The sequence below is a fragment of the Rosa rugosa genome, chromosome 3 (genome assembly GCF_958449725.1).
Source record: "Rosa rugosa chromosome 3, drRosRugo1.1, whole genome shotgun sequence".
Taxonomy (NCBI): domain Eukaryota; kingdom Viridiplantae; phylum Streptophyta; class Magnoliopsida; order Rosales; family Rosaceae; genus Rosa; species Rosa rugosa.
In genome coordinates this window covers 22,400,829-22,472,415 of record NC_084822.1, presented here as the reverse complement: position 1 = coordinate 22,472,415, position 71,587 = coordinate 22,400,829, and the positions used below count along the sequence as shown (strand labels likewise).

Sequence of the window (71,587 nt, the reverse complement as noted above, 5' to 3'; positions counted from 1 at the left end):
TGTTATTTAATTTTGGTAATTAATAATGGACCAGTCGTACGAATAATTATTATTGTGCTTTATTCGTAGATTGTTTGTGAAATGGAATGGTTTTCGTACGTATAAATATTTGAATTTCACAGTTTAGGAGGTCGTGTGAAGTTTGACTTTTTATATATTGGGATTCTTGGAAAACTTCCTTCACAAAAGTTGTAGAGCGCGTCGATACGAGTTCGTGGACATGCGGAACGTGGGAATCGGAGTTCGTATGAGGAAGTTATGGCTATCGGAAGAAGTTTCCGTTTTAGTATAAATATGGAAAATCAGAATTTTATTTCATTTTCCTCATTTCCTTTTCCGGAAGCCCTCTCCTCTCTCTCTCTTCTCTCTCGGTCGGCCTCTTCAGAAACGAAAATATCCTGCTGACCCGACCCGAACCCGGTGTTCCGACCCGGCCGGAACTCCATTCTCCGGCGATCTCTACCGGCGAAACCTGCACAGAACGACTCGCCTTCTTGCTCCGGTCGTCTCTGTGGTGACCTCGAGCGACGATTTTCGGTGGAGGAAGCGCAGCAAGGCGGTGCAGTTCGTGGTTTTTCAACCCGACCGGAAAACGCAGCTCCGACGTCGGCGGCGCTTCAACCTTGGCCTGGGGAGTTCGCAGCAGCCTCCTTGTGCGGTCTTTGGTGGTTGTTTGGAAGGATACACGTGAAAACTCGATCAACTCAGTTGGGTTTACTGTTCACGGCTTGTGAGGTAGTTTTCGATCCCTTATGGTTGTTTTCTGACTTCGAGCTAGTTATGTGTTGGCACAAGCATGCTTAGATGAAGCTTTTTGATGTTGGGAGTTTTGTGAAATATTGAGTTTTGGTCGGCGGCGGTGCGCCTCCGTCTGTGGCGGCGTTCCGGCGGTGTTTCGGCCATGTATGAGACAGTTTCTGGTATTATATGTCTTCTACTCGTTGATACGAGCGTTTCGATATATAATATGCAAGTTTTGGAGTTCGAATGAATTTGTTATGATTTTTATCGTTTCATATCGATAAATTTATTCGATCCGTGAGGATTTGAGTATCCGATCGACTTGTGGTTTGGACACATAGATCATGGAAGTGTTCCGGTGACCTTGGGAGGTCTCGGATGTGGTTTTGCCTCGATTGGCGCCACTTTGGGGATTTTAGTCCAAAACAGGGGTTTCGGATTTAAATCAAATGTGAATCGTTACTAAGTGGATACCGTTGTGATTAGGTACTTGACGAAGTATTTGGACGGTTAATTGGCGGATTGACCGTTTTGTTCTTGGTTGAAGACGCAGCGGGAATTCAAGGTGAGTAAATCTCACAAGGATCTTTATGAACAGAAGTACCATTATTGTTTTGGCATTAATTAATTAACTGCAAACTATAGTTGGTATTAGTAGGCATTCCTGAGCGAATGACTACGTATATATATATTTACGTGAAATATATATATTCTTGTGGATGGTATTTGATGAATAATATGCATGATGATGCTTATATTATTGTTGAATATGATTTTTCATGGAAACAATATTGTGGAAAAAGATGTTTTCTATTGTTGAAATGTATTGATGTTTGATGTTACATTTTTGAGTCAAGCGTGACTCATTTAAATGTATTGGTCTTTGTACCAAGAGTCACAGATGGTGAGCAGGGATAAGGAAAGCCGAGATTAGATGTTAGTAACGTTTTAGGTCAGGTGTGACTTACTTAACGTTCGACTTTGAGACCGGACGGGGTCTGAAGGTCATAGGTCACAGATGGTGACAGGTTGCAGATGGCGACCTTGATGTTTGATTTCATGATCAGACGGGGTCTGAAATCATATGTCACAGATGGTGACAGGTCGCAGATGGTGACCAAGGCAGGAAATTGGTAATCACGTCCTTGGTAGGACGAGTGATTACGATTTCAATAGAGCTCTAGTCTGTCTGTCATGATAGCTTATGGGAGTAACGGTCGAGGTTGCTTGAGACTCATAGGTATGCAGCTTAAAGGAGAGTTCTGATGGCATTCTTCTTTAATTGTCTAGATGAGACTTGAATTGCTACTTGATGGTTAAGTTAGCAAATAGGGCATGGTCATAGCGGTGACTCATGTTGTCCTTTCTATGGAAAGGATATAGAATGTTAGAAGGAAATCATGGTGGCATGTTCCTTAAGTAGATTGACGTGAGTTGTTGATTGATGTTCATGAGTTACTCATACGAGCTTGAAGAAGCTTACCGGGTTTGTTGTTTGGCAACCCCGGTGCACCATTCAATGGTGTAGGGGCTAATCCTGCAGGTCAGGAAAATCGTGGCTGAAGCTGAAGGAGCTTGTTGGCAGCAGAACGGGTAGGAAGCAATTTTTGTTGGCTTTGCCAATATATGACTTCCGCTATGCAGTAAGCTCTGAGGAGCATTTATGTTTTATTTTGTGATGACAATTTAAATTCGTAAATCTTTGTAATATATAACTCTGTGGAGCGAGTGTATATTAACTTGGATGGTTCAGTGTATCAGTAAGTACTTGTTTTAAGGGAAAGATGTTCCAGGTATTTGTATTGATGACTGAACATTCACGCATGTATAATTATGGGATTATATATATCGATTTTTATTGTTGTTAAAAATCAGGGGAGTGACAGATTGGTATCAGAGCGTAAGGTACATATTTGGTGACAGTCAATACTCCTCGAGTGATGGCCCGTCTGCAGCGGATCCCCATCGGATGCTCTTCGGTATTGATATAGTCATTGGATATGTAGTGAGTGTTAGGATGTGAGTCGTCAGGATAGTGTTGGCTCAGTGGATGAAGGTTAGGAGCTAGATGTAGCTTCTATGAGTTAAAGACTTTTGAGGAATGATGACCTTTAGTTTTAACTCAAGATTGACGTAGGGGATGGAATTGTATCCTCTGACGTAGTATCGTGGTTGATTGAGTCATAGCGTTGACTTATACTTGTGTTTGAGAGTTATACAGGTATTAACCACATGTTGCTATGCTCCTTAGGTGATGGATTCTCAAGGAGGCAGAGCTACGGGTCGCGGTAGACCCAGAGGCAGGGGTAGAGCCCGAGGTAGGGGCAGGATTCCTCCTCCTGTTGAAGAGGTATTCGATAATGACGTTGAGGCATCGAATGTTGAGCTGCCTGTTCCACCTGTTGTGGAGGCCGCAAATGTTGTAGATCCCATTCGTTTGTCAAAGTTGGCAAAGGAGATATCGAGGTTGGGAGGAGTCCCCTTTCAGGGAGGTACGGATCACATGTTGGCAGATCAATGGATCGAGAACATGAAGACCTACTTCGAGATGGTCGTCTGCGACGACATTGAGAAGAGGAAGATTGCCACATTTATGCTCCAAGGCGATGCACGGGTGTGGTGGAACGGCACACAGAGGGTGATGGATGTGTCCACCATGACCTGGGACGGTTTTGTGGAACTGTTCAGGAGGAAGTACTTTCCGCCTTCTGTGAGGGAGCAATTGGAAAGGGATTTTGTCTCGTTAGTCCAAGGGACTAAGAGTGTGAGGGAGTATGAGGCTGAGTTCTCAAGGTTGTACCGCTTTGTAAGGCAGATGGATGCTGAGAGCTTAGCTATGAAGTTTCAGTGGGGACTGAATGCTTCAATCCGGCGCGATGTCGCTGTTCTGGAACTGAAGACGGTGGAACTCATTTTCGCTAAGGCTATGGCCATTGAGCAGGAGAACCTGACTTTCCAGGAACAGGAATCGACTGAGAGAGATTTTCAAAGAAAGGGAAAGGCAATTGCGGGGAGCAGTAAAGCATCTGGAAATCGAAGTGGATTCTGGAAGAGACAGAGGACTAATCAGCAGGCGCCAGCTAGGGCTGCAGCTGCACCTGCTAGGGTTGCGCCTAATAGGCAGGTGGCAAACCCTAAGTGTTTCAATTGCAATGAGATGGGCCATGTTGCTCGAGCTTGCACGAAACCTAAGAACTTGGCATGCTTCACATGTGGCCAGACGGGGCACTTCTCAAAGGATTGTACCCAGCAGGGTAGGGGACAAGGGAATCAGCAGAGGCAACTGCCTCAGGGGCAGGCTAGAGTGTTTGCTATTGGTCAGCAGAATGCCGGAGTGGAAGGTACCTTATCCTTATTTGATTTCTTTGCTAAGGTGTTATTTGATACGGGAGCGTCCCACTCTTTCATATCTAGTTCTGTGGTTGATATGTTAGGTTTGACTCCTAGGCCTCTTGCTAGACCCTTGTGTGTTATTTCCCCACTTGGTGTTTCCCTTGAGCTTGATATGTTTTGTGATGCATGTCCAATTGTGATTGGTGGTAAGGAGTTTACTGATAGAAGCATTTTAATGTGATATTTTAATAGTTAATTCCTCACATTTTGCTTAGTTAATTCCTTAACGAATCGATTTTTAATTCAATTTTTATTTTTAGGTACATTGGAGTAGATGATGATGAAATAAGTGTTAGGTCCATAAAATGATGGAGAAAAATGGAAATGCACTAAAAAGGTCAACTTTACACATTTTCCTACTCCGGCTAGGAGAAACCAAGCCAAGCAAGGAAGAAGGAGCGACCACCTGACCAAATGAACTTCAAATGAGCTGAAACCTTCCAGATCCATTCTAGACATCCTAAGAAACATTTCTTATGAAGAGTGCAAGAGCCAAAAAGAAGTGGAAGGCCTTCAAACAGTCAGCCCAATGTTCTGCATAAGCAAAACTGGAAAACTGGACCTGTAAGGAGTCCAGCAGAAATTCCGGCCCAAACACATGGAGATAAATTCTGAAAATTTTACAGAATGATCTACACTCATGATGGATCATTTCATATGAAGAAGTCACGGGCAAAATCTGAAGTCTTGGTGGAGAATTAATTGAAGGAAAAATGAGTAGAAAGTGACTCAAACCTAACAAATTCCATTAGTGTTTAAATATTCAAACCTAATAAATTCCATTAATGTTTAAATGCTCAAACCTAACATATCATCATTTGTTTAAATCCAAATAGTTTTGCTTGGTAGCCTATAAATAGAGGCTACAACAAAGAAGAAAGACATTCCTTCATCCATTCCATTTTCTTTGTCTCTCCATTTCCTTTCCATTTTCCTTTCCATCCTCTAGTTTCAAGTTTAGTCATCTCCACGAGTTCAAGCAAGGCCAAAGAAGAAGAAGAGAAGCCGTGAGCACTTCCATCCATAGCCATCCTTGAAGCTTGCTTTCGAGTTTCAAGAATCCACAACGTGAATCATCCATCTCATCTTCATCCACGGTGTAATCCTATTCTCCTTTGTAACCTTTGCTTTGAATTTCGTTGGTTATGAACTAGTTGACATATATGTTTGAACAAAGTATTATTTCTGGAATTTTTATGATTAATTGAGAATTTTCAGATTCATATATTGTGATTCGAGAGTTGCTTATGTGGGTTTGTTTAATTAAATTTGCGTTATAGATAACTTTTGTATTTTAATCTTATGTGGTTGCAAACACTTAGGGTTTCGATATGAATGGTGCTAGGTTTAAGAACATGAAATCGACTTTTCGTTTTGTGTAAACTTGAATCAAAGTAGTAAAGGTTTTGTACAAAGATCGAATTGCAATTAGGTGGACTTTTCCATACTAAGTTGTACACTTGAGTTGATAGCCTTTCTCTATGTGTAATGCGTTAAACATGACATGATTGACTAGCTTTCTGGGGTTTGATTGCATGTTTGATAGGATTAATCTAGGTGCTTTCGCTTAGGTTAATTAGCATTGAAAAGTAAAAAATGGGAATTCATTTGCTTTCGAATGTTTCACATGATCAACTCCTTTCTCATGACTTAGATGAACAATATTAGGGTTTGAATCAATTTTAATCATAAGTTTCGGTTTTGATCTTTGTTCCTTCATTCCATTCGTATTTTTATGTTTTTGCATTTTAATTGTTTTTGTTAACTTAGTTTCATTTTCGAAAAAAACCAAAAACAAAATCCCCCCTTTTCGTGTAAAATGTTTATATTTTGTGAATACATTTGTGAATATTATACTTTGTTTTAATTTTAATTGTTTAATTGTTTGACAATGACAGGTGTACCCTCAATCCCCGGAATAGAACGATCCCTATTTGCTTATACTACTAACGATCTTTTCAGGGTTAAATTATGCGCTTGCTTTGAGCGTATCAATTTTTGGCGCCGTTGCCGGGGATTGAAAAATCACTTGTTTTTGTTTATAATTGTTGTATATAAACTGTTTGATACTTAGTTTAAATTAACTAGGTTGTTTTTTTTTATTGTTGAATACGAATTTAATTGTAGGTTGTAAATTAAAGAAGGAATAGGTGAAGTCGTGTTTATTAATATTGGCCTAAACCCCTTATTGGTACCTAGTTCAGGTCCCTTAAGGTTGAGGGCGGCCTTTATTAACATTCATTGAACTGTCTAACACACTTAGGACCTTTTACATCCTAGTAAGAATATCCTATGTGAGATGGTGTCTAGGAAGGGGACAACGTTCATGACGGGTTTTTGAATCCAGAAGTGCTTATAAATGGGCTTAGCTCATGCCAAAATGGATTTTTCCTCTCGTGTTCACCCTCCCCTACCTGGCCATTTCAGTAAGGTTGCCCAACGGATGTAGGAGGGACTTTGTGTCTAGACGACTATACTTGGGCCGCACGTCCACTTGATTTACCGCTTGGAATTAGATTTGATATCAATAATGTTTATAACAAAAGAAATACTTGTGCATACTCTTTACGTGTAAATTATTTTGTTGTTTCACACTTTATACTTGTAAAAATACTTTTTACGTTTTATACTCACTTGTGTACTTAACTTGTGTCTTATGTACAAAATACTTGTTAATTATACTTGTAGTTTGTAATTCATAGTTACTTGTTTATTTTTTTTGTATTTCTTTGTTAATATTAAGTTACTAACTTTATTTAATGTAGGTACCGTCTGGCTGCAAGACGTAAAATACAAGCGCTGCTTGGGAGGCAACCCAATTCAGAATATAATCAGATTTGCTTTCTCTTCCCCTTTTACTCCTCCATTTTCTTTTTGTTTTAGTAGTTATTTTCGTAAATTCCATCCCTATATGCTTACTTATTTCATTGCATGCTTTTAATTGATTACATTGAGGATAATGCAATATTTAAGTGTGGGGGAAGGGATTTATATTTTTGTCTTTCATTTTGAATCCTATAAATATTTTTGTCTTTCATTTTGTGTCCTATAAATATTTTTGAGTCCTATATTTTTTAATAATAATAAAAAAAAATTAAAAAAAATAATAAAAAAAAAAAAAAAAAAAAAAAATAATAATAATAATAATAATAATAATACTCTATACTAAGCCATGTCTGCATCTCTGTAGGAGTTGAGGCTGAGCTCAAGGGAAATGTGAGAGCCACCGCCATAACCGCTACCTCTCTCGGAAGTAGTCTTCATGATGCCCAAGATGTCCTCACCATGCATGGGGAACAATGGAAGGGTTTCAATCTCCTGGTGATCTCCTCCTCGTTGTTGCAGGGATGTTTGTCCTCCTGTTGTGCCAAAAGAGTTGTACTGGTATTAGTGTTGAAGTGTGAGGAAGAATATGAAACAAAATTTAAATCAAGAAATCCTTCATTACCAGTAGAATCAGTGGAACCAAAGTTGAGATTAATGGATCTACCATCATCAGTAGAACTAGTGGACCCAAAATTGATGTCAATGGATCCACCAGCTGGCCCAAAATTGATGTCGATGGATCCACCAGCACCAGTAGAACCAGCTGGCCCAAAATTGAGATCAATGGATCCACCAGTACCAGGAGAACTAGTTCCCATGGGCACTTGAGCAGCCTGATTGCACCTCTTCATCTGCTTCTCTCGAGCCCTGACATTCTGGAACCAAAAATAAATGTTCTTGCCCTCAACATGTCCATACTGGTTCAGCTGGAGACAGATCTCGTGAATATGCTCTGTAGTTGGGCACTTAACTCCCTTGTCGTAGTAAAGATCCTTGAGGATCCTTATTTGATCTGGAGTAGGAACCCACCTGGCACGGCTTCGCCAGAAATCTGTGTTGGCACTACTCCCGGCTGCTTGGTTGTTTCCTCCATCCTCGATTTGTTGCTGGGTTTGTAGCTCCATCAGTTGCAGAGTTCGTGGTTCCATGGTGATGGGTTGAGGGGATGTGAAGATCGAAGAGTAAAGTTGTCAAGTGTTTGAAGGAGTTGTTGTTAAAGGGATTAAGGATGATGATGGTGTGTTGGAGATCTGAAAGTTCAGAGGAAAGATGAGATTGAATCAACTAGATGGGAGAGAAGATCAGAAGAGAAGGATTGAATCGAAGAAGAAATATTTTGAGTTTTGAAAGAAGAGGAAAAGCTGAAGAGTTGGGAGAGAGGGGCTGGAACTCAGGAGAGATTTTCGTTCCTTTGGAGTGAACAGTTGCGCCCTCAGAATGCACCTATTTATAGAGCGAGGTGAGCAGATCTCCACCGTTGGATGGACGATTCCTGTGATTCATTCTACGCGTTGGATTAAAGTCGCCCTGAAACCCGGAAAAGTTGTTGGCGCGTGGAGAGCGTGTAAGGGGACCGAGGGAATCTCGAGGCGCTGTGGCAGACAGCTGTAGCCGAAAGCAGATTTGACTGCCATAAATCACGGAAGGGATAAGCCGTGACACAAGTGGGCCGTACTTGGGCCTGTCTCGGATCAAGGCATCACTGTAGCTGTGGGTGGAGGCCTGATGGGCCGAGTTTCAGAAACAGTTTTGGACATGATGGGCCGAGTTTCTGAAACAGTTTTGGACATGATGGGCCGAGTTTCTGAAACAGTTTTGGATGAGTTGGGCTGGGTTTCTGCAACAGTCTTGGATGTTTTGTGCCGAATTGTTGAAACAGTTGAAACAGTTGGTTTAAATAAAAGGATTGGTATGGATAATAACGTGAGCAGCCGTGCTCGAGTGGTTGAGTGTAAAGTTCGTGTACAAGAGGTCTGAGGTTCGAACCTCGCCTCTCGTTTATTTTTATTATGTTCGTTTATGACATAATAAGTATAAAATTTGTACACATTATATTAAGCACAGCTTGTGCTCCAGTGGTTGGGGACAAAGGTTTCGTGCAGCAAGTTAAGGTTTCGAACCTTGCCTCCCCCGTTTTTTTTTTATTTATGTCACTCCATCAGAACCCTCCTCCGAAGGCTGAAACCAGCAAGAAGGCTGCCACTCGCCCGCATACCGCTCCTCCAAAGGAGTAAATGGAGGTACAAGTCTAGGCTGAAAGACTTTAAACATTAAGCGCTGCATGGGAGGCAACCCATTTGAACCGTAGCTGTGGAGGAGCCATCAACGCAGATTTGCTCTCTTAAACTCTATCTCCTCTATTACTATTTTCTGATTGTATCTTTGTTATTTGCATTTTTAGTTTTTGTTTTTAGGTTTTCTTGAGTTAATCATTCCATTCACATGATAATTGTTCATTGCATGCTCTAACTTGTTTAACATTGAGGACAATGTATGATTTAAGTGTGGGGGGAAGGATTAATGCTTGTAGTTAGTTTTTGTCATAAAAAGAAAACAAAATAAAAAATCAGAAAATTAAAAAAATTAAATTAAAAAAAAAAAAAAAAAAAAAAAAAAATCGTTAACTTTGTTTTAGGTTTTATATTCATGTTTTGGTTTTTGTTTATCTTTGTTCTTTAGTTTGTTTGTTTTGTTTGTTTGTTGTTAGAGTCAAAATGAATTTTGGGTAAATATCTTCTTCATCGTAGGCGCATCCAATGGGATGTGATGTCTAAAGGTCTAGTTTGGATATGAGAAGTGCTGACAAAGGGTCTCATCCCCTGTCAATCAAGTGAGCTGAGCTCCGCCAAAATCGTTCCTCTCTTCACCTGGTCATGTTCCAAAGGAGTTACCGAAAGGAGAAGAGAAATATCCCTAAGTCCAAAACGTTTTTTTTTTTTTTTTTTTTTTTTTTTTTTTTTTCTTTTCTTGTATGTTGCGTCACTTTATGTGTTGTTCTTGTTTTTGTTTTGTTTTGAGTCATAGGATGCCTTTCAACTGTCTGGGATGATTCTATATCTCTGAAATCATGACTAAAAGAGGATCACAATATTGAGATGATTTTAACATGGTATTCTTTGGTTAATTGAGATATATGAAAAATATGTGCTTTGTAGTGGATATGGATTGCATGACCTTGGTACAGAATATAAGCATGTTAAGATGAGTTGTGATTCATAAAGCCCATGTGAGATAATTGAGCCATGTCCCTTTTTCTTGGAGTGAAATGAAAATATATTCTTAATTTCTTGGCGATGTTTTGATGATCTCATTATTCTTTCATCTTGATTGACTGCTTGCCATAGATTAAGTTTAATGGACTAGAGAATGCTAGAATTCGCTCTTGTGCTTGTTGAGACGTGATATCAATACATGGCCCTGATTCTGGAAGGGATAGAGGTTCTCTAGGAATTACCACCATTGCCAAATAAACTTGTGTCCCCAATTGTGCCCGTCGTGGGACCCCTCTAGTTAAGCCCCTTTGAGCCTACATTAAGCCTTTTCGTTCATCACCCTTAAAATCCTTAACCATGAAGCTTAGTATAGTTACAACTCTACCCTTTGTTCTAAGAACTTAGTGGAGCTAACTTTTGAGACATATTACATGGGTTTGGTGTTAAAGATGAAGATTGAGAAGAGGTGAAAGTTCAAGTGTGGGGGTAGAATTGTCCATAAAGAAAAGATATGTGAAAGCCGTGAAAAATGAAAATAAAGAAAAAAATATATATATATATATACGGCTAAAAAGAAATAAAAAGAAAAGTATATGGACTTTAATACCCCATACTTAGTGATTTTGGAGTTTGCTTTGAATTGAAGGCCCACTACAGAAAAATTTGGCCTTTGTCCATTTCACTAGATTCAAGGGAAGTTTACATTGAAGATTGGGCCCAACATGAAGACATTTGGCCCTCTTATATTACCACTATGGGGAAGTGACGTTTTTGCAATGCCTTGGTGGAATATTTCGAAATCTCTACATTCATATGAGCTCTACTAGGTTTTTAGGACACTTTGATAAATCCTTACCTTTCGTTTCTTTAAACCTTGAGCCTGAGCCCCATTACAACCCTTGAGAGAGGACCTTCTTGATCCTTAAGATGGGACAGCCCTTGATGTGGAGATAAGTTACAAGAGTTGAACCTATGGCAGTCCATTCGTGCAAGTAGTTGATATCCTTCATGAGATCTTTAAAAGAAAAATTATGTGCTTTTGTTTCTATACATATGTGATCTACTTTGTTTATCTTTCACATGTACTTGAGTGAATAAGCTTTTAAGCATTGCCATGATCTGAGAGAAGAAAGAGGGATATACTTGTGAGATTTGAATCATACTTGTCTGAAGCATGCTAAGCTTAAACCCATCACCATTGTTACAACCAAGTCCTACTTGTGTATGTGTGGATTACATGTTTTAATTAACTCTCGAATGCCTAAACATTAATTCTTGGTTGAGTGCTAATCTTGGTGTGGTGAAAGTAAGAGATTGCTGAGACAAAAAGTTGAAGGGCAATAGAGTCATTGTATTTGTAGAGTCTTTAAATTTTCGTTGAGTCTTAGTTGTGTCTGTGTTTTGATTTTGCTAAGGGACTAGCAAAAGCTAAGTGTGGGGGAATTTGATAGAAGCATTTTAATGTGATATTTTAATAGTTAATTCCTCACATTTTGCTTAGTTAATTCCTTAACGAATCGATTTTTAATTCAATTTTTATTTTTAGGTACATTGGAGTAGATGATGATGAAATAAGTGTTAGGTCCATAAAATGATGGAGAAAAATGGAAATGCACTAAAAAGGTCAACTTTACACATTTTCCTACTCCGGCTAGGAGAAACCAAGCCAAGCAAGGAAGAAGGAGCGACCACCTGACCAAATGAACTTCAAATGAGCTGAAACCTTCCAGATCCATTCTAGACATCCTAAGAAACATTTCTTATGAAGAGTGCAAGAGCCAAAAAGAAGTGGAAGGCCTTCAAACAGTCAGCCCAATGTTCTGCATAAGCAAAACTGGAAAACTGGACCTGTAAGGAGTCCAGCAGAAATTCCGGCCCAAACACATGGAGATAAATTCTGAAAATTTTACAGAATGATCTACACTCATGATGGATCATTTCATATGAAGAAGTCACGGGCAAAATCTGAAGTCTTGGTGGAGAATTAATTGAAGGAAAAATGAGTAGAAAGTGACTCAAACCTAACAAATTCCATTAGTGTTTAAATATTCAAACCTAATAAATTCCATTAATGTTTAAATGCTCAAACCTAACATATCATCATTTGTTTAAATCCAAATAGTTTTGCTTGGTAGCCTATAAATAGAGGCTACAACAAAGAAGAAAGACATTCCTTCATCCATTCCATTTTCTTTGTCTCTCCATTTCCTTTCCATTTTCCTTTCCATCCTCTAGTTTCAAGTTTAGTCATCTCCACGAGTTCAAGCAAGGCCAAAGAAGAAGAAGAGAAGCCGTGAGCACTTCCATCCATAGCCATCCTTGAAGCTTGCTTTCGAGTTTCAAGAATCCACAACGTGAATCATCCATCTCATCTTCATCCACGGTGTAATCCTATTCTCCTTTGTAACCTTTGCTTTGAATTTCGTTGGTTATGAACTAGTTGACATATATGTTTGAACAAAGTATTATTTCTGGAATTTTTATGATTAATTGAGAATTTTCAGATTCATATATTGTGATTCGAGAGTTGCTTATGTGGGTTTGTTTAATTAAATTTGCGTTATAGATAACTTTTGTATTTTAATCTTATGTGGTTGCAAACACTTAGGGTTTCGATATGAATGGTGCTAGGTTTAAGAACATGAAATCGACTTTTCGTTTTGTGTAAACTTGAATCAAAGTAGTAAAGGTTTTGTACAAAGATCGAATTTAATTAAAGAGAATTGCAATTAGGTGGACTTTTCCATACTAAGTTGTACACTTGAGTTGATAGCCTTTCTCTATGTGTAATGCGTTAAACATGACATGATTGACTAGCTTTCTAGGGTTTGATTGCATGTTTGATAGGATTAATCTAGGTGCTTTCGCTTAGGTTAATTAGCATTGAAAAGTAAAAAATGGGAATTCATTTGCTTTCGAATGTTTCACATGATCAACTCCTTTCTCATGACTTAGATGAACAATATTAGGGTTTGAATCAATTTTAATCATAAGTTTCGGTTTTGATCTTTGTTCCTTCATTCCATTCGTATTTTTATGTTTTTGCATTTTAATTGTTTTTGTTAACTTAGTTTCATTTTCGAAAAAAACCAAAAACAAAATCCCCCCTTTTCGTGTAAAATGTTTATATTTTGTGAATACATTTGTGAATATTATACTTTGTTTTAATTTTAATTGTTTAATTGTTTGACAATGACAGGTGTACCCTCAATCCCCGGAATAGAACGATCCCTATTTGCTTATACTACTAACGATCTTTTCAGGGTTAAATTATGCGCTTGCTTTGAGCGTATCATTTACCGCGACCTTGATTATGTTAGCAGATCATAAGTATGATGTTATTTTGGGTATTGATTGGCTGAGGCCAAATCATGCTATGATTGATTGCTTTGAAATGGTAGTGTCATTTCATATACCTGGGCAGCCAGTGTTTCGTTACCGGTGTCTTAGGTCAGATACTGCTATGAGGGCAGGATTCTTAGCTCACGTGGAGTCAGTGAGTTGTGCTGCGGTTATGACAGAGATTTCTGTGGTTTCCGAGTACAGTGATGTATTTCAGGATATACCAGGGTTACCTCCAAGGAGGGTAGTGGACTTTGCTATCGATGTGATACCAGGTACTGCACCTGTATCTATGGCACCATTTCGGATGGCACCAACTGAACTTAGAGAGTTGAAGGAGCAAATTGATGGTTTACTTGAGCAGGGGTTCATTAGACCTAGTACTTCTCCTTGGGGTGCACCTGTGGTGTTTGCGAAGAAGAAGGATGGTTCACTAAGGTTGTGTGTGGATTATCGGCAGTTGAACAAGGTGACGATTAAGAATAGGTACCCTTTACCTAGGATTCATGACTTGTTTGACCAGCTTAAGGAAGCTACTGTATTCTCGAAGATTGATTTGAGATCTGGATATCACCAGTTGAGGGTGAAGGACGAGGATATTCCTAAGACTGCTTTTAGGACCAGGTATGGACACTTTGAGTTTGTTGTCATGCCTTTTGGTCTAACCAATGCACCTGCTGCATTTATGGACTTGATGAACCGTATGTTCAGTCCGTACTTGGATAAGTTCGTGGTAGTGTTCGTGGATGATATTTTGGTTTATTCCAAGACGTTGGAAGATCATGATAGGCATCTGCGGATTGTGCTACAGATTTTGAGAGAAAAGGAATTGTTTGCGAAATTCGAGAAGTGCGAATTTTGGCAAAGGGAGGTCAAGTTCCTTGGTCATGTAGTTTCGAAGGATGGAGTCTCTGTGGATCCTTCTAAGGTGGAAGCAGTGATGAACTGGGGCCAACCCACTACAGTTACTGAGGTACGTAGTTTTCTGGGTTTGGCAGGTTATTATCGGAGATTCATTGAAGGATTTGCTAGTATTGCTTCAGCTTTGACCAAGTTGACCAGGAAGGATGTTCAGTTTGTGTGGACTGAGAAATGTGAGCGAGCATTCAATGAGTTGAAGAGAAGATTGACCACAGCCCCAGTGTTGACTATTCCCACAAGCGGTGGTGGTTTAGTCATCTATAGTGATGCATCTCATCAGGGTTTGGGGTGTGTGTTGATGCAGCATGGCGGTGTTGTCGCTTATGGCTCTAGACAGTTGAAGGTGCATGAGCGTAATTATCCCACTCATGATTTGGAGTTGGCTGCAGTTGTTTTTGCCTTGAAGATTTGGAGGCATTACTTGTATGGAGAGAAGTTCGAACTCTTTTCGGATCATAAGAGTTTGAGGTATCTGTCCTCTCAGAAGGAGTTGAACATGAGACAGAGAAGGTGGATGGAGCTCATAAAGGACTATGATTTCACCTTGGAGTATCATCCAGGAAAGGCCAATGTGGTGGCGGATGCTTTGAGTAGGAAGCCCAGAGGTATTGTTGCTTCTGTTATGGTCCAGGAGTGGCTTATGTTGGAGACTGCATCTGAATTTGACCTTGTACAACCAAGAGTTGAGAATGGGAGTTTCCTTGGAAGTATCACGGTACAGCCTACCCTGATTTCCAGGATTATTCAGGGTCAAGCGCAGGATGTGTTCTCACGTGCAAGGCTGGCAGAGTTAGTTGCAGATTTGATTGATGATTGTCCTTCTGAGTGGGCAGTTGGATCCGATGGTGGTTTGAGGTTGAGATCGAGGTTGTGTGTTCCGGATTGCGATGAACTCAAGGGGGAGATCCTTCGGGAAGCACATCGATCTCGATACACTGTACACCCTGGAAATACTAAGATGTATCGGGATTTGCGAAGGCAATTCTGGTGGAATGGGATGAAGAAGGACGTGGCAGAGTATGTTTCCAAGTGTCTTACTTGCCAACATGTGAAGGCTGAGCATCAGAGACCTGCAGGTATGTTGAAGCCATTACCTATTCCCGTGTGGAAATGGGAGCAGATCTCAATGGATTTTGTCACTGGACTGCCTAAGTCCAAACGGAATCACGATGCAGTGTGGGTGATCGTGGACCGTTTGACGAAGTCGGCGCACTTCCTACCTGTGTCAATGACGTATTCGGTTGACAAGTTATGCGAGCTTTACATCGAGGTGATCGTGAAACTTCATGGAGTGCCTGTGTCGATTGTTTCTGATCGTGATGCTCGGTTTACCTCAAAATTTTGGAGCGGTTTCCAAAAGGCCATGGGAACTGATTTAGATATGAGTACGGCATTTCACCCTCAGACTGATGGGCAGACTGAGCGAGTGAATCAGATGTTGGAGGATATGTTGAGAGCCTGTGTGTTGGACTTCAAGGGAAGTTGGGAGGATCATCTACCGTTGATTGAATTCTCCTACAACAACAGTTATCACTCTAGTATTGGCATGGCACCATATGAGGCCCTGTATGGTAGGCCATGTAGATCTCCGATCTGCTGGGCAGAAGCGGGAGATAAAGTGTTATTGGGTCCTGAGATTGTGCAGGAGACCACTGAAAAGATTTCAGTTATCAGGGACAGGATTCGAACAGCACAGAGTAGACAGAAGAGTTATGCAGATTTGAAAAGGAGACATGTTGAATTTAATGAGGGTGACCATGTGTTCTTGAAGGTCTCACCCATGAAGGGTGTGGTGAGATTTGGCAAGAAGGGGAAGTTATCACCAAGGTTTGTTGGACCTTTTGAAATTCTGGAAAGGGTAGGAGATTTGGCTTATAGGCTTGCCTTACCTCCTAGTATGTCTGGTGTGCATAATGTGTTCCATGTGTCTATGTTGAGGAAGTATGTCCAGGATGTGTCACATGTGATCGATTATGGCCCGATTGAGGTGCATGCGGATACGACCTTTGTTGTTGAACCTGTTCGTATTCTGGACAGGTCAACAAAGCAACTTCGAAGGAAGGAAGTTGACTTGGTCAAGGTATTGTGGAGTCACCATGACGAGGGTGATGCTTCTTGGGAGTTGGAGTCGGATATGAGAGCGAAGTACCCACAGTTGTTTGTTGATGAGCAAGCGTGAATTTCGGGACGAAATTCCTTTAAGGAGGGTAGAATGTGATGACCTGGATTTCTGTTATTTAATTTTGGTAATTAATAATGGACCAGTCGTACGAATAATTATTATTGTGCTTTATTCGTAGATTGTTTGTGAAGTGGAATGGTTTTCGTACGTATAAATATTTGAATTTCACAGTTTAGGAGGTCGTGTGAAGTTTGACTTTTTATATATTGGGATTCTTGGAAAACTTCCTTCACAAAAGTTGTAGAGCGCGTCGATACGAGTTCGTGGACATGCGGAACGTGGGAATCGGAGTTCGTATGAGGAAGTTATGGCTATCGGAAGAAGTTTCCGTTTTAGTATAAATATGGAAAATCAGAATTTTATTTCATTTTCCTCATTTCCTTTTCCGGAAGCCCTCTCCTCTCTCTCTCTTCTCTCTCGGTCGGCCTCTTCAGAAACGAAAATATCCTGCTGACCCGACCCGAACCCGGTGTTCCGACCCGGCCGGAACTCCATTCTCCGGCGATCTCTACCGGCGAAACCTGCACAGAACGACTCGCCTTCTTGCTCCGGTCGTCTCTGTGGTGACCTCGAGCGACGATTTTCGGTGGAGGAAGCGCAGCAAGGCGGTGCAGTTCGTGGTTTTTCAACCCGACCGGAAAACGCAGCTCCGACGTCGGCGGCGCTTCAACCTTGGCCTGGGGAGTTCGCAGCAGCCTCCTTGTGCGGTCTTTGGTGGTTGTTTGGAAGGATACACGTGAAAACTCGATCAACTCAGTTGGGTTTACTGTTCACGGCTTGTGAGGTAGTTTTCGATCCCTTATGGTTGTTTTCTGACTTCGAGCTAGTTATGTGTTGGCACAAGCATGCTTAGATGAAGCTTTTTGATGTTGGGAGTTTTGTGAAATATTGAGTTTTGGTCGGCGGCGGTGCGCCTCCGTCTGTGGCGGCGTTCCGGCGGTGTTTCGGCCATGTATGAGACAGTTTCTGGTATTATATGTCTTCTACTCGTTGATACGAGCGTTTCGATATATAATATGCAAGTTTTGGAGTTCGAATGAATTTGTTATGATTTTTATCGTTTCATATCGATAAATTTATTCGATCCGTGAGGATTTGAGTATCCGATCGACTTGTGGTTTGGACACATAGATCATGGAAGTGTTCCGGTGACCTTGGGAGGTCTCGGATGTGGTTTTGCCTCGATTGGCGCCACTTTGGGGATTTTAGTCCAAAACAGGGGTTTCGGATTTAAATCAAATGTGAATCGTTACTAAGTGGATACCGTTGTGATTAGGTACTTGACGAAGTATTTGGACGGTTAATTGGCGGATTGACCGTTTTGTTCTTGGTTGAAGACGCAGCGGGAATTCAAGGTGAGTAAATCTCACAAGGATCTTTATGAACAGAAGTACCATTATTGTTTTGGCGTTAATTAATTAACTGCAAACTATAGTTGGTATTAGTAGGCATTCCTGAGCGAATGACTACGTATATATATATTTACGTGAAATATATATATTCTTGTGGATGGTATTTGATGAATAATATGCATGATGATGCTTATATTATTGTTGAATATGATTTTTCATGGAAACAATATTGTGGAAAAAGATGTTTTCTATTGTTGAAATGTATTGATGTTTGATGTTACATTTTTGAGTCAAGCGTGACTCATTTAAATGTATTGGTCTTTGTACCAAGAGTCACAGATGGTGAGCAGGGATAAGGAAAGCCGAGATTAGATGTTAGTAACGTTTTAGGTCAGGTGTGACTTACTTAACGTTCGACTTTGAGACCGGACGGGGTCTGAAGGTCATAGGTCACAGATGGTGACAGGTTGCAGATGGCGACCTTGATGTTTGATTTCATGATCAGACGGGGTCTGAAATCATATGTCACAGATGGTGACAGGTCGCAGATGGTGACCAAGGCAGGAAATTGGTAATCACGTCCTTGGTAGGACGAGTGATTACGATTTCAATAGAGCTCTAGTCTGTCTGTCATGATAGCTTATGGGAGTAACGGTCGAGGTTGCTTGAGACTCATAGGTATGCAGCTTAAAGGAGAGTTCTGATGGCATTCTTCTTTAATTGTCTAGATGAGACTTGAATTGCTACTTGATGGTTAAGTTAGCAAATAGGGCATGGTCATAGCGGTGACTCATGTTGTCCTTTCTATGGAAAGGATATGGAATGTTAGAAGGAAATCATGGTGGCATGTTCCTTAAGTAGATTGACGTGAGTTGTTGATTGATGTTCATGAGTTACTCATACGAGCTTGAAGAAGCTTACCGGGTTTGTTGTTTGGCAACCCCGGTGCACCATTCAATGGTGTAGGGGCTAATCCTGCAGGTCAGGAAAATCGTGGCTGAAGCTGAAGGAGCTTGTTGGCAGCAGAACGGGTAGGAAGCAATTTTTGTTGGCTTTGCCAATATATGACTTCCGCTATGCAGTAAGCTCTGAGGAGCATTTACGTTTTATTTTGTGATGACAATTTAAATTCGTAAATCTTTGTAATATATAACTCTGTGGAGCGAGTGTATATTAACTTGGATGGTTCAGTGTATCAGTAAGTACTTGTTTTAAGGGAAAGATGTTCCAGGTATTTGTATTGATGACTGAACATTCACGCATGTATAATTATGGGATTATATATATCGATTTTTATTGTTGTTAAAAATCAGGGGCGTGACATCACTGAATCAACACTACCCTGAAGACTCACATTCCAACGCTCACTGCATACCCAATGACTATATCAATACCGAAGAGCATCAGATGGGGATCCGCTGCAGACGGGCCATCACTCGAGGAGTATTGATTGTCACCAAATATGCACCTTACGCTCTGATACCAAACTGTCACGCCCCTGATTTTTAACATAAATAAAAATCGATATATAATCCCATAATTATATATGCGTGATCGTTCAGTCATCAATACAAAATACCTGGAAACTTTTTTCCTTTTAAACCAAGTACATACTGATATCCTGAACCAACTATGTCAATATTGACCCGCTCCACAGAGTCATATATTACAATGCTTACCAATTAAATTGTCAACAACAAAATAAAACGTAAATGCCGCTCAGAGTTAACTATACAACGGAAGTTCTTATCAACGGTAAAGTCACAAAATGGCTTCCCACCGTAAAGCTGCAAAGGCGCTACCTCAGCTTCGACCACGATTATCCTAACCTGTAGGATTAACCCCTACACCGTTTGAATGGTGCACCGGGTTGCCACACAACAAACCCGGTAAGCTTTTGCAAGCCCGTATGAGTAACTCAAAAACAACTCACACCAAGTCACGGGATAAAAGCCCGCACAACTCACGCCAAACACGAGGAAAACCTTTCGATTCGAGAATAAAGAAAACATACCATGCTTCCCAAAACAATACTTCTTTTCCAAAAGAAAACCACGAAAGTCACATCGTGACAAAATCATATAAATCGTTAACCTAACAATTCAAATATGATAAATCAATCCAACTTGGATAAAACAACAATTCGGTCCAACCTGGACAAAACACATCAATTCAGTCCAACCTGGACAAAACACATCAAATCGGTCCAACATGGACAAAACACATCAAATCGGTCCAACATGGACAAAACACATCAAATCGGTCCAACCTGGACAAAACACATCAAATCGGTCCAACCTGGACAAAACACATCAAATCGGTCCAACCTGGACAAAATACATCAAATCAGTCCAACCTGGACAAAACACATACGCACATCAATCATACCTATCGTTAACCTAACAATTAGCATATGTTTCTTTTAGTCCAACTTGGACAAATACGTACCCAGGAATCGTAAGTAACCTACTTAGATCCATGAGGTACCATAGCAGACAGACTAGAGCTCTAACTGAATATATCGTAACCTGTCACCTCGGTAAAGGTTCAACTTTACGATATACATTGCCTGAGGATGCAACCTGTAACCCCGGATCTTTAGGCCAACCTGACCCTCAGATCAAAACATTAAACGAGTCGCACCGGACCTCAAATGTCAAATCAAATCAAAAGGAGAAATCACAACCTGTGACTCTCACATCCTCAGACCACCGGTCGTCAGATCAAAACATTAAATCAACCCAAAAGGAGAAATCACAACCTGTGACTCTCAATTCCTCAAACACTTTTCAAAACAATAGAAATACCATTTCCCACCATTTGTTTTCCGAAAAGCCACAACCCAAAACAATAAAACGCATCAATTCATGCACATTGTTTTCATCAATCCACAACCCACCAAAACATATATATTTCACGTAATATATATATATATATATATATATATATATATATATATATATATATATATATATATATACGTAGTCATTCACTCAGGAATGTCACTAATACCAACTATAGTTCATTTCGAAAGCTAATCAACCAATTAATCTGTTCATAAATGAACCTTGTGAGATTACTCACCTTGATATTCCCGCTGCGTCTTCAAATTAACACAATTCACAACCGAACTTGCTCATCCAAGTAAGACCGTCAATCACCTAATCAAACACGACCTTAACTTAGCAAATCATTCGTAAACCACATATATACGGAAATCCAACGGTCGGAACCTCGCCCATGACCACACAAAGTCATCGGGACAGTTATACGATCAACATATCAAAACTACAAGTCCATCGGACGGTCCGATCTTCACAGATCATAAATCGAACGATCGAAATCGTAAAATTCATAACTTAATCATACGATCTCCAAAAATTTCGTATTGTACATCAAAATGATCATCTCAACATGCACAACATAAAAATGGGCAGAAACTGCCTAAGGGTCCCCGGAGGTGGCCGGAAAAGGCCGCCGGAGTTAGAGGCAGAGCCGCCGCCGACCACCGCCAATGGCGTCGGGGCCAGGCTGCTCCTCTTCATCTCATCAAGTTTAACAACTTCCATAACTAGCATGAAGTCTGAAAACGAAAGGAAGTGGTCGGAAATTACCTAGAACAGTTGGGTTTGGCCGGAAATTTTCCAGAAACCGGCGAAGCTCCGATCAACTTAAGAACTTCAACAACTTGGCCCGATCCTTCGTAAGGCTTGTTCAGCAGCTCAAGGCGAGTTCAACAAGCTAGGAATCTCGAAGATTGGTGGCCGAAAACTCGAGATATCGGCGTTGACTTGATTTTGGAACCAAATCGGGTCGGGCTTCCCACGGTGGCTACAGGCCACGAGATGGCACAAGGCTGCCACTAGCAGCTGCACAAGGTCGAGGCGAAGCCGAGGGAAGAAGTCTGGTGAGGATTGGTGGCCAGAGGAGGAAGAAATCGCCGGTTGAAGCTTTGAGGCGATTTCCGGTCGGGAGAGAGAGAAGGAAATCAGTTTCCGGAAAGGGAAACCAATGAAAATATTAAGTTTCTCCTTCGGGAAACTTCTATTTATACCAAAATGGAAACTTCTTCCAATGACCATAACTTTCTCATACAAACTCCGATTTTCGCGTTCCACTTGTCCACGAACTCGTATCGACGCGCTCTACAACTTTCGTGAAGGAAGTTTTCGGAGAATCCCAACGTATAAAAAGTCAACCTTTACAACCCCCCTAAATCCACTCTTTTCGAATAAAAATTCGTCCGAAACACTTCCGCTCCATCCACGAGCCATGAAATCGTCCAATAACCACAATTTAGATTCCGGAAAATCCTCAGAAAATAAATACGTATTTTCGGGGCATCACATTTGAGATGTTAATGTCTAAAAGTCCGGCGGTAGCTGAACCTTTGTTAACGCTGATCCGATGGGCGGATCGATACTTGTGATGTTCTCAAAGCCTCCCCTACCTGTCAAGTAAAATACAAAGGGCGTCAGAGGGAGACCGCGTTGGGCGGTCTTCAACTCTCCGCCTGGCGGTGTGTCTGCATGTCATTCCTTTGGTTGGAATTAGTACCTTTGGCGGTACAATGAGCGTGGCCCATTATAGCTAATTATGCTTGCAAATGTACATGTATGTACAAGTCCCCCAAGTCCCCAGTCAAGGAGGGCAATCTTGGTTGGGGAGTTGCTCGGCGGTTTGAAGCGTTTTGTTCCGCTAGACTTGCAAGGGCATAATTAGCCTCAGTGCGTTGTCAACCATGGATTTTGTGAGCAAACGCTTTATACCCTTTTGGGTGGGCCCCTGCTAGGCCCCCCAGGGAGTCCCCCACTCCCCGGCTAAGATAGACCTCCGGATGGTCGGCAAATTGTTTGTTGAGGGGGAGCTGCACGGAGCAGAGGGTGTTGGGTAGCGAACCCAATCTTAGCACCCGAGTGACGGGGGTCATAGTGCCTGATCAGGGCCGTCGTAGACTGTTGACAAGTCCCCGTGTCCCGTAGGGACGGTCTGACCGTAACGCCGCATGGCGGTCGTTGTCAGAGTGAGGCGTGGCCTCGGGATCCGCCACTGGCGGATATCCCCCCACTGATTGCAGCAGGAAGCAGCGTCCAGTAGACGCGCCTGGCGGTACTTTATTGAGCGATACTGCGCTGAACAAAGTACGCAATTTGCAAGATGAAAGGGGGTCCGCCAGATATATGTGGCGGAAGATGCCCCGCTTGCAGGGTGGCAAGGCAGAAGTTTCGCTGGCGATGTTTCGCTCAGCGGAAACTTCGTCTATTGGAAGATGACAAGGGAGAAGTTCCGCTGGCGGGGTTTCGCTCAGCGGAGACTTCGTCTCTTGGGAGATGACAAGGGAGAAGTTCCGCTGGCGGGGTTTCGCTCAGCGGAGACCTCGTCTCTTGGGAGATGACAAGGGAGAAGTTCCGCTGGCGGGGTTTCGCTCAGCGGAGACCTCGTCTCTTGGGAGATGACAAGGGAGAAGTTCCGCTGGCGGGGTTTCGCTCAGCGGAGACTTCGTCTCTGGGGAGATGACAAGGGAGAAGTTCCGCTGGCGGGGTTTCGCTCAGCGGAGACTTCGGGCGGTTGGGGAAGTCATCTGCAGTGGTTACTTCCATCAGACGCTTCGTCTGGTAGTGGTTGACACGTGTTCAACCCGTAGAGGGTTAGCGTGCGGAGGTTTGTCTCCTAAGGCTAGCCGTCTTCTCACCATAAATGATAGTAATTATGGATTTCGTAACCAAGGCGACGCCTCGGTTAATCCGGAGAGTAAGTGGGGGTCTGCGACACGTGTACGGCTGCTGTAAGATGTCGTTTTTAAGCGGACGGCTGAGAACGCGCTGATGTTGACATATAAGGGGGGGAAACTCAGCGAGATTTGACACTTTGGTAAAAGCTTCAAACTCAGTCGTCGTCTTCTCGCTCTGTTTGTCCGAGACCGAAGGAAGAGGTTGCCGGAGCCTTGAGATTCCGTTCCCGGAGAAACGACGATCTCACCACTCGCAAAATTGCTGCGCACCATCACACCTTAGGCTTCAACACCGAGGTTGGTATCTGGGTTCCCTTTTTCCTGTTTCATTGTATCTGCCGTTTTCTGGGTTTTTGTTGTTTGGGATGGTTTCTGTTATTTGGCGTGTTCTGAGGTGTGAAGTGAGATTTGGGGTTGGGTTATGGTGGTTGGCAGGGAGTTGGCGTTTAGGGATGACGTAGATGGTCGAATCTGGGTTGAGTGTGTTTGTTCTTATTTTGGCAGTTTCTGGGTAAATTGTTCTTGATGTTCTTGGCTATAACTGATATGAGAATAGGGTAGATCTGTGTTTGTGCTAACTGGTGTGGGTTTTAGGGTTTGGGATGGCTAACGTCATAGAGATTTCGAGCAGTGAGGATTCCTGGTCTGACGTGTCGTTCAGCGCGGCGGATAGGATATTTATTGACTCGTTGCGTCCGTCTGCCCATGCAGGAACCTCACTGCCGGAACCGCTAGAGGTAGAGCCGCTACAGACCATACTTTGGGAAGTAGCTATGGGTCGTGGTCCACGTCCAGAGAGCTCTAGGGCGGGTGAGGCCGCTGCTGCCAAAGCTAGGCGCGACGAGCGTTTGGCGAGCAATAGCGCTGCCAGCGGCTCCGCTGGGGAAGAAGAAACAGCGGGGGAGGATGCTGAGTCGGCGTGGTTCCTCGAGGACGACACCGCCGTTGACGAGGCAGGAGGGCGGATGAATGCCGCCGCCGTCACTCGAATGAAGAAGACGTTCCGGTTGCCGGGGTCGGTGAAACTACGCCCGCCGACGGTAGATGAAAAGGTGTCGATTCTCCCAGTGGGGTTTGCGGCGGTGCATGAGGGGATATTCCGCCAAGGAGTGACACTCCCGCTGGTGCCCAATCTTCAAATCTTGGTGTGCGAGTTTGGCCTTGCCTTCGGTCAGATTTGCCCCAACATGTGGCGGTTGATGCTGGCGATGAACTCACTGTAGCTGTTGTCCGGGTGCGAGGGGCCTACTGTGGCGGAAGTGCTTCACTTCTACGAGTTGGTCTACGTGAAGCGCCAGGGTTGTAGAGGGCAAGTGAACCTGAGCCGCCGCCAGGGAGCGCCCAAGCTGATAGAGAATCTAAGGGATTCAATGTCCTACTGGCGGGGGACCTTCTGCGTCGCCACGGATGGGTGGGAGTACCAGGCTGGGGCGAACGACGAAGGGCCGACGTTTAGGATTAAGTCAGAGTTCCAACCTATTCGAGGTTGGTAACCATTTTCCGCTGAATGTAGCTGGCGGGTGCTTGTATTTTGCAAATGTACCTTAACTAATCGATTTGTGCTTGTGCAGCGGGATTGCGGTACAACTTAACGCGCGAGGAGGAGTGTCGCGTGGCACAGATTAGAGGTTGTTGGCGGAACCGCAACCTGCTGGACTTCCGACTTCTGACTGGTTGGGAGTTGCTAGTTGAACAGAAACTAACCCGCTCCATTGGTAAGAAATTTCCGCCATACTGCTCCTTTTTTGCAATAAGTATAGCCCAGACTGACTGGTTTAGTTTTTTTTTTTTTTAGAAACGCCGCCAGGTAACAAATCGAGCCGCGACGCTTTCGAAAAAGCAATGGACCGCGCGGAGATTGATAATTTCCTGGAGACAATGTACGCCGAGGGGTTGGTGGCCCAGCAGACCGTAGTGAACCCCGAGACACTGGCGCTGAGCCAGTCAGAGGTTCCGGTGGTGTTGCAGATGCCGCTCCACTCTCACCTTGGCGATGATGGGCTGCCCGTCGTCCAGGCGGGGGTCCCCGTAGCAGGCGGCAAAAAAGGGGCCGCCACAGCGGCTGCTACGAAGGAGAGGGTACCCGCCAACAGGCGTGGTTCCCAGAAAGAAAAGCCGGTGTAGCCGGCAGGGACTGTCACCGCCCCAAGGGAGGAACCGCCGCCGAGGGTGACGAGGGCTGCTGGCGGGAACACATGGGTGCTTGAGAGGAAGCGCCGGCAGATAGACTCCCCCGACGAGGAAGAGGGGGAGGACGTGGAGATTGTCAGGGGCCGGCAGCAGAAGAAGGCCCGTCAAGCCCCGCTCAAAGGTGCTGTGGTGGAAGGGGAGGCGCCCGCCGCCAGTGACCTGGACTCCTTCGCCGCCTACGCGGAGTTTATGACAGATGGCGAGAGGGAGTTCCTCTTCCACCTGTGCGAAAGGCTAGGGTTTGGCGGCCTAGCGGGGATCTCGTGCCCAACCTCGATTGACCAATCGCCCTACAGCTCGGCGTTTGGTCAGATTTCAGCTGGCCTCCACGACATGTTTGAGGCGGCAAAGAAGCAGTCTTTGGTCGAAGGGGAGCTGAGGGAGGAGATTCAAAGCCTCTAGAGGGAACTGGCGGAGGCGAGGGAGAAGCTGGCGGATACAGAAAGGCGGCTGGTCAAGGCGGAATGTGACTTTGCCGACGTCCGTGGTAAGCTCAATGTGGCCATCGAGCGGGACCTGGAGAGGAATGACCGCGTCTCCAAGTTGGAGGAGGACATCGCCCTGCTGGAGGAGCGGATAGCCGCCAAGGACAAGAAGCTTATCATTGTGCAGCGGGGGTCTATCGGCAGGGCGACGGAGCTGAAGCGGCTGGAAGGCCAGGTTGTCCGCCTGAGGGCTGAAGAGGAAACTGCCGCGGCCGCTGCTGTTGAAGCGTTCAAGCAGTCGGCGGAGTACGCGAAGGCGATGACCGAGTCCGCGAAGGCCGGGGCCTTGGCAAACATAGACATGCTGAAGCGGAAGGGCGCCATCGACTTCGTCAAAGTGTCACAGCCCGATGCGCCGCCGGCCAAGAGTGCCCCGCCGGAGAAAGAGGTCGTGCCTGCCCCAGCGGGAGGTGCCCGCTCAGGCAGTGGGGAAAGCGGTGCACATCCGACGGAAAAGTCCCAGCAGACCCCCAATCCCACACCGTCGGAGGTGTCGCGTGCTGGATTCCTGGCGGCGCACACCCGGGCGGACGGCACCATAGAGACCCCCAGTCCGACAGCTCGAGGGTCCGATCAAACGAGTCGAGCGATCGTGCCGCCGCCCGCTGAAGCAGAAGATGCCGAGGGCAACCCCTGAAGCCAGCCGGGACCGCCATAGATTCTCTTGTTTTTTTTTTTTGTGTAGCCGTTGAGGCACAATAACTTGTAACAAAAATTTTGAAATGGAATGAAGTTTTCGACATTGTGTTTGCTATGATGTGTTTGCACCGCTAGTATCTTGACTTGTATTTTTTTTTTTTTTTTTTTTTTTTTAATCAATGAAACATTAAAGGAATTAAGATTGGTCCAAGTGCACCACGTAGCGGACGAGGTCCGCTGACGATTGCTGGCGTTGCTAGTTGCCCTCAGTGCTAGACTTGGTAACAATGGTTTGAATAATTCCTCGTTTCATTGATAGCTGATTGATCAGCGTGTACAAAAGTGGGGTAGTACCCGTTGGGTAGCTTCCCTTAGCTAAATATTGAACAAAAATTTAGCTAAGTCAAGATGCTCCTGGGTAGCGGATGATTATTTGTAATAATACCGAAGGTGTTCAGTATTCCAAGGGTGGGTCGTCGTGACGCCATCCTTGTCCATTAAGTAGAAGGTGCCTGGGCTAACGACTTCCACAATTTTGTATGGACCTTCCCAAGTTGGGCGGAGTTTTGTTGGCGGCGGAATTACTTCCTTCATTACCCAGTCCCCCAATTGGAGGTTCCGGGCCTTGACTCTGGCGTTGTAGAAATGCGATACCCGTTGTTTGTTTTGCAAGTTGCGCAAATGGGCCTTGTGTCTTTTTTTCTTATAGGAGGTCCCTGTCCAGGTTGACGCCGTCGCTGTTGGTCTCTGGGCAGTAGCCTTCGACCCTAGCGGTAGGCTGAGTTACTTCAATAGGTAGGACAGCCTCTGTTCCGAACATCATACAAAAGGGTGTTTCACCGGTGGCGGAAGTTGAAGTTGTCCGGATAGCCCATAGAACCTCTGGCAGCTTCTCCGCCCATAAACCCTTGGCGTCGTCGAGCTTCTTTTTTAGCAGCTTCTTGATTATCTTGTTTGCTGCTTCGACCTGGCCGTTGGTTTGAGGATGGGCGACAGATGCAAAGCTCAACTTGGTGCCGAGGTTGGCGGTAAAGGAGATGAGTTCCTTGTTGTTGAACTGCGTGCCGTTGTCTGTAATGATTGTATGTGGGACACCATAGCGGCAATAGATGTTCTTCCAGAGGAAGTGAATTACCTTGGCGGTAGTTATTGCCGTCAGTGGCTCCGCCTCTATCCACTTGCTGTTGTAGTCGATGGCGACGATGATGTACTTGAATTGGCCCTTGGCGGTTTGGAACTTTCCCATCAAATCGAGGCCCCACGTGGAGTGAATCCATGGGCCGATGATAATTGACAGCGGCTCTGCCGGTGCATGTGGGAGATCTGCAAATTGTTGGCATTTGTGGCAGGATCTCGAAATACGCCTGGCGTCATCACCAAGTGTGGGCCAGAAGTAGCCCTGTCGCATTGTGCGGTTGGCCAAGGATCTGGCGCCTGAGTGGTTTCCGCATTCTCCGCCATGGATTTCCGCTAGGACGGCCTTTCCCTCCTCTGGGGTTAGGCAGCGGAGGTTGGGATGAGTGAATCCTTGGCGGTAAAGTTTACCATTCTGGATGTTGTAGCGGGTTGCTCTCCGCTTGAGCTGTCGCGCCTGAACTTTATCTTCCGGCAATGTGCCGTTGCGTTTGTATGCAATGATCTCGTCCATCTAGATGGGGCTGACCTCAATGCTGAAGATCTCCGCCAGGGTCTTTGTGATACTCGGCTTGTCAAGGCACTCCACCCTTGTGTCCGCTGGACTTTGATGTGGTTGGGCGGTTGCCAGCCTCGCCAGTGAATCAGCCTTAGCGTTCTTTTCCCTGGGGATTTGTGTGATGGTATGAAATTTGAACTTTTTGAGCAACGTTTTGACGTACCCCAAATATGCCGCTAACTGCTGGTCCTTGGCCTGGAAGCTGTCGTTGACCTGGTTAACGACTAATTGGGAGTCGCTGAATATGTTGACGCTGTCAGCCCCTGAGTCAATGGTGAGGAGCAAGCCGACAATGAGGGCCTCGTACTCCGCCATATTGTTTGAAGCTTTGAAGTTGAATTTCAACGCGTACTCCGCGTTCAGTCCCCCGTGTCCTGTTAAGATGACTCCGGCGCCGCTGGCCTTGGCGCTGGCGGAGCCGTCCACATGCAGGTTCCAATCTGACTGTGGGGGAGTTGCTTCCTCAGTGGTTACCATTTCTGCTCCGGGCTCTGACTCGGTACCGGGTTCAGGTTGACGCTCGGTGAGTTCAGCGATGAAGTCCGGCACTGCCTGGCCCTTCATGGCTGTTCTTGGCCTGTATTCTATGTCAAACTCGCTGAGCTCAATGGCCCACTTGCTGAGGCGCCCTGAGTGTTCAGGGTTCTGCATTACTTGCCTCAGTGGTTGATTGGTTAGCACATGGATGGTGTGAGCCTGGAAGTACTGGCGGAGGCGTCTGGCGGCAACGATGAGTGCGAGGGCTAGTTGCTCCAAGGGAGGATACCTTGTTTCTGCTCCATTCATGCCTCTGCCGGCGTAGAACACCGGGAGCTCGTCTTGGCCTTCCCGCCGGACAATGGCGCAGCTCACCGCCGACACCGAGACCGCCAGGTAGATGAATAGTGTCTCTCCTTGCACAGGGACGGAAAGGAGAGGGACTGCTGCTAGGTATTCCTTCAGGCCCTGGAACGCCGCCTGACACTCTGGGTTCCAGTTGATGACTTTCTTGTGAGTCGTTTTGAGGAGCTTGAAAAATGGGGCACACTTATCAGTGAGTCTGGAGATGAATCGAGAGAGGGCGGTTAACTTGCCCTGGAGGCACTGGACGTGCACTTTATACTCAGGGTCCGCCAGGTCAAGGATGGCCTGCACCTTGTCTGGGTTAGCTTCGATGCCCCGCTCGCTGACGATGTAACCCAGAAATTTGCTGGCGGTGACCCCAAAGAAACATTTTTCTGGGTTGAGGCGCATACCATAGGCCAGGAGAATGGTTACTATGATCTTGAGGTTTGCCACATGTCCGCTGGTCTTTATGCTTTTTACCAGCATGTCGTCCACGTACACCTCGATGATTTTTCCCAGATGCTCAGCGAACATGGCGTTCATCAACCGCTGATAAGTTGCACCGGCGTTCTTCAGACCGAAAGGCATGACATTGTAGCAGTAGAGGCCTTTGTCGGTGGTGAAGGTGGTGCACTCCTGGTCGCCGGGATGCATCTTGATCTGATTATATCCGGAGAAAGCGTCCATCATGCTGAGGAGCTCATGTCCGGCGGTTGCATCCACTAGCTGATCGATACGAGGTAGCGGGAAACTATCCTTGGGGCATGCCTTGTTGAGATTTTTGAAGTCGACGCACATCCGCCACTTGCCGCTGGGCTTCTTGACCATTACCAGATTGGAGATCCACTGGGGATAAATGACCTGGCGGATAAATCCAATGCCCTGGAGTTTGGCAACTTCTTCTCCTATTGCCTGGTATTTTTCCTCATCAAAGGCCCTCCGCTTCTGCTTGATGGGATAAAAGGAAGGTTTGATGGTCAACTTGTGAGTTATAATTTCAGGGGAGATACCTGGCATGTCAGCGTAGGACCAGGCAAAGACGGCGGCGTTATCACGTAGGAACTGAGTGAGCTCCGCCGCTACCTCTGGGTCTAGCTGGGCGCCTATGCGGACCGTCCGCTCAGGGTGCTCGTCCGAGATGCAGACAACCTTCAATGATGTCTCCGGATTGACCGGCTCCTTCTTTACGTACTTCTTCTCTTCATCCCTAGGATCCTCAAAGATGTTTGGTGGCGGTGCCTGATTACCCACCGCCAGAATTTCATGGCGGCGGGCTGACCGCGCCACAGTCGTTGAATAGCACTCTCGAGCCAACTGCTGACTTCCTCTTACACAGCCCGTGCCGTTGGGTGTGGGGAATTTCATGAGAAGCATGTATCCGACGATGATGCACTTGAGCTTGTTTAACGCTGGTCGTCCAATGATGGCGTTGTACGAACTGAAACAATCGACAATAATGAACTCCGTATGTACCTCCGCCATGCATGGACTGGTACCAATAACCAGTCGCATGTAATCCGACCCCAGCGGTTGTGTGACGTCGCCGGAGAAGCTGAGCAGTGGCTCGTGATCCTGGAGTAGTTTCCTATTCCGCTTGAGGTGGTTGTAGCAGCTGTTGAAGATGACATTGACAGCGGACCCGCTGTCCACCAGGATTCTCCCTACTGAGAATTTGCCAAGGATGGCGTCGACCAAGAATGGGTCGTCATGCGGTAGATGCACTCCACGCTCCTCCTCCTCCTCCGAGAAGGTAATAGGTTCCCATCCTGATCTGGGGAGCTTGGCGGACCGCTCGTAGTGGATGTTGCAGACCTCCTTTGGGTGATTGGCGCATGCATAGCGCTTTCTGGCCCTGTGAGACATGCCGGTGATTGGAGCGCCGCCATCGATGGTGTTGATGCGGCCCAAGGTCTCAACGTTGGCAATTACTGGTGGTGGTCGGCGTACCTTGAACTGCTCCAGCTTGCCGTCACGGTACAGGGTCTCAATGGCCGTTTTGAGAGCATTGCAGCTGTTGGTATTGTGGCCGCTGTCCTCGTGGTATTTGCACCACTTGCCGATGTTCCTGGGTTTGCCCGTCTTTGGGTACTTTGGAGGGGGTGGCGGTGGGATCTGATCCTTGCACTGATTGTAGATTTCTTCATACGAAGCCGTGAGGACTGTGAACACTGCGTACCGCTGCGAGGACTCTGCCTGCTTGTTGCGGTTATCCCCATGGGTTGGGCGGTTGCCCTTATAATTCTGGTCCTTCTGCCGCTTGTTCTGATGGTGGCCCTGCTGCCACTCCCTCTTCTTGTCAGTTGGCGGTGTTGAAGGGGTCTTGTTAGCGGTTTCCTGATGACTGGGGGATGGCTGTGACGACTTTGTTGGAGTTGCTGGTGGCGGTGGGGTTTCTCCATATGTAATGAATTCCGCCTGGGCGTGGATGACCGCCTCACTCATGATGCGGTCGTACGCCGCATTTGGGTGACTATAGTTGAGGTGATAGAGGAATGGTCCCTTGAGAAGTCCCTGCTTGAAGGCCGCCGATGCCATTGTTTTGTCTAGGTCACGGCACTGAGACGCTGCTGCTCGCCACCTTGTGACGAAGGCCTTTAGTGATTCGTCCTCCCCCTGCTTGACGCTGAACAACTGACTTGTGTTGTGATGCCCGGCGGACAATAAGATGAACCGGGAGAGGAAAGCGTGTGATAGCGCATGGAATGAGCTGACAGACCCCGGTGGACACTCAAAGAACCAGTTCATTGCCTCGCCATCCAACGTTTCGCTGAACAAGTGGCACAAGGTGGCGTCGTCGAATCCCTTATTGTTGGGGACCTTCTTGAAGGTGTCCATGTGGACAAAGGGATCAGACATTCCGCCGTAATGCGACATCTTTGGGGTTTTTGCAGACGCTGGTCTGACAGCTTGCAGAATCGCAGCGGTGAAGGGCCCAGGTCTGGAAGCGAAAAGTGGATTTTGAGTTGGCGCTGGGGTGCCTGACTCCGCCCGGATCAATCTTTGCTCCAGCTGGTGCATCCTTTCCAATATCTGGACGGTCGCATCGCCGGTGGAATCAGCCCGAGTACTCCGCTGGACCTGCCTGTGCCCCGGCGCAGGCGGATTGCCTTCAGTCCTCGTCCTAGCCTCCGAGCGGTTGGTATGCGGCAGTGATTCCGCCTCTTGCTCTATCATTAGCTGGGGGATGGGCGGTGGTCCCATTCCCAATAATTCAGGTGGGTCCAGCGGTACCTGCATTTGTATGACTGGCCCTGGCAACAATGTGCCAGTGACTGGTCTGCTACGTCTGGTGCTGCGTGACTGCTCGCTCTGTGCTGGGCGGGCGGTGGCCTCCAGCGTCCTCTTTAGTTCCTCAAAACGTGCCATGAGCGTAGCCACCTGTCTTTGGGCCTCAGCCTTTTCTTTGCGCTCCTCCTCACGTTCTCTGTTTGCCTTATGAAGATCCGCCAATGCCATCTCGTACATAGTGACGAGATCCTGGCCCGGCGGGCGGCTGCCGCTGGGATTTGCCTCATCGCCGTGGTTGGTCGGTGTTGTGAATAGTGCGCGGTTAACGCCTACCGCTGGGTCGGTGATAGGGGCATTTTAAAGTGGTATTTTAATAGTTAATTCCTCACATTTTGCTTAGTTAATTCCTTAACGAATCGATTTTTAACTCAATTTCTATTTTCTTAGGTACATTGGAGTAAATGATGGTGAAATGAGCATTAGGTCCACACTTACCTATAAATGGTGGAGAAAAATGGAAATGTACTAAAATGTCAATTTTACACATTTCCTACTCCGGCTAGGAGAAACCAAGCCAAGCAAGGAAGAAGGAGCGGCCGCCGGACCAAATGAACTTCAAATGAGCTGAAACTTTCCAGATCCATTCTACACATCCTAAGGATCATTTCTTATGAAGAGTGCCAGAGCTATAATTGAGTGGAAGGCCTTCAAACAGTCAGCCCAATTTCCTGCAGAAGCAAAACTGGAAAACTGGACCTGTAAGAGGTCCAGCAGCATTTCCAGCCCAAAGGCATGGAAATAAATTCTGAAATTTTACCAAAATGATCTACACTCATGGTAGATCATTTCATATGAAGAAGTCACGAGCCAAAACTGAATTCCTGTTGGAGAAATAATTGAAGGAATAAAAGGGCAGAAACTGACCTAAAACAGCTCAACACCACATGTTCAAGTTTCCTACCCACATGAAGAAAGCTAGATGCTTTTCTCTTTTTCCTTGGATATATTTTTCTGCTCCAATAGATCATCATCACTTCCATACTTCTGCACCTTCATGCCTTGCTTTCATTTCATCATTACTCCATCTTTTCCATATTTTACAAACCACTTTCATTATTTTTCTTCCATTTATCATTTCACTCTTCTTTTTCTTCCCTATATAAACACCTTCTCCTCTCACTCTAAGTACCTTCCTTCATCCATTTCATCTTCTTTGTCTCTCCATTTCCATTCCATTTTTCTCTCCATTCTCTAGTTGCAAAATTCTGCGTTTTCAAGTAAGAAGAAGAAGAAGAAGAAGGAGCCGGGAATATCATATCCTCCATCGTCCACCTTGAAGGCTTGCTTCCAAGATTCAAGATTTCAACGTTTCAAGCACTCCATCTCCATCTCCAACTCACGGTGTAATTCATTCTTTTTCCTTATTTAATTTCGTAGGAATTTGTTTCTAGTTAACAATAACATTAAGGGCAAAGTTTAAGCCCAATTTCTATGTTTGAATAAAAATTGTGATTTCTTTATGTTGATTTTTATGTTGCTTATGTGAGATTGCTTAATTGATTTTGGATTATGGAAAACTTTTATATGTATGTGTTCTTTGATGGCCAACTTAGGATATATGCATGTAATTGGTGCTAGATTTAAGTAGTAAAGGCTTTGGACAAAAGTCGAAATCAATTAAGGAGAATTGCAAATAGATGGACTTTTTCATACTAGGTTGTGCACTTTGGTTGACATCCTTTCTTTGTTCTTCATGCATTGAATGTGTTCTTGATTAGCTAGTTTTCTAGGCTATGATTGCATGTTCAATAGGTTTAATTTAGGTGCTTTCACTTAGATTAAATATTCAAGGAAAGTAAAATATGGGAAATCATTTGCTTCGAATGTTTCACATAGTCAACTTATTTCTCATGACATAGATAATCAACTATAGGAATTGTAATTGGATTTCATTCATATGATTGTAGTTTTGATCTTTGTTTCTTGTGTTCCACCCTTCTATATGTGTTTTTACACTTTCTTTATTTCATTTAATTTTAATTCCAATTCTATAATCTCAAAACCCCCCATTTTATATTAACTTGTATATATTTTTATTCTTTATTTTATTTTTGTACATAATACTTTTTACTTTATTATTTTAATTCTTTATTTGTTTTTGACAATGACAGGTGTACCCTCAATCCCCGGAATAGAACGATCCCTATTTGCTTATACTACTAACGATGTTTTCAGGGTTAAATTATGCGCTTGCTTTGAGCGTATCAATTTTTGGCGCCGTTGCCGGGGAATTGAAAAATCACTTGTTTTTGTTTATAATTATTGTATATAAACTGTTTGAAACTTAGTTAATTAATTAACTAGGTTGTTTTTTTTATTGTTGAATACGAGTTTAATTGTGAGTTGTAAATTAAAGAAGGAATAGGTGAAGTCGTGTTTATTAATATTGGCCTAAACCCTTTATTGGTACCTAGTTCAGGTCCCTTAAGGTTGAGGGCGGCCTTTATTAACATTCATTGAACTGTCTAACACACTTAGGACCTTTTACATCCTAGTAAGAATATCCTATGTGAGATGGTGCCTAGGAAGGGGATAACGTTCATGACGGGTTTTTGAATCCAGAAGTGCTTATAAATGGGCTTAGCTCATGCCAAAATGGATTTTTCCTCTCGTGTTCACCCTCCCCTACCTGGCCATTTCAGTAAGGTTGCCCAACGGATGTAGGAGGGACTTTGTGTCTAGACGACTATACTTGGGCCGCACGTCCACTTGATTTACCGCTTGGAATTAGATTTGATATCAATAATGTTTATAACAAAAGAAATACTTGTGCATACTCTTTACGTGTAAATTATTTTGTTGTTTCACACTTTATACTTGTAAAAATACTTTTTACGTTTTATACTCACTTGTGTACTTAACTTGTGTCTTATGTACAAAATACTTGTTAATTATACTTGTAGTTTGTAATTCATAGTTACTTGTTTATTTTTTTTGTATTTCTTTGTTAATATTAAGTTACTAACTTTATTTAATGTAGGTACCGTCTGGCTGCAAGACGTAAAATACAAGCGCTGCTTGGGAGGCAACCCAATTCAGAATATAATCAGATTTGCTTTCTCTTCCCCTTTTACTCCTCCATTTTCTTTTTGTTTTAGTAGTTATTTTCGTAAATTCCATCCCTATATGCTTACTTATTTCATTGCATGCTTTTAATTGATTACATTGAGGATAATGCAATATTTAAGTGTGGGGGAAGGGATTTATATTTTTGTCTTTCATTTTGAATCCTATAAATATTTTTGTCTTTCATTTTGAGTCCTATAAATATTTTTGAGTCCTATTTTATTTTTAAAAAAAAAAAAAAAAAAAAATAATAATAATAATAATAATAATAAAATAATAATAATAAAAAAAAAATAATAATAATAAATAAAAAATAATAATAATAAAAAATAAAAAAAAATAAAAAATAAAATAAAATGCATTCATTCAGTCTTATTAAATTCAGCTATTTACAAAAAAAAAAAAAATAAAAAAAAAAAAAAAATAATAATAATAATAATAATAATAATACTCTATACTAAGCCATGTCTGCATCTCTGTAGGAGTTGAGGCTGAGCTCAAGGGAAATGTGAGAGCCACCGCCATAACCGCTACCTCTCTCGGAAGTAGTCTTCATGATGCCCAAGATGTCCTCACCATGCATGGGGAATAGTGGAAGGGTTTCAATCTCCTGGTGATCTCCTCCTCGTTGTTGCAGGGATGTTTGTCCTCCTGTTGTGCCAAAAGAGTTGTACTGGTATTAGTGTTGAAGTGTGAGGAAGAATATGAAACAAAATTTAAATCAAGAAATCCTTCATTACCAGTAGAATCGGTGGAACCAAAGTTGAGATTAATGGATCTACCATCATCAGTAGAACTAGTGGACCCAAAATTGATGTCAATGGATCCACCAGCTGGCCCAAAATTGATGTCGATGGATCCACCAGCACCAGTAGAACCAGTGGACCCAAAATTGAGATCAATGGATCCACCAGTACCAGGAGAACTAGTTCCCATGGGCACTTGAGCAGCCTGATTGCACCTCTTCATCTGCTTCTCTCGAGCCCTGACATTCTGGAACCAAAAATAAATGTTCTTGCCCTCAACATGTCCATACTGGTTCAGCTGGAGACAGATCTCGTGAATGTGCTCTGTAGTTGGGCACTTAACTCCCTTGTCGTAGTAAAGATCCTTGAGGATCCTTATTTGATCTGGAGTAGGAACCCACCTGGCACGGCTTCGCCAGAAATCTGTGTTGGCACTACTCCCGGCTGCTTGGTTGTTTCCTCCATCCTCGATTTGTTGCTGGGTTTGTAGCTCCATCAGTTGCAGAGTTCGTGGTTCCATGGTAATGGGTTGAGGGGATGTGAAGATCGAAGAGTAAAGTTGTCGAGTGTTTGAAGGAGTTGTTGTTAAAGGGATTAAGGATGATGATGGTGTGTTGGAGATCTGAAAGTTCAGAGGAAAGATGGGATTGAATCAACTAGATGGGAGAGAAGATCAGAAGAGAAGGATTGAATCGAAGAAGAAATATTTTGAGTTTTGAAAGAAGAGGAAAAGCTGAAGAGTTGGGAGAGAGGGGCTGGAACTCAGGAGAGATTTTCGTTCCTTTGGAGTGAACAGTTGCGCCCTCAGAATGCACCTATTTATAGAGCGAGGTGAGCAGATCTCCACCGTTGGATGGACGATTCCTGTGATTCATTCTACGCGTTGGATTAAAGTCGCCCTGAAACCCGGAAAAGTTGTTGGCGCGTGGAGAGCGTGTAAGGGGACCGAGGGAATCTCGAGGCGCTGTGGCAGACAGCTGTAGCCGAAAGCAGATTTGACTGCCGTAAATCACGGAAGGGATAAGCCGTGACACAAGTGGGCCGTACTTGGGCCTGTCTCGGATCAAGGCATCACTGTAGCTGTGGGTAGAGGCCTGATGGGCCGAGTTTCAGAAACAGTTTTGGACATGATGGGCCGAGTTTCTGAAACAGTTTTGGATGAGTTGGGCCGGATTTCTGTAACAGTTTTGGATACGTTGGGCTGGGTTTCTGCAACAGTCTTGGATGTTTTGTGCCGAATTGTTGAAACAGTTGAAACAGTTGGTTTAAATAAAAGGATTGGTATGGATAATAACGTGAGCAGCCGTGCTCGAGTGGTTGAGTGTAAAGTTCGTGTACAAGAGGTCTGAGGTTCGAACCTCGCCTCTCGTTTATTTTTATTATGTTCGTTTATGACATAATAAGTATAAAATTTGTACACATTATATTAAGCACAGCTTGTGCTCCAGTGGTTGGGGACAAAGGTTTCGTGCAGCAGGTTAAGGTTTCGAACCTTGCCTCCCCCGTTTTTTTTTATTTATGTCACTCCATCAGAACCCTCCTCCGAAGGCTGAAACCAGCAAGAAGGCTGCCACTCGCCCGCATACCGCTCCTCCAAAGGAGTGAATGGAGGTACAAGTCTAGGCTGAAAGACTTTAAACATTAAGCGCTGCATGGGAGGCAACCCATTTCAACCGTAGCTGTGGAGGAGCCATCAACGCAGATTTGCTCTCTTAAACTCTATCTCCTCTATTACTATTTTCTGATTGTATCTTTGTTATTTGCGTTTTTAGTTTTTGTTTTTAGGTTTTCTTGAGTTAATCATTCCATTCACATGATAATTGTTCATTGCATGCTCTAACTTGTTTAACATTGAGGACAATGTATGATTTAAGTGTGGGGGGAAGGATTAATGCTTGTAGTTAGTTTTTGTCATAAAAAGAAAACAAAATAAAAAATCAGAAAAATCAGAAAATTAAAAAAATTAAATTAAAAAAAAAAAAAAAAAAAAAAATCGTTAACTTTGTTTTAGGTTTTATATTCATGTTTTGGTTTTTGTTTATCTTTGTTCTTTAGTTTGTTTGTTTTGTTTGTTTGTTGTTAGAGTCAAAATGAATTTTGGGTAAATATCTTCTTCATCGTAGGCGCATCCAATGGGATGTGATGTCTAAAGGTCTAGTTTGGATATGAGAAGTGCTGACAAAGGGTCTCGTCCCCTGTAAATCAAGTGAGCTGAGCTCCGCCAAAATCGTTCCTCTCTTCACCTGGTCATGTTCCAAAGGAGTTACCGAAAGGAGAAGAGAAATATCCCTAAGTCCAAAACGTTTTTTTTCTTGTATGTTGCATCACTTTATGTGTTGTTCTTGTTTTTGTTTTGTTTTGAGTCTTAGGATGCCTTTCAACTGTCTGGGATGATTCTATATCTCTGAAATCATGACTAAAAGAGGATCACAACATTGAGATGATTTTAACATGGTATTCTTTGGTTAATTGAGATATATGAAAAATGTATGCACTTGTAGTGGATATGGATTGCATGACCTTGGTACAGAATATGAGCATGTTAAGATGAGTTGTGATTCATAAAATCCATGTGAGATAATTGAACCATGTCCCTTTTTCTTGGAGTGAAATGAAAAATATATTCTTAATTTCTTGGCGATGTTTTGATGATCTCATTATTCTTTCATCTTGATTGACTGCTTGCCATAGATTAAGTTTAATTGACTAGAGAATGCTAGAATTCGCTCTTGTGCTTGTTGAGACGTGATATCAATACATGGCCCTGATTCTGGAAGGGATAGAGGTTCTCTAGGAATTACCACCATTGCTAAATAAACTTGTGTCCCCATTTGTGCCCGTCGTGGGACCCCCCTAGATAAACCCCTTTGAGCCTACATTAAGCCTTTTCTTTCATCACCCTAAAAATCCTTAACCCCTGAACCTTAGTATAGTGATAATCCTACCCTTTGTTCTAAAAACTTAGTGGAGCTATCTTTTGAGACATACTACATGGGTTTGGTGCTAAGGATGAAGATTGAGAAGAGGTGAAAGTTCAAGTGTGGGGATAGACTTGTCCATAAAGAAAAAGATATGTTGAAGCCGTGAAAAAATGAAAAGAAAAGAGAAAAATTGTGTACGGCTAAAAAGAAAAAGAAAGAAAAAAAATATATATGTTTATGGACTTTCATCCCCCATACTTAGTGATTTTGGAGTTTGCTTTGAATTGAAGGCCCACTACAGAAAAATTTGACCTTTGTCCATTTCACTAGAGTTCAAAGGAAGTTTAGAAGGAAGGTTGGGCCCAACATGAAGACATTAGCCCTTTTATTTTACCTCTATGGGTGTGGCGTTTTGAGTTGGTGGATTTCTAGAAGTCTCTCTACATCTGCATGAGCTCTGCTAGGTTTTTAGGATACTTTGACATTCCATACCTTTCATTTCTGAAAACTTTGAGCCTTAGCCCCATTACAACCCTTTGAGAAGACCTTCTTGATCCTTAAGATGGGACAGCCTTTGATGTGGAGATGAGTTACAAGAGTTGAACCTATGGCTTGGGTCCATTCGTGCAAGTAGTTGATATCCTTCATGAGATCTTTTGAAAAAAAAATTATATTCACAAAGTGCTTTTCGTTTCTTATATATGTGAGCTATTTGACTGCCTTAAAATATGTTCTCTCACATATAAATGAGTGATTATAAGCTTTTAAGCATTGCCTTGATCTGAGAGAAGAAATAGTGGATATACCTTGTGAGGATATGAATCATACTTGTCTGAAGCATGCTAAGCTAAACCCCATCACCATTGTTACAACCAAGTCCTACTTGTGTATGTGTGGATCATATGTTTTAATTAACTCTCGAATGCTTAACATTGATTCTTGGTTGAGTGCTAATCTTGGTGTTGTGAAAGTAAGAGATTTCTGAGACAATATGTTAAAGGGCAATAGAGGTCTTTGTGATGTCAACATCTTGGTCTTTGTCTTTGAATTTACTCTTTTATGTGTGACATTTTTTTCTTTGTGTTTTGCTTTGTGTTTTACGTTTTTGGTTTCTTTGAGTCTTTGTGTTTTTGTTTCCATACTTAGTCATTTTTTTTCGTTGGTTTCTTTGTTTTGTGTCATAGTCTTTTTGGTTTGTTAGTTTTTGATTTTGCTAAGGGACTAGCAAAAGCTAAGTGTGGGGGAATTTGATAGGAGCATTTTAAAGTGGTATTTTAATAGTTAATTCCTCACATTTTGCTTAGTTAATTCCTTAACGAATCGATTTTTAACTCAATTTCTATTTTCTTAGGTACATTGGAGTAAATGATGGTGAAATGAGCATTAGGTCCACACTTACCTATAAATGGTGGAGAAAAATGGAAATGTACTAAAATGTCAATTTTACACATTTCCTACTCCGGCTAGGAGAAACCAAGCCAAGCAAGGAAGAAGGAGCGGCCGCCGGACCAAATGAACTTCAAATGAGCTGAAACTTTCCAGATCCATTCTACACATCCTAAGGATCATTTCTTATGAAGAGTGCCAGAGCTATAATTGAGTGGAAGGCCTTCAAACAGTCAGCCCAATTTCCTGCAGAAGCAAAACTGGAAAACTGGACCTGTAAGAGGTCCAGCAGCATTTCCAGCCCAAAGGCATGGAAATAAATTCTGAAATTTTACCAAAATGATCTACACTCATGGTAGATCATTTCATATGAAGAAGTCACGAGCCAAAACTGAATTCCTGTTGGAGAAATAATTGAAGGAACAAAAGGGCAGAAACTGACCTAAAACAGCTCAACACCACATGTTCAAGTTTCCTACCCACATGAAGAAAGCTAGATGCTTTTCTCTTTTTCCTTGGATATATTTTTCTGCTCCAATAGATCATCATCACTTCCATACTTCTGCACCTTCATGCCTTGCTTTCATTTCATCATTACTCCATCTTTTCCATATTTTACAAACCACTTTCATTATTTTTCTTCCATTTATCATTTCACTCTTCTTTTTCTTCCCTATATAAACACCTTCTCCTCTCACTCTAAGTACCTTCCTTCATCCATTTCATCTTCTTTGTCTCTCCATTTCCATTCCATTTTTCTCTCCATTCTCTAGTTGCAAAATTCTGCGTTTTCAAGTAAGAAGAAGAAGAAGAAGAAGGAGCCGGGAATATCATATCCTCCATCGTCCACCTTGAAGGCTTGCTTCCAAGATTCAAGATTTCAACGTTTCAAGCACTCCATCTCCATCTCCAACTCACGGTGTAATTCATTCTTTTTCCTTATTTAATTTCGTAGGAATTTGTTTCTAGTTAACAATAACATTAAGGGCAAAGTTTAAGCCCAATTTCTATGTTTGAATAAAAATTGTGATTTTTTTATGTTGATTTTTATGTTGCTTATGTGAGATTGCTTAATTGATTTTGGATTATGGAAAACTTTTATATGTATGTGTTCTTTGATGGCCAACTTAGGATATATGCATGTAATTGGTGCTAGATTTAAGTAGTAAAGGCTTTGGACAAAAGTCGAAATCAATTAAGGAGGATTGCAAATAGATGGACTTTTTCATACTAGGTTGTGCACTTTGGTTGACATCCTTTCTTTGTTCTTCATGCATCGAATGTGTTCTTGATTAGCTAGTTTTCTAGGCTATGATTGCATGTTCAATAGGTTTAATTTAGGTGCTTTCACTTAGATTAAATATTCAAGGAAAGTAAAATATGGGAAATCATTTGCTTCGAATGTTTCACATAGTCAACTTATTTCTCATGACATAGATAATCAACTATAGGAATTGTAATTGGATTTCATTCATATGATTGTAGTTTTGATCTTTGTTTCTTGTGTTCCACCCTTCTATATGTGTTTTTACACTTTCTTTATTTCATTTAATTTTAATTCCAATTCTATAATCTCAAAACCCCCCTTTTTATATTAACTTGTATATATTTTTATTCTTTATTTTATTTTTGTACATAATACTTTTTACTTTATTATTTTAGTTCTTTATTTGTTTTTGACAATGACAGGTGTACCCTCAATCCCCGGAATAGAACGATCCCTATTTGCTTATACTACTAACGATGTTTTCAGGGTTAAATTATGCGCTTGCTTTGAGCGTATCAGTCGGAGGGCTGGGGAATGGCAGACTGGTCCGCCTGCTCCTCAGCGTTTCCTTCGCTACCGTTAGTCATGGTGGATGTGGTGGGATGACCTTTTGTTCAAGGATTCCCACAGACGGCGCCAATGTTAATGTCTAAAAGTCCGGCGGTAGCTGAACCTTTGTTAACGCTGATCCGATGGGCGGATCGATACTTGTGATGTTCTCAAAGCCTCCCCTACCTGTCAAGTAAAATACAAAGGGCGTCAGAGGGAGACCGCGTTGGGCGGTCTTCAACTCTCCGATGCCTAAGTTAGTCAATGTATTTATGTTGACAAAGTAACAGTAGGTAAGTATTGAATGCGTAATTAATGAGGAGAGAGGAGAGGACCTTTTATAGGTGAGGAGGAGGCTGACCTCCTCCTTGCTTTCGATGTGGGACTGATGTGCTTCGGTTCCCAGTTTCAGAAGCTTCTGATGCCATCTTGGCGCAGCGCGTGGCGGCGCGTCGGAGGCGATCTGGAGGTGCTCTGCCGCTGGGGTTGTAGCCCGCCTGGCGGTGTGTCTGCATGTCATTCCTTTGGTTTGAATTAGTACCTTTGGCGGTACAATGAGCATGGCCCATTATAGCTAATTATGCTTGCAAATGTACATGTATGTACATGAGATGATCATCTGTACTGAGATTGAGAAGAGGAAGATAGCCACATTTCTTCTTTAGGGTGAGGCACGAGTGTGGTGGAGCGGTACATAGAAAGCTGGAGATGTTTCCACCTTGACTTGGAAGGGTTTTGACCCTTTATAAAAGTTTTATTGGGGAGCAATAAAAGTTATTGCCCCCTAATAAAAACTGAATATTGTAGGACTTAAATTCACAAAGTATGGAATTTGAATACCTGTATTTTTCCAATCTTATTTGAAACCCAACTGAGTTACTTCTGACCCTCTATAAAAGTTTTATTGGGATGCAATAAAATATATTGCCCCCAATAAAACCCAAATGTTGGAGGACTTAAATTCACCAAGTATGGAATTTGAATACCTGTACTTTTCTAATCTAATTTGAAACCCAATTGAGTTAATTTTGACCCTCTTTAGGTTATTGCCCTAATAAAACCTGATATTTGAGGGCTTAAAGTCACCATGTATGTAATATGGACCTGTAATTTGAATATGAATCTGTGAATTATGCAAAACAATAGTAACTGAAAATAAATTCTTGTAACTTAACAGAAAATAAATTCAAAAGTTGTCAAATCATCCGAAACTAGTCTTTACATGCCAAATGAAAATAAGTTCAACTTAAAATTAGTTCAACTAAAAATAAGTTCTTGAAATCTACATTTCCTAGTTTTCTACTTTCCAACAATAACTGCAATTACATATTATTTTCATGACGGTATTTTTCCACGCTCCAAGCACCTTCAACTTTTGTAAACTTCTTCAGAATTGTTTTCCTCATGTCATCGCCTTTTTGTTTGCTAGGTCCATCCCTGTGTGCTAGGCTTTTCATGAAATGGAGCATAAATGGGTCACAGTCCCCCTGTAAAGCATGAATTGAAGTTAATGTCATTACTGATCCTCATTAAAAAAAAATTATCGCCCCCCAATAAAAGTGTTATTAGGGGGCAATAAACTGACAACTTGTTTTGCAGTGTAAGAAATTTAACCACGACTTGCACAAATGTATGAATCAGATGATCATCTTTTATAGCAGTAACAAAGAGGAAAAGATGTTGAGGTACTTACGATGAGGTGTTTTGTTGGGGGCATTCTAAGTCTTTGACAAGCTTGTAGTCATTTTTGCCTATTTAATTCTCCAAAATCCATTTTCTCACATCTTTCTCCCTCTCTATCATATCTTCGATCTCGGTGATTAAATTTCCATTTTCGTCCTCACCTTTATACACTTCTCTCTTGTCATTTCTGGGTCCTAGCTTTCATCTTGGAATCTCTTGTTTGTCAAGTTCACATCGTGTATGAATCTCCTGATATACTTTACCTGTTTTATGCAAATATATAAAGGTTAATGTATTGTATTTATTGGGGGCAATAAATTTTCAAAATCTCACTATTGAATCTCAATAAACATTCTAAAAACTTTGAAAATTAAAGAGATTGTTTTGAAATGATTACTTACCACCTGATTTGCATTCTTGTGGTATTTCTTATTTTTTGTGAATGCATTCTTCGGATGCAGCATTGAGTTCATGTGAACAAAGCACTTCTTTTCATTATCAATGACGAGCAGTGCACTACAAAAAAGAATTGTATTAGCTTCACCAATTTGCGTCGGCCTTCAATTGCCGTCGCCAATGCCTCCTCTTTTGCGACGGCAAAAACTGAGGGGTCGCGATTGTGCAAAATATTTGCGACGGTAACAACTGCCGTCGCCATTGGGCGTGGCAAACCCAATGGTTTACTTCAGAAAGAGTTAGCCGTAGTAAAATAATATGCTTACGATATGTTTGTTGCAGAGGATTACGATCCCACCTAAATCTAAGTCGCTAACCCTAATCCCTCATTCCCTCAGCCCCTATTCGAGATTTCGACTGACCCTGACCCTCAGCCTCTCTTCGACTCACTCCCTCTGTCCCTCAGTTTCAGTCGCCGCCGACCCACCGCAAAGTTCGACGGTTCGGCCTTATCTCTAAGCTAGCTCTAACCTCTCAGTCAATCATCTCACTCCCTCAGCCTCTCAGTCTCAGTCTTCCTATTCGTAATCTCGAACCGCTGAACCGCCGACCCACGACTTTTCTTCGACCCACTGTAAGTAAACCTTCTCTCTATACTTCATTGTTGGGATGTTGGTCTCCGACCCGTCGATCTCCAGTTAATAGATTTGATTATTTGAATGTTTTGATTGATTTGAATGTTTTGATTGATTGATTAAGACCAAGAGCCGCCTTCATCTCACCATCTCACTCTCACTCTCAATCTCACTCGATTCCTCAGCCTTCTCCGACGGTAAGGCTCAAATCAAAGTCGCTATTGGTCCGGTGGTTTACTCTCTCTACGCGCAGAAGCTTGAGTCTGCCTTCAAAACTAGGTCAAGCTCGGGAATTGATTCATCTACAGGTACGACTCCGCCTCTCTGGCTCCCTCCCTCTGTTCTCGCGGCTCTCTGCAAGACTGCAACTCCGCCTCTCTGGCTCTCTCCCTCACAATCGGTCTTCTGATACGTGCAAAAGCATCGCCAATTTAAACCCTGAAAATGTCGAGCGTTAGTATAGGATAAGCAGGGATCGTTCTAAACCGGGGATTGAGGGTGCTAACATGTGAGAAACAAATTAAAGAAAAGAATATACAATTTACGAAATCAAAGATACAATATACAAGTTTTTACGAAATCATTACAAGTTTACAAATACAAGCATGCTTAAAATTAGAAACAACAAAGAGTTAGAGAGAACACATACATATATCACACGAAATTAGAGAGAAAAGAATTATGAGAGAACAACAAAAATATACAAGTATATATAGACAATTCGAAAAGAAGAGAGAAAACAAGTTAGAAAAGGTTTTGGAAATCCTACTCCTATTTATACACAATTTACAAATCCATATCACATAGGGAATCCATATACAACAAGGAAACAAATTATTGACCAAGTCAAACAAGAAATCCTAAGTCAAAACTAACTCTAACTACTTTTCCTAAAAAACACCAAAGCATCCCTAAAATTTAGGAACACCTAAAAAACACAAAACAAAATCCTAAAAAACACCAAATTAATTCCTAGAAAACACTAACACATATTTACTATTCACGGAGACACTATTCACGAATTTTAAAAACATTTTTATTTTATTATTTATATTAACATGCTACCTAAAAACTCTAAGTTAATTTTAATTAATTACAAATATACAAAAACACAAAACATAAAAGATAGGGGGGTTTTTGAAGATTAAAATATAATTTTCGAAAACAAATAAAAGATTAAAAACATTTCTATACAAAGGTGGGAAAAGAAGAATTTTCGAAAATACAATTTATCAAGAACTTATCACGAATCAATGTTTCATGCATCCCTTAATCTTTATTAATCACCAAGAATGCCATCAACCAAGACACAAAGATCAAAGCAACCAATGTCCCTTTTAACTTTCTTTCTTATGTTAATCGAAATAGCAAAACACCAAATCAATTTATTTTGAAAACCCGAATACACACATACGTTGAAAATTCGTTTTCAAATCATTAAGTTCAAGAAAGAATTGATGAACATGCAACTCCAAGGGCGTCACTACTCATCATCACATGCATAATCTGATTTCCGACTCAAAGCAAGCCTCTACTACTTATTTCGAATTAGAGTTTACCAAGCATAAACCTAATTACTAGCAAGTTACATGCAAGTCATCTATGGTTTCAACCACGTCAATCATTAACATGTAATGAAGCACAAAATCAGAATATCATTCAATCAATTCGGCAATCAATCAAGACAAAGAACACTCAAAACAAATCAAACATGAAAAGACATCAAAATTATACTTCGAAAATAGTTTTGCATACTCAAAAGATTCAACTTACACGTAGATAATCCAAAGCAGAAAATCTATCTAACAATTACACAAAACCGTGAAGTACATGTATGATAAGGCTTATGAACAACCCTTAGTTACGTCCCAAGGTCCAAAGCAGCTCCTTAGCACGGCAACAAGTGATGAACACGGCTATGGAGGGTGATGGCACGGCTTGCTCCTTGAAGAATTGTGAAAACCTGAAACTTGAGAGCACACAAGTGAGAATACGAAATTGTGGACAAAGATGTTCACCTTGAGACGTCAAATACACTAGGTATATATAGGAGAACGTCTCAAAGCACTCCCAATTCGTTTCTACTTGGTTTCTCCAAAGTTGTGTTGATCTAGGACTTGTTTGGCACAAAGCAGATTTCCGGCAGTCTTGACCTCAGTGCACTAAAACGGCCATAAATTCTTCTAGAAAATAGCCATCGACGAGCTGTAAAAAGTTCTGGAAACTAGACATCTGTAGCTTTCCAACCATATGAAGATCATAATTTTCTGAGCTCTGAGCGATTTATGACACTCCGTTGAAGTTGACTGATCTGCACAGGCAGTAATCCGAATCTGTAATGGATTTGACTTTTAAAGCACAACTTAAGTCCAAAACTCGGTTTTCCTTCACATCACATGCCTCTCACATGTCTTCCACGCCTTATTCAAGAATGAAACGTCAAGAACTCCCTAGAACCTTCAAGAATCTCACGAAAATTCCAATCCTTTTCCACTTCGAATTCCAACTCCATATTTCTCTCAAAACCGAATCCAAAGTGTATTGCTCTTCCATGTGCACGGCATATGATCTTCTTGAGACTTCTAGATACTTTATGAACATTCCAAGGCTCTCCTAGTATGAGTAGAACTCCATATGCAAGTAGGTTTCCTAGTCAAATACTGCTTTCTTTTCCGAGATGCTTCTACACTCTTCCGGAACCTTCTTGAGTAATCCTTATCCAACAGGGACTCCTTGTCATACTAGTATTCCTTATCTGAGTAGAATTGGGTTTCCTTGTCCAAGTAGAACTCCTAGTCCAAGTCAGCTTCAGACTCCTACTCCAACTGGGATTCCTTTTCCTAGTCAAACTGGGAAAACTTCCATTTCTTCATATTTCTCCATTTCTGCGCCACTTGTGCCTTCCTTAGTCACTTTTGGACTTTGAGACTCCATTTTACCTGTAAAACACTAACTAAGTTAAATTGATCAAGATAAAGGAAATAACTTAGCAAAATATAGGGTTTAAACATTATAAACGTCGCATTTTATGCTCCTATCATCTTCCTCACCTCTGCGGCTCTTCCTCTCAGCTTTCACTCTTGACCCTCGGCGTCAGCAAATCCAATCTCCTCTCCAGAACCCTCAACGTCGACGTAGCTGGCCAATCGGTCATCAAGGCCCAGATTTAGGACACTTTTGGCCAAGAAAGGTACTACTGCTTCTTCTCTTCTCATCGATTATTTTATGTTTTGGTGGAATTCTGGTTTTGGAGTGGATTTTCGTGTGGAAATGAGTTTGATTTGTGGGATTTGGTGAGTTTCAGGGGCAGATTTGGTGGTTTGTGGTGTTGAATTGCAGGTCAGCTTTCTGAATATTAATGGTTTCGGTTTGAAGAGCAGTAAGAAACCCAAATCAAAGACTCCGGCAAAGAAGCCTAAAGACAGTGTTCTTGAGCAGAGTCAGTCTCTCTATTATTATCTCTATAAAAAGACTGTGGCTTTATGTATTGATTGGGTCTATCTTTGATTTTTTTTTTTGTATTGGGTTTCATATTGATTTGGTTTTTATCTTCAATTTTGCTGCAGAATCTCCAGCTGAGTTCTTCGCTGAGAACAAGAACATTGCTGGATTTGGTAATGTATGCCTTTTTTCTTTGATTATTTATTTCCAGGATTAAATTTGAAGCTTTCTGTAAAATGTAGAGGGATTTGGAGTGTCTGACTTTGGATGTTTTAGCCAGGGAAATGTCTTTATACTACTGTGAGGGAACTTGTGGAGAACTCATTTGATTCGACGGAGTCCATATCGGAGCTTCCTCTGATAGAAATCACAATGTGAGTGCTAGTTATTGGATATGATAAATCACAATGTGGTTTGTGGTCTTTTTGATTTGGGTGCCCCTAATTTTTCAGTTTCGTTGTGTAGATACCTCTACTAGCAAGACTAGTTTGCTATCATCACCAAGCATAAGTAACACCCTCTTTGGGACACTCATAAGCCATGGTGAGGTCCAACCGCTACTTGCATCTTGTAGCCCTATGTTCAAGCTACGCTACGGTATCCGGAAGTCGCAAATCCGTCGCCGGGAAACCACCTTTCCGGCCTTGCCAAGTTGCCTCCACAACTAGGCATTTCTATACTAGAATAGTTGTCTTTGCTTGTCCCACATCAAAAACCATGTAAAAGAGATGGCTTCCTTCACCTATAAAAGGAATGCCTCCTCTCACTTAAACACCATCCCATTACATCTCATGTAATCCCTTTGGGCCGCAAGGCCCGAACACACTAGTTAAACATTCAAGTGGACGTAGTTTCCTGCTAAGGCAGGAAATGAACCACTATACTTCTTGTGTCGTTCTCTCTCTCTCTCTCTCTCTCTCTCTTTAAAGCTAACTAGAGACCCCTCGGTCACTAACGTTAACACGTTGCATATATCTTATCAAGAAGGGGTCCTCTGTCTTGTTAGAAGAAAAGTATGCAGCATATGAATTTAACTAATCGAATTTATGTAATGGCAGACACATATTTTTATGAGTTTGATATTATAAGCATGTGGAAACGTTTTGGTGGATATTGGCAAGCACTCAGAATCTTATATAACAAAATTTGATATGGTTTTCAAATTGTCAGGTTGTTCATCTTAAAAGTTGTCTTTTGTAATTCATCAAGTGTTGTTATTCTACAGAAGTGGGACTGGAGATCTGTTGAAAGAAAAGCTATAGGATTTTTCTAGTGAAATATGTTAGGTTTAGATATATTCATGCCAAAAACAAGATAGGCTTTCTAGATAAATGCATTATCTCATAAGCAAGTTAGTTGATATGTGTTTGGTTTGTATTAAATGTTCAGGTTCCAAAAATTTTACCATATCAAAAGCAAATTTATCTATGAACTTCATGTCATATTGTCATGCTTGTTCTTTCTCAATTTCTTTTAGCTCTCTTTACAAGCAGTAACTATTTTGCTGGTTAATTTTGACAGTGATAATGTTTATAGAATGCGAAAGTTAGTTGGTTTGAATTTAATGTGATTATATCCAACGCAGGGTTTGATGTCATCTTCAGAATCTAGTGAAGATGGAGGAAATGAAGTGTTCTGATTACCAGTTTTCCAGTACATTAACTATATGTAATTTAATTTTGTAAATTTATGTATTTGAACATTGGTGAAGATATATAAAATTGATGTTAAAAAGTAATTTGATGGAACTTTTCCTTTGTATCACTTTCTTCCCTAAAATAAAAATTTTAAAAAATTCTAGCATGCAAATTTTGTATGCTAGATTTTTTTTTTAATTAATAATTCACATTTTGCGACGGCAATTTTCCGTCGCAAATATCAATGGCGACGCCACCAACGACATCGGCAAAATTGCCGTCGCCTAGCCGTCGCCATTGGTCTTTTGCGACCGCAAATTGGCTTTCCGCGACGGCGTTGCGCCGTGGCAATTTGAATTCTTTTTTGTAGTGGTGTGTAGTGGTTGCTAAAGTCATGGTGGATTGGTAGTAGCACCTTGGGGTAATTGAACACATACCACAGAGATTCAATTAAGAATAACTCCATCTGCACTTCGTGCCTCTTGAAGTTGTCTTTGAGTTTGTTCTTCCCAGCTTTTTTGAAACTCTTCTTCTTTCTCTTCATGCTTGATTGCAAAGAATTGTACAGAAAATACAAGCATGTTAAATCATTCAAATGTTAACTGAAAATTTTTTTAGGGTACGATGCAGCGGCACGCTGCTATTTTTGTTTCATTACTTACCGCTGGTTCAATATTCAGTAATCTCACTTGAATGTTCTTCTCTTTTAGGTCTTTCTGCAATATCTCAGTGTAACCTTTGATCACCTGCAATGGTTTCATTTGATTTGCAGTAAGTATCATATATGTGAACAACAAGAATTATTGCCCCCAATAATACTAGTTTTATTGCGCCTCAATAACAATTTTATTGGGGGCAATAAAAACAAAAACACTAAACTCACATCGATCTCTAGATCTTGTATAATTATCTTCAGGTCTCTCTTTGTTACCATCACTAAGCCATTTTCACTTGTTCAGTATGCATCTCTGTGCAAATAAAAAAATAATTAGTTATTTTTGTTTAAGTAAAATAGATTCGAGAGAGAATTGTAGAGAGAGATGTGTGTATTATTATTGAGAATAGGAGCCCTATATATAGGGATTACAAAGTACTAGTTCTAATGTTACAAGGAATACCAATCCGTGTAGGATTGGGAAATCTAGAACCTTCTCTCCTATTGCTAGTCCTAGTTTGATAAGGCACACTAAATCGATATTCCTTCAACACTCCCCCTTGTGCCGCTTCAAACTTGGTGGTGACGCTTCATCCGTTGCCTCGTTAAAAACCTTGCCAGGTAACAAAAACCTTGTGGGATAAAAATAACCCTGGTCGAAGGACAAAAAGAGCACAACACGTCCTTCACTCTTCGAGATCGAACATGTAGACATCATAACTCCCCCTGATGTCGATATCTCCCCCTGATTGCTACAATCGTGGGACTTCGGATAACTTTCTCAATCCGATGCTCTTCACATGTTTCTCGAAGGTGGATTTAGGTAACGACTTAGTGAATAAGTCCCCTACATTATCCTCTGATCGGATTTGATTCACTTCAATCTTTAGAAGTGATTGTTGTTGCTGATTATAAAAGAACTTAGGCGATATATGCTTGGTGTTGTCGCCTTTGATGAAACCTAACTTCATTTGTTCAATACAAGCTGCATTATCCTCATAAATGCATGTAGGTTCATATGTGGTAGACTTCAAACCACAACTTCCTTGAATATGTCGAATCACAGACCTTAGCCATATACATTCACGAACGGCTTCATGTAGAGCAATAATCTCTGCATGATTCGAGGAAGTAGCAACAAGGGTCTGTTTCGTAGACCTCCAAGATATCGCAGTGCTTCCCATGGTAAAGACATAACCAGTTTGGGAGCGACCTTTGTGAGGGTCAGAGAGGTACCCTGCATCAGCAAATCCCATCAAAACATCATTGTCGTTTTGATGGAGGGGAGTAGGGTGGGGCCGGCCACCATGGACGGCGGCAACGCTGGCGGCGGAACATGGCCGGCGGCTACTTCTTGAACGGTGGCTCTTTGCCTCTGGGGGTCCGATCCCAAATTTCCGTTTTTCTCTCTGTAGGGATAGAATAGGCCCATATCAATCGTACCTCCTAGGTATCGAAAGATTGTCTTTACACCAATCCAATGGCGGCGTGTTGGCGCAGAGCTATGTCGAGCTAACAAGTTCACTGCAAAAGAGATGTCTGGTCTTGTGCATTGAGCTAAGTACAATAATGCGCCTATTGCACTTAAATAGGGCACTTCGGCCTCTAATGGTTCTTCGTCCTCATCCTTTGGACGAAACGGATCTTTTCCGGGCTCAAGACTACGACCAATCATGGGAGTACTCACAGGCTTTGCTTTATCTTCATTAAAGCGCCTTAGGATTTTCTGAGTATATGCAGACTGATGGATCAAAATCCCATCACTAAGGTGCTCGAGTTCTAAACCGAGACAAAACCGTGTTTTCCCAAGATCTTTCATCTCAAATTCGGATTTCAAGTATTTAGCAGTTTCCTTCAACTCATCTAGAGTTCCAATTAGGTTCATGTCATCGACATAAACTACTATGATTGCAAATCTTGTTCTTTTAATGAACACGCATGGGCATATTTCATTGTTAATATATCCCTTCCCAATCAAGTAGTCACTTAGACGGTTATACCACATCCGTCCGGATTGTTTTAATCCATATAGTGAGCGTTTTAATCTTATTGAAAACGCGCTCCGTGGTTTAGAGCCACTTGATTTGGGTAATTGAAGTCCATCTGGAACCTTCATATATATCTCTGAATCTAGATCCCCATAGAGATATGCTGTAACCACATCCATAAGTTGCATGTCAAGTTTTTCGGAAACTACCAAACTGACAAGGTAGCGGAACGTTATAACGTCCATTACGGGAGAATATGTCTCCTCGTAGTCGATTTCAGGGCGTTGTGAGAAACCTTGCGCCACAAGGAGGGCTTTATATCTTACCACCTCATTTTTTTCATTACGCTTTCTAACAAAGACCCATTTATGGCCAACAGGCTTTACACTTGGGGGTGTCTGCGTTACAGGCCCAAATACCTGTCTCTTTGTTAGTGAATCCAATTCAACCTGGATCGCATCTTTCCACTTAGGCCAATCTGCTCTTCGTTGACATTCTTCAACAGAGCGAGGTTCGATATCATCATATTCTATAATTCCTTTTGCAATATGATATGCAAATGCATCATCAATCGCCATAGAATTTCTATCCATCATCTCATGTACACTAGTGTAATTTATGGAGATCTCTCTATTCTCTGGAGTTGGTTCTGACATTGGAGCGTCCCCCAATGATGTCTCTTGGACATAACCATAATCCGGAATATTCTCATGAGATGGATTATTCACATCGATGATTAATGGATTATTTTGTGCCAAACTCGCTTTCTTTCTTGGGCGAGAATCCATCGAACCTATGGGCCTCCCGCGCTTTCTGGCAGGAGCCATGGGCCTAGCCAAAACGTCACCATCACTGTGAGAGGGGACGTTGGCGCCATGCTCATATCCTCTTGAGTTGGCGTCATGTCCTCTAGTTTTAGGGACATCAATCTTTGCAGGCACGTTTGCAGCAGGTATGTGTGATCTCGTCACTTTAGCGATATCAGAAAACGCATCAGGCATCGATTCTGCTACGTTCTGAAGATCGAGAATTCTCCGCACTTCAATTTCGGACTGTGCGGTTTGGGGATCAAGATGAGACAGAGTGGGGACAGACCACGACAATTCCTGTCGTTCCTGTTGAACATTGATGTTCTTATCTCCCCCTAACGACGGGAAGACTGTCTCATCGAAGTGACAATCCGCAAATCTAGCGGTAAAGAGATCGCCTGTCAAGGGTTCTATGTAGCGGGTAATCGTTGGAGAATCATATCCAACATAAATGCCTAATCGTCTTTAAGGACCCATTTTGGTGCGCTGTGGTGGCGCAATTGGCACATAAACTGCACACCCAAATATGCGTAAGTGTGAGACATTAGGCTCATACCCAGTCACCATCTGGGACGCAGAAAAGGGTTGAGTGGCAATGGGCCTCAGACGAATAAGCACAGCTGCATGCAATATTGCATAGCCCCAAGCAGAAATAGGGAGATTGGTGCGCATTACCAATGCCCTAGCGACCATTTGTAGTCGTTTAATGGCGGCTTCTGCGAGACCATTTTTGGGTGTGAACATGAGGAACAGGATGTTCAACATCAATCCCAATGGACATGCAATAATCATCAAAAGTCTTTGATGTAAACTCTCCAGCATTGTCTAATCTTATAGACTTAATAGGATGATCAGGGTGGTGAGCCCTTAACTTAATTATTTGTGCTAGGAGTTTAGCAAATGCAGCGTTCCTTGTGGACAATAGCATGACATGTGACCAGCGTGTCGATGCATCAACCAATACCATAAAATATCGAAATGGTCCGCATGATGGTTGAATAGGTCCACAAATATCACCTTGGATTCTTTGCAAGAATGGTATATTTTCTTTGGTGTCCTTTGCATAGGATGGTCTCGATCCTAACTTTGCTAAAGAGCAGGCTTTGCAGAACGAATGATGGGCTTTAGAAACAACCAATGAGGATTTTGGTTGAGCCATAAAATCACAAGTGACTTTAGAAGTAAAAGTTGGAGACAAAGGAGCCTTGGTGGCATCAATGCCACCCTGAGGCCGCAGGGGGAAGGCGGCGCCGGCCAAGGATGGTCGGATTTGGGGGTGAACGGCGCCGTGAGGCGCAGGGGCTCCTTCGGTGTCCAAAAACTGAGTTTTACTTCTTTTCGTTCTGAAAAAGGGATGTCCGTGTGAAGTCTTTAATATACGGATCATCATGTCACGACCTGGGTGTCCCAAACGGTCGTGCCAAAGCCTATATGTGTAGAAATCCCATAAATCATCTCTCATGACATGGTTGGATTCAATGACTCGAATAGTGGTTGCATACAACCCACTAGAGCGACACATAAGTTTCTCTAAGACTCGTTTATGTCCGTAGTCATTAGAGGTGATGCAAAGGAACTCTTGTCCATTCTCACAATGTGTTTCCACATGAAAACCATTGGCTCTTATATCTTTGAAGCTTAATAGGGTTCTTCCTGCCCTAGGAGCATAAAGAGCTTCGGTGACATTTAAAGTCGTGCCATTTGGCAACATAAATTGGGTTGGTCCTCGACCATGGATCAATCGAGATGATCCAGCCATCGTAGTCACGGAAGATCGAGATGGTGTCATCCATAGAAATAGCTGCCTATTTCGAAGGATAGTATGTGTAGTGGCACTATCCACGAGGCATTCTAGCTCTCCAGGAAACATACTGAAAAATAATAAAGTTCGAAATTAAAACATGTCCAAGACATTGAATAAAATAAATCGATACTTTATTAATAATAGCCAATGATTACATCAAAGTTTCTTGACCAAAATCTAATCCAACATAAAAATCAAACCGTAGACAAATCGTAGTCACTCAATCCGTTCGGTAATTTCAATTTAGTTGTGACCAGGTAAGGTAAGGCGAGATTTTGGTGGAGCGTTGCTCACTTTTAAAACCATTCTCTCAGATCAAACCTTGCCTAGACATCACAAGTACTCTTGAGTACGCCTAGAGGGAAAAAGTTAATACAATAAGTCATTTTATTGATTTAAGGCATAATAGCCATTACATAATTCTTGGAAAAATAAATGACTATACTAATCAAAATCTGCAGCATCCTTGTGCAATTCTTTGTCAGATTTGAAGTCCGCTATGGTGAGATTGACGTTGGCATCATTACCATCTTCTTCTATATTTTCGGCAAGATTGGCTTCATGCTCTCTAAAGTCTCTAAATGCCTTGTAATGCGCAGCTAATTGTTTGCTTGCTTTGCATTGTTTGAACCAGTGCTCACTAGATCCACATCGATGACACATGTCATTGTGATTTCCTCCCTTTAATTGAGGTGCATTGTTTGCACTTGGGTGGCGTCCCTTATAGGAGTTGGCGCCATTCCCACGGCCTTGGGTGGCTCCTCCACGGCCTCCTCTCCCACGTTGCCATGTATTGCCACGTGATCGTCCTTCATTCTGACGAGTACCTTCCTTTGTAGGGCGGTTATATGGACCTGAACGTCCGTTGTGTCCCTTATTCTTAGGGTTCCGCTCCTTGCGCCCTCCTTTGGGTGCATTATTATAATTTGCCTCATGAACGCTCTTAGTTCTGATGGGCCTTGAATTATAATTCTTCACGAGGATATTATCATGCTTTTCAGCTACAGACATAATATTAATTAGCTGATGAAACCTCGTGAGCCGTCCAGTATTGAATTCAGTTCGGTATTGCTTTGATAGCAAAATAGCTGAGACGGGGAAGGTGGAGAGAGTTTTCTCAATTAGTTCTTGCTCTGTGACAGGTTGTCCACAGAACCCCAACATGGTTTTGAGGCGAAGAACTTTTGAATTATATTCAGCTACAGACTTGAAGTCAGCAAATCGTAGATTGTTCCATTGAACTTTCAAGTCAGGGAGGAGGGTATCCTTTACATTACCAAAACGCTCCTCAAGCGCAACCCATAATTCTCTAGCATCCTTGATTGCCATATACTCCAATCGGAGTGATTTATCCATGTGGCGCCTTATCAAAATAAGGGCGGTGGCATTATTCGTAGCCGTACGCTCGAATAGGAGATCTGGATTTGGTGCCTGAATTACGGGTAGGATCCCTTTTGAAGTGAGATGATTCTCAACATCCGTGACCCAACTATGATATTCTGAGCCAGTTGAGTCAAGGATAGGAAAGTCAAGTTTTGACATCCTGAAATAAGAAGAAGAAATATATTAGTTTCGGAGTTAAAACTTCCACGACAACTAAATATTAAGATTTCCGAGCTATGCTACCAAGAAATCGATTTCCAAGAAAATTGGATTAGACCGAAATAATGATGTTTATAAGGTCATAAATCGATGCTTGCGGACGCTCTTAGTCGGAAGTCTTTACGAACACTCTTAGTTCGTTTACAGCGCGAATCCCCACGATTCCGCTTTGAATCGAACCCACGTTCTATGAAAGGTGGGATGAAGAAGAAGGGAGGTTTTTAAGTCCCCGAGAAAAAGAAGAAATATTTAAATTTCAAAATTTAGGAACTTCAAAACTTACTCATTTGGATACTTACTTGTTGGTTTTGGATCACGCGCGTGTCGATGCAGGCGTGATGGAGCGAAGCAATCTGAGTAGAGGCGTGCAGTGAATGCGGGGCAACAGGGGCTGCGGTGGTAGTAGTGGCGCAGGAGCAGCGGAGGCAAACTGCAGAGGCAGCAGCGTGCGCAGGTGTGCGCGGGGCAGCAGTGGGCGCACGGGCGCGCAGATGAGCAGCAGAGTTGCAGGGACGCTGCAGGGGCAGCGTGGGGTGGACGCACGGGCGCGGGGCTGCAGGGCAGCGACGCAGGGGCGTGTGGCTCCAGGTGCAGCGCGCAGGGGCGTGTGGCTGCAGGTGCAGCGCGCAGGGGCGTGTGGCTGCAGGTGCAGCGCGTAGGGCAGCAGGGGCTACTGTGATGTGGTAGGGCTAGCTCGGGCTAGGTGGCTTCGGCAGATTTTGGTGAAGAGGATTGATTGGGTTTTGTTTTTGGTTTTTGCTTTGTGGCTAGAGTCGTGCTGATAACGTGTTTAAGTAAAATAGATTCGAGAGAGAATTGTAGAGAGAGATGTGTGTATTATTATTGAGAATAGGAGCCCTATATATAGGGATTACAAAGTATTAGTTCTAATGTTACAAGGAATACCAATCCGTGTAGGATTGGGAAATCTAGAACCTTATCTCCTATTGCTACTCCTAGTTTGATAAGGCACGCTAAATCGATATTCCTTCAACAATTTTTAGTTTGTAAACCATTTAGTCTTTGTATATCGATTTATGTTGTGCACTTACCCCTCATTTTTCACCATTTGAAAGAATTGTTGATAATGCTTTGCTATTTCGGCCTTCAAGGTTTTCCAAGTGTGTTTGTCGCATTTCACATCTTGGATTTGGCGGTTGTTTTGATTGTTCCTCCTTCTGCAGTTTCATTGTCTGTTTTGGTACTGGTTTCTTTATGTCTTTTGGTTGTTCTTTTGCAGTCTTTGGCTTCTTCCCGTATATCTTTAATATGTCAGGAGTGTCGTACTCGAATTCTTGGTCCTTGTCTTTTGTTGTTGCCTTCCTCTTGTTTACTTTCTTGTTTCTCTCAATGGAATGCATAGCAACAATTTTCTTCTCTTTCTATTCTACCGAATCTGTCATTTCTGCTGCAGTTTTCTTCTCTTTTGATTTTGCCATTTCTTTTGCTTCTGCTGCTTCCAATATTTTCGAGACAATTTCATTGAGTTTTTCATTCTGCTCATCAGATTTCTCTGGTATTTCTTCCTCTGGTCTCCTATAAGATATTGGAAATGCTTCAATTGGGTCCTCTCCCATTAGATCTGCATGCTCTGGTGTTTGAGGTTCATATTCTGTTATGTTTTCCTCAAATTTAGATTGTGGTCCATGATCTTGCTATGTTGATATCTCTACAATCTCAAGCTGATTTTGTGGTTGCTGACTGCCTTCCGTGTCATCCTTTATTCTAGTGGCTTTCTCTAACAACTTCTTCAGAGCTTTCATGTCATGCCCCGATTTTCAAGCAAAAATAAATAAACAAATTAAACAAACACAAATACACTGGCCGTGATTGTTCAGACATCAACACTAAATACCTGTAAAATTTTTCTTTTAAAACAAGTACACGATGATGTCTAGAACTCATAATGTTAATACTAAATCGTTCTTTAGAGTTATATACTACATTACACAAAGTTTACGAATTAAATTGCATTAACAAAATAATAAATAAACACTCTCTCGCACGAGGAATAGAACCCTTCCAAACAAAATAAAAACTAGAAGCTTGGCTGGGTTCCAAACCCCTTTAAAAAAAAAAAAAAAAAAAAAAAAACCAGAAGCTACTAACCAAGTTAATTTTTAACTTATTTTCTTGAATATAGAATAGATAAAGGGGGGTGAAATTTGCACCCCCAAAATTACAAACCACACCCCCCTTTCATTTTTTTAATAATATTTCATATCACTCGGTTTTCAATTCCTAAAACACCCTTAAAGTCAAATTTTCTTTTTTCTTTTCTTTTTGGGTCTTTTCTTCTCTCTCTCCCCCCCTCTCTTCCAGGCCTTTTTAAAACAGCCTTTTAGTCTGTCGACCAAAGGATTCATCACTCTGAGTCGCTGGGATGCCTTCATGCCTCTGCTGTACTGAATGCCCTTTACTAGAAGTATAGTAAATTCTAGATTAGCAATCAAACTGACTTGATCCCAGAGACCTCAAACTGTATAACTCACTTCTAGCACTAACACTATTTAAATCTATATCCAAATTGTCATCACAATATTCTCTTGAAGGGCTGCAAAAGTTCTTTGCCAAATCTTCTGCCTCTTCTTCATCACTCCTGCAAAAGTAAACATAGAATTAAAGAGACGACATATTTACTTGACATCATATCTTCACAACACTTGAAAAGGATATAAAAGAATTTGAAAACTACAGGATCAAATTAATTGAACATAATTCCATAAAGCTTTAAGACTGCATCCCGATGGATTACATGTAATCTGAATGAAAGCATACCTACTATGAGAGCGATGAACAGCTACTGGAGATGGGTAAGAACTAAATGAAGTCATACTCTTGACAGCACGGGGATAATAACCAATATCCTGGGCTTCAAGATACTTTGACAGATGATCAGTCCGAGTGGATTAATCATCCGCACCACACCTGATAGTTTCGCTGCTAAAACACGGGGATGGTGGTTCAGGGTTTTCTTCAGGAGAGCAGAAGGATGCACCTTCTCACTACACTTTCTTCCACCTTCCCTCCTTAATCTAACCTCAGAACAAAACTTGCAGAACTTCTCTCCAACTTCATCACTGCTCGTCAAACCATCCCACTCACCACCCTGAATACACTTGCCACAAATCCCCCGCCCACAGCTTTGGCAGTGATATCTATGACCAACTCCATTGGTGTCTGTCTGGCAATCACAACACATCTGTCTGTCTGGCCGCGGGAGGAGGAGCCTGCATTCTCGACGAGAGTCATGAGCTCGGAGTCGGACGTGGAAATCGGCGACCGGCAGAGCGGGCAGGTCTGCTGGTGAAGCCACGTGTCGATGCAAGATACGTGGAAGGCGTGACAGCAGAGGGAGTAGCCGGAGCTGATCGTCTTGCTCGAACTTCGAGAGGAAGACGGTGCAGTCGGCGGCGACGACGGCGGTGGAGGAGGCTCGGCGGTGCTTGATGGAAGAGAAGGCGAAGACCGGGAGCGAGGCGACGGGATCGGCGGCGGCGGATTCGGCCGGAGATACTCGGGCTGGAGCGTCGTCGCCGAAGGAGAAAGTGACGTCAAGCGGTTGTTGATGCAGCGGAGGATTCGGCAGAGGGAGAATGAGGAGGATGATGAGAAGTTTTTCAGGAAGATCGGGAAGAAGAGAGAGAAAGAGAGTGGACTTTGGTGGTGGTCTGGAAGAGAGAGGGGGGAGAGAGAGTGTGTTTTAGGGTGTTTTAGGAATTGCAAACAAAGTGATATGAAATATTATTAAAAAAATAAAAGAGGGGTGTGGTTTGCAATTTTGGAGGTGCAAATTTCACCCCCCTAGATAAAATACAAAACTTCAGAGTTCCATTTCCCCGCTGTACGAACACTAGTCTTTTGTTCAAATAAAAGAAAAAGAAAAAGAAAAAGTAAGGTCTTCTCCAAGTCTTTCAAATTCCGAGACGAGAATTTGATTCGACACTGCAGCCCGTAACCATAGGAAGACGCTGAAGCTCAAGATGGGCTTACTGGGTCTTGTTGGATTTGCGCTCCAATGCTTTGATGTTCTTGCATGGTACGCTTTCTCTACGACGATGAACACGTTGGTAAACTTGAGAAAAATTTGTCAGAATATAATAACAATTTTGGTTTTGTTTATGATTTACTTGCAGGCCTGTCTTTGCTCTGGTCTATCCTCTGTAAGTCGCTCTCTGACTTAACAACTGTAATATTTAACTCATGATCATGATTATGATGGTTTTCCCTGATCATTATTCTGACAGGTATTCTTCCATTAAAGCAATCGAGACAAATTCCATTACAGATACTCACAAGATAAATACGTATTGGGTCATCTTCTCATTGATCTTGCTATTTGAGCATGCTTTTATGAAGCTCCTTGAATGGTAATTCTTTATTTTCTTTTGCTTTTTTATTGGGTATTTCTATTTTTGATTGCCCAATCAATTAAAGATCACATGGTTTGTTTTGATGTAGATGATCCTCATGTGTAAAGAGTAGGATTACATGAATTTTCTGTTCTTTGTTGTTCTCTAATGCACTGCAAGCTTTTCTAATGGATGTAATATATCATTAAAGTTTCAAACTCAATGTCAAATCAATTTATGTGCACGTGCCAATGTGTATCTGTGAGGAAGCTATCATTCTTTTTTCTTTTATCCAGATTTTTTTTTTTTTTTTTTGCCCCAAAGAAAAGAGCTACTTAGTTTGATATCAGTCAGGTTTCCTTTATGACAAAGTGCTGAATCTTGTTACAATTTTTCAATGATCGCGATATGTAATATTTGTTTCATTAACTTTTGTTTCCTATTTTCCAATTCGATACCTGTCAGGTTCCTGCTCTGGCCATACATTAGGCTACTGATTGTCTTCTTTTTGGTGATGCCACATTTTGATGGTGCCTTATATGTCTATAAACACCTTATCTGTCCATGCCTCTCCATAAATCCCCAAATTGTTATCTACTTGTTCAACAAGCGGAAGGAGTCCCTTGCGAGAGATAACTTTCTCTCTGAGGTTGAGAGATATGTCAAGGAGAATGGACCTGAAGGTTTGGAAAAATTTATTGCTTGCAAGGTATAAGCAGATCTTGTTACTTGTATCATTGTATTTATTCATTATGTACATGAATGCTTCAAAATTTGAAATCTGAGAAAACACAAATTCAGTTTCGGTCAGTAAGACTTTTTTGTTAGAGGTTGATTACTAGCTCCTGACCTGGTGTCTCACTCCAATTTTTTGTTTCAGTCAACGAGGACAAATCTCAATGTAAAAGAGTTCAATGCAGTTTCATCCATGGATAATGAAGCGGTAGAATGCATAAGATCCCTGATGTGATTCATAGAGATTTCAATACAGTATTAGTCATTTTGAGCTAGATGAATTGCCCAACAATCCCAAATGGCATAGGAAAGATTTTAGTTGTTGAATGTGATCACTGATAAACCCTGAAAAATATGGCTTTCTTTTATTGCTTCTTCTGACTTAACTATTAAGTTGATGATTTGACCTTTCCTTGTCTTTTCTTGTAGTCAAAATCCATAAAGCCAAATGGTGGACAGAAAGATATCAAAGCTGTGCAGGTAATGATGAAAAAGAAGGAAACAACTGCTAGCCAAGTAAGGTTTTGCATGTGGTAAAATCTTATAACTACATTGTTGGTTATAAACATGTTCATGGTATAAAGACTAGGCATCAGTTGCAATTCATTTACATAAGAAAAAAATAATGCTTCCAGTCACTTTGCTGAATCTTTGGTGGTGGGGTTGCTTCTTATATTTCCGCCTAATGTGTCGCTGTCATCCTTTTCTCCAGACTTGTCACATGAATTTGGGTTTTACTAATGTTTTGGTCATGTTTACATTCTTTATAGCAACAGAATTATGTCCATTTTAAGAGTGTATAAATGAAAAAAAAAAAACAAAAGAATCCTTTTGAACCTCGTTTCATTGCATTTGTAGGTTAGTCAGGCAGAGCCTAATCTCACTGTGAATGAAGATAAATTTTCTTCTAGGAAGATGAATGAAAAAGCCATTGAGGCTGCAGCCGACAGAGAAATTCTGAATACTCCACCTCCAAAGAAAGTCCAGAAGGAGTGGACCACAGTCAGTCCGCTACCAACTCAAACTGATGCAACTTTTAATTCCCCTCTCGATGATAATAAACACAAGGCTACATACGAGGTCTTGAAGATAAAGAATGAGGCAGAGCCGAAGCTCACTTGGCCTGAAAGCATTACTGTTGCAGCCATGGAAATATATGAAAAGCCGGTTGAGGTTGGAACAGTTATAGAAGATCCAGAGCCTCCTAAAGAAGTCCAGAAAGAGTGGACTTGTGCTCTGTCTCAGGTAACTACATGTGAAAGAAATTTGAATTCCCACCTGCAAGGGAGAAAACACAAGGCAGCATATGAGGCACTGAAAGCAGGGAACCAGGCATTTGTGTCCAAGATTGCCCCAGCTTCAACTGCAAAAACATCCAATCAACCAAATAAGGAGCCAGGAAAGAGTATTCCGAGCAGTGGATCAAAACAAAAAGTTACTGTAAATGAAAATGTGCAAGGCCAGAAAAATAGTAGTACAGCTCCAATCACAAAGAAGCACTATAAACCGAAAGAGGAGCTAGCAGATGGTGTATCCAGCAATGGCCAGAAAAGGAAAATTGCTATACAGGTCGAGAAGGTACAAAGTCAACAACCGAAGCCAAATGAAGTTCCAAGGGTGAAGAGTTGTCCTTGGCGGTGTGAGATTTGTAGCGTAAGCTGTTCTGATGAGATTGACTTGCTGTCTCATCTCAATGGAAAAAAACACAAGGAAAATGTGCAAGAACAACAAGAGTACCTAATCAGGGTTGGAGAGTTTGACATTTACTGGTGAGTTTGACATGGTATCTCATCTTAATTGAAGGAATTGCCGTCATCGTTTATCACCAGAAATGCAGGTTGTGGAGAGAATGCTTAAAAAAGAAAATAGTGTAGTTTGTAATTATGATTTATTTTTCTTTGCTAAGCAACTGAAGACATTTCATGATCAGTTTAAATTATGTTCTATGATCAACATGAGTTGTTGCATCCCATTTAAAGGCCCACAGGACCTCACAAACTTACTCAACATATGCTCAATATATAAACACAAACAACGTAATTGGCTTATATGAGTTCCATTCACTTAACCCTTCAACAAAGGCCGCCTTTCATGGCAATGATGAACACAGGCAGTGAAATAAACATACAACTAACAATAAAATAACCACAACCGTCTACAAATTCCAAATGCTCAAACCCCCTCAAGTAATATTCAAATCCAAGCGAATAGCGGAAAACTATGGGCTCATAGTCTCGCAAGATCCAAAAAATGGCTAGAGGCCCTTGTGTCAAACTCATGTTTGATGGTTTTAATTTTTTCACAAATACAGCTTCTAGTTTTGTCATTTAGGAATTGGGATTCAAAAGACTATGGTCCTAAACCATAAATCCTAAAAGCCCTTTCTTTAAGAGAAGGTTTCCTCTGCGCACAAGATGGTGGATATTTGAAAATTATGCTAAAATGGAAAGTGGATGCAGCATTCCCTGGCATCTAAAGATGGTCATGACTCATACTTGACATCAACTCTCTTGTTCGAAGAGATCTCGTTTTCTCCCATCTTCGGCTTGGGGTCTTCCACTTTCAACCTAGAATTTGTTGCCCCAAACCCATAGTCCAATTTACTAGGATGTACAATTGAATTCCAAAGAAAACTGATTCTTGCTGCAGAACTTGAATGTTATGTAGAACAACTTCAAGTCTACTCAACACTGAACAGAGCTAAATCAAATACTAGGGACAGTAATAATTCCTTTTTCTTTGTTTCTGTCGGTAAATTCTTTAGTTCAAGTCATTTTTTGCTCTAGTATGAGTGTATGACCACATATTCTGTTGGCCAAAACTAACTCTGAGCTTCCAATGCAACAACATTAATAGGTGTATCTTAACTAATACAGGTTGTTGCTTTGACATTCGTTTAGCTATTGGGCTTTAGGCCCTATTCCAACTGCCCACTTCTTAAAAAGAAAACACCAAATGTTTGCCACATATAAGGGGAAGAAGAGACCTTGACATTGATTATTGTAATGAGTTCCAGATTGGTACAATATTTTGTAGACAACTATGCCTTTTGAGAAGTTGGCATGGCAAGATCAACTACACGGCCTGCCTGGTAAATTTTTCCATTGCAGCATCACTGTTTTGATCTGGGTGAAAAAGTTAACACCTGCCTTGCCTGTAATTAAATAACAAACTCTATAATTAATACCTCAAAGGAATTATTTACAACAGCTTTTAACAAATAACTACAATGATATAGCAGAATAGATCGCTACTATCACCAAAAATAAAGTCAAGTAACTAGTAAAAGATGGGTAATACCATAAAAGTTCAAATCCCCTGCAAAAGATGCCTTATTGCTGGAATAGGAACGTTGATACCAACCTGTTTCATACTCAAAATTAGTTACAAATTGATATAAAATGTATTTAACTTTTCTTGCCAGGTTGTTCTTATTAAGTTGACCATCACAATTCATCAGTAATATAGTTAGAAGGGAAACTGTAAACACTGCCCAGCAGAGCCAAGAAAAATTTGTGATATAGTTTCTGTTTGAACTTTTTATCAGTCCAATTATTATTATTTTTTTTTTTACTTTGTCAAGGGGAACCCAAAGGCTTCCTACGCCCAAGATAAACCCCTTCGGCGCATGTGAAATGCTCCAACTGTGCATTGCAGCACAGTGTCTCGCCACTTTGACAGCTTCGGGGTTCGAACCTAGGTTGAGGAGCACACCCAACTAGGCAAGAACCACTAAGCCACTTGCAGTGGTTCCAATTATTATTCTTGTCTGAAATTTCCTTGCAGCTACCCCAGATGTAGTAAATATAGAAGCGCTATTGCCATATCTGTTACAAAAAAAAAAAAAAAAGGTACAACAATAATGAAACCCATAGAATACTTGGTAATTTGTTCAATTAAGGAAATAAGGGAAGCAACAATGAGTACCTGTTTCTGTTAACAATGCTTATTGCCTCTTCTAGACTGTCAGCTTGGAATCCAGATAATGTACCAACGGGTACAAGTCTATCCTATCCACAGAAGAATATAGTGATATCCAGGTTCATAATTATGAAATATCAATGTTGGAGGATACTTCAGCAACACAAACAGTAGAACTTGATGTATAAAAAATTTTAGTTTTGTATGAAACTTAATATAATATATTAAACCGATAATGCATGGATATAATGCATGCTACTGACTCGCAACACGGATAATTTTTGAAATTTGAAATTTGAATTTTGATCCGAGTATACAAAAATTGCTAATTGGTACATCTAGGATGGATATTGTACAAGCTGATTGAAATGGGTCAATGATCACATATAGTTTTATGTCTTTTTTGAACCCTCTTATTTGAGCCATAAAATTAGAAGGGAAGAATGTCCACCAGAAGAAGAATTTTAAAAATCTTCACCATTCAGTGCTAAAATCCATTATTCCTAACAAAAAAAAAAAACCTAAGTAATGTACTTTCCTTATTTCATTATATTCTGGCCCATGGTGTTTGTGAAATGTTATGGCTACGTAACTTACTGAAGGACTCAGGGTTCAAGCCCAAATAGGCTATGAGTCTCTTTTGTGACAACAAGGCAGCCATAGACATTGCACAAACACCATGGGCCATTCCTCTATACTCTGCCTCTGCACTAGATCTGGCAACTACTTTTTGTTTCTTGCTCCTCATTGTAACAAGGTTACCTCCCACAAATGTGAAATATCCTGAGGTTGATCTTCTATCAATGATACATCCAGCCCAATCTGCATCAGTGTATCCTGCCACCTCCAAATGGTTATTTTTAGAAAACATGATCCCTTTACCTGGAGCTGACTTCAAATAACTAAGAATACGATATACAGCATTCATGTGGTCTTCACTTGGAGCATGCATGAACTGGCTGACCACACTCACAGCATATGCAATGTTAGGACGAGTGTGAGAGAGATAGATGAGTCTGCCAACTAGTCTTTGATATCTCTCTTGGTTAGTAGGCACTTGATCAGGATATGCTGCTAACTTGTGATTTTGCTCCATAGGTGTATCTGCAGGTTTGCAACCCAGCATGCCTGTTTCAGTGAGTAGGTCTAAGACATATTTCCTTTGAGACAGGAAAATGCCTTCTTCTGATCTGGCCACCTCAATTCCTAGGAAGTCCTTCAATCCACCAAGATCTTTCATCTCAAATTCTGATGATAGGTAAGCTTCCAACTTCTTCACTTCTTCCTGATCATCTCCTGTCACGATCATATCATCCACATAGATAATCAAGGCAGCTATCTTATCCTTTCTACGTTTTAAGAAGAGAGTGTGATCTGAGTTACTCTGCTTGTAGCCAAATGCCTTCATGGACAGTCTGAACCTTCCAAACCATGCTTTGGGAGATTGCTTGAGTCCGTATAGAGACTTCTTCAATCTGCAGACCATGCCCTCCTGCGAAGGTGCAATGAACCCTGGGGGTAGATCCATGTATACTTCCTCTTTCAGATCTCCATGCAAGAATGCATTCTTCACATCAAACTGCTTGAGGGGCCAATCTAAGTTTGCAGCTAGAGACAGTAGTACACGGATAGTACTAATCTTGGCTACCGGTGCAAATGTTTCCTGATAATCAATACCATATGTTTGTGTGTAGCCTTTAGCAACTAACCTTGCTTTGTACCTGTCCAGTGTCCCATCAGCAGCATACTTCAAGGTATAGATCCACCTGCACCCCACTGTTTTCTTTCCTTGAGGTTTTGGTACTAGCTCCCATGTATCATTATTCTCCAAAGCTTCCATTTCAACCTTCATTGCCTCAGTCCATTTGGGATCTGCTAATGCTTCCTGCACTTTATTTGGAATGACAATAGTAGATAATTGAAACACAAATGATGCATATGACTCGAACAACCTATGAGTTGACACATAATTACTTATGGGGTATTTGTCTTTGGCTTTAAGATTTGGCTCATATTGGGCTTTAGGCTTCCTTTTCGTTGTACGATCTGGCAATTGATATTTTTGGGGCACACTGGTTTCAGTGTTGGGTTCTGTTTCAGGGTTAGCCTCTATGATATCATTAGGCTCATGATCAAGGATATGCTCATCACTTATAACAATATCTGACTCAAGTTCAGGATTGAGGCTTACCTCAGGAACATCCTCATGAGAAATAGGGACCGATGTGGTAGGAGTAGGAGGGTCTTCAGTTGAATCTGGCAAGACTGACTGAGGTTGATCATCAATTCCTGTTGCTGGCGCTTCTAGGTGATCATCATTTCCTATTCTTGGTGCTTCTGGATCCATTTGATGTCTTTCTTGTACAACAATTCTTTCTTCCACAACAATTTCTGGTACTTCCAATATTGAAGAAGACTGCTCTTCTCTAGATGTGCTCTCCCCCTGAAGAGAAGTCTTCGGGGCAAAGAAAAGTTGTTGCTCACAAAATGTTACATCCATGGTAACATACAACTTCCAGGTAGAAGGATTGTAGCACTTATATCCTTTCTGGGTAGAACCATATCCCACAAAAACACACTTTTCAGCACAAGCAGCCAACTTTGTGCTCTGATTACGAGGAATGTGTCTATAAGCCACACAACCAAAGATTTTGGGTGGGAGGGTATGGAGTGGTGGTAGGGTAATTAAAGAACTGGCCAAGAGCTTCAAGTGGTGTTTTTAGGCGTATGTGTGCATCCACATTTGGTGCTTTAAAAACTTGTGTAGGTAGGCGATTTAGGAGATAAACAGTGCTAAGGATGGCATCACCCCACAAATATTTAGGCATGTGGGCTCTGATTAGCATGGAGCGGGCAACTTGGAGGATATGTTGGTTCTTTCGTTCTGCCACACCATTTTGTTGAGGGGTTTGGGGACATGTGGTCTGGTGGATAATGCCATGGTTGTTTAGGTAACGATGGAGGGCATGGTTCACATATTCACCACCATTATCTGTGCGGAAGACTTTGATGAGAGTCTGGAATTGGGTTTGGATCATAGTATGGAAGATTTGAAACACAGAACAAACTTCACTTTTATGCTTCAACAAGTAAATCCAGCACATTCTGGTACAATCATCCACAAATAACAGAAAATACTGCATACCAGAAGGAGTAGCTGGACATGGCCCCCATACATCTGAGTGGATCAAATCAAATGGCATGACACTGCGAGAATTGCTTATGGGATAGCTAGCACGGCGGCTCTTTCCTTGGATGCACGTCTCACATTGGAAATCAGACTCCTTGCATGTTTTGAACAAGGTAGGAAGCAAATGCCTCAGGTAGCTAAATGATGGATGTCCCAATCTCTGGTGCCACAGCCATATGTTTTCTCTCTCTTTTCCTGGTGAAGTATTCTTCTGAATATGGTGTACTTCACTTGCACGGAGGTCACCAACATGTGTCATTTCCATGTAGTACTACAATCTCCCCTTCTCAATACCACGGCCAATAATTTCTCCTGTAAGGATGTCCTAAAAGACACAACACCAAGGATAAAGGATTACACAACAATATAATTGTTTAGTAATTTGACGTATAGACAACAAGTTATTTGACAAAGATGGGACAACTAGGATTGTATCTAGGGTTATAGAGGGTGTCAAAGATACAGAACCAGCACCAGTGATAGGATATGCGTCACCATTGGCATTAGTGACAGCTGATATACCGACAGGGGATAATTGTTGGATGACACTAGGATCATGAGTCATATGATCAGTTGCACCTGAGTCAATTATCCACATATCTTTCCATTTAAAGTTTGAATTTTTCAAAGAGTTGCCATGTGTACCTGAGTTAGCCTGAAAGGCTTAAGCGAAGGCAGAATCATGGCAGAAGTACTAATTTACCTCATTTGTCTTTGAGGACATCTTGGAGAGAGACATCTTGTCGGAACCAAGTATATTCCCTTACGAATTTTGATTGAGCCGCCCTTTCGGGATTTCAACTCTATCTGTTTGGACCCAAAATGAACATTTTGGCCTGACAAGGCGTGTCTTGGAGAAATTGAGCCAATGTCAGTGGCTCAAGCTATATATTGTCGACAAGTTCGAAATATATATTTAGAGGCTAAATAAAGCCTACTATGGAAGCATGGAAGCATGGAAACATGAAAAGTCAACTTTAGCACATTTTCCTACTTCGGCTAGGAGAAACCGAGCTAAACAATGAAGGAGGGGCGGCAGACTGACCAAATGAACTTGAAATGAGCTGAAACTCTTTGAGTGGAAGGCCTTCAAACAATCAGCCCAATTTTCCACAGAAGCAAAACTGGAAAACTGGACCTGTAAGAGGTCCAGCAGCATTTTCGGCCCAACCACATGGAATAAAAATGTGAAAATTTGTCAGGATGATCTACACTCATAGTGAAACATTTCATATGAAGAAGTCAAAGGCATATAATGAAGTCTTGTTAGAGAAATAATTGAAGGAATAAAGGGGCAGAAACTGACCTAAAACCAGCTCAATATTCACATGTTCATGTTTCCTACCCACATGAAGAAAGCTAGATGCTTTTCTCTTTTTCCTTGGATATATTTTTCTTCTACAATCTCTTTAATAGATCATCACCACTTCCATGTTGCTGCACCTTCATGCTTTGCTTTCATTTCATCTTTTCTCTATCTTTTCCATATTTTACAAGTGAACTTAGATCTACTTTCATTATTTTTCTTCCACTCATCATTTCACTCTTCTTTTTCTTCCCTATATAAACACATTCTCCTCTCATTCTAAAAAACACACATTCACAACACAACATCAAAACATCTCTAAGATGATCTAAGTTCTCTCTAGAGCAAACCTCTCTAAGAGCAACTCCTCTCCCTCTCTTTCTCTTTCTCTTACCGGTGATCACACTCCTAGTCCTAGTCTTCTCAGAAGCCGACTTTCAATGCCACCAAACCCTCTGTCAACGTGCTTCGGTCCTAGTCCTCCTCGGGAGCCGACGGTAGTGCCGCGACCACAACGGTTACAGAACCAGCCAAGCAAGGGTAACGCCCTAGCAACCCAGCCAAGCTAAAGTCACGCTTTAGCAAGATCTCAACATTTCCCGGTGATGTCGCTCTGCTCGATCTACAATATTGAGTATCGATTGTGTTAACAAGAAGAAACTTTAGCAAAGTCCTCAC

General features: G+C 41.9%; 3 protein-coding genes and 1 long non-coding RNA gene across 7 annotated transcripts; all 4 read left to right on the top strand.

Annotated features, from left to right (window-relative positions):
• Positions 1-2,995: 2,995 nt before the first annotated feature.
• LOC133737437 (uncharacterized) lies at positions 2,996-4,315 on the top strand. Its single transcript, XM_062164985.1, has 2 exons — positions 2,996-3,207; positions 3,430-4,315. The coding sequence occupies exons 1-2, from the start codon at positions 2,996-2,998 to the stop codon at positions 4,313-4,315; spliced, it is 1,098 nt and encodes a 365-aa protein (XP_062020969.1).
• Positions 4,316-33,121: 28,806 nt separating this feature from the next.
• Positions 33,122-42,906, top strand: LOC133740223 (uncharacterized). Its single transcript, XR_009861075.1, has 3 exons — positions 33,122-34,163; positions 34,932-41,860; positions 42,629-42,906. It is a non-coding gene; the product is annotated as an uncharacterized LOC133740223 (long non-coding RNA).
• Positions 42,907-44,396: 1,490 nt separating this feature from the next.
• On the top strand, positions 44,397-50,648 carry LOC133737436 (uncharacterized). Its single transcript, XM_062164984.1, has 7 exons — positions 44,397-44,440; positions 45,594-45,875; positions 48,515-48,659; positions 48,809-48,908; positions 49,036-49,083; positions 49,191-49,284; positions 50,496-50,648. Exons 1-7 carry the CDS (start codon positions 44,397-44,399, stop codon positions 50,500-50,502), a joined length of 720 nt encoding a protein of 239 aa, XP_062020968.1. The 3' UTR covers positions 50,503-50,648.
• A 10,601-nt stretch (positions 50,649-61,249) lies between these two features.
• Positions 61,250-64,445, top strand: LOC133738348 (uncharacterized). 4 transcript variants are annotated; one of them, XM_062165872.1, is made up of 7 exons: positions 61,250-61,444; positions 61,542-61,568; positions 61,653-61,775; positions 62,223-62,466; positions 62,638-62,700; positions 62,922-62,972; positions 63,351-64,445. In XM_062165872.1, exons 1-7 carry the CDS (start codon positions 61,389-61,391, stop codon positions 64,263-64,265), a joined length of 1,479 nt encoding a protein of 492 aa, XP_062021856.1. In that variant the 5' UTR covers positions 61,250-61,388; the 3' UTR covers positions 64,266-64,445. The 4 variants fall into 4 exon arrangements, with proteins under 4 accessions (XP_062021856.1, XP_062021858.1, XP_062021857.1 ...); XM_062165871.1 differs by having other exon boundaries at positions 61,251-61,444; positions 62,922-63,008; XM_062165874.1 differs by lacking the exon at positions 62,638-62,700.
• The last annotated feature ends 7,142 nt before the right edge of the window (positions 64,446-71,587 follow it).

Excerpts from the sequence above, each read along its gene's own strand:
- LOC133737436 (XM_062164984.1), top strand. The coding sequence starts at position 44,397 with ATGATCATCTTTTATAGCAGTAACAAAGAGGAAAAGATGTTGAG. Across the intron at positions 48,909-49,035 it reads AGACAGTGTTCTTGAGCAGA|AATCTCCAGCTGAGTTCTTC; the intron begins GTCAGTCTCTCT and ends ATTTTGCTGCAG. Across the intron at positions 49,084-49,190 it reads CAAGAACATTGCTGGATTTG|GGAAATGTCTTTATACTACT; the intron begins GTAATGTATGCC and ends TGTTTTAGCCAG.
- LOC133737437 (XM_062164985.1), top strand. The coding sequence starts at position 2,996 with ATGGATTCTCAAGGAGGCAGAGCTACGGGTCGCGGTAGACCCAGAGGC. Across the intron at positions 3,208-3,429 it reads TTGGCAAAGGAGATATCGAG|GAGGAAGTACTTTCCGCCTT; the intron begins GTTGGGAGGAGT and ends GGAACTGTTCAG.
- LOC133738348 (XM_062165871.1), top strand. The coding sequence starts at position 61,389 with ATGGGCTTACTGGGTCTTGTTGGATTTGCGCTCCAATGCTTTGATGTT. Across the intron at positions 61,445-61,541 it reads TGCTTTGATGTTCTTGCATG|GCCTGTCTTTGCTCTGGTCT; the intron begins GTACGCTTTCTC and ends ATTTACTTGCAG. Across the intron at positions 61,569-61,652 it reads TTTGCTCTGGTCTATCCTCT|GTATTCTTCCATTAAAGCAA; the intron begins GTAAGTCGCTCT and ends TTATTCTGACAG.